The sequence below is a fragment of the Macaca nemestrina genome, chromosome 3 (genome assembly GCF_043159975.1).
Source record: "Macaca nemestrina isolate mMacNem1 chromosome 3, mMacNem.hap1, whole genome shotgun sequence".
Classification (NCBI taxonomy): domain Eukaryota; kingdom Metazoa; phylum Chordata; class Mammalia; order Primates; family Cercopithecidae; genus Macaca; species Macaca nemestrina.
In genome coordinates, this window is record NC_092127.1 from 33,727,118 (window position 1) to 33,799,206 (window position 72,089).

At 37.3% G+C, this 72,089-nt stretch overlaps 2 protein-coding genes across 3 annotated transcripts; one reads left to right on the forward strand and one right to left on the reverse strand.

The window, feature by feature from the left end:
- The first annotated feature begins 7,388 nt into the window (after nucleotides 1-7,388).
- LOC105488616 (cathepsin O) lies at nucleotides 7,389-38,533 on the forward strand. Its single transcript, XM_011752839.2, has 8 exons — nucleotides 7,389-7,580; nucleotides 17,973-18,081; nucleotides 18,790-18,929; nucleotides 21,654-21,821; nucleotides 23,701-23,822; nucleotides 31,321-31,484; nucleotides 32,589-32,681; nucleotides 35,272-38,533. Exons 1-8 carry the CDS (start codon nucleotides 7,455-7,457, stop codon nucleotides 35,304-35,306), a joined length of 957 nt encoding a protein of 318 aa, XP_011751141.2. The 5' UTR covers nucleotides 7,389-7,454; the 3' UTR covers nucleotides 35,307-38,533.
- Nucleotides 38,534-40,894: 2,361 nt separating this feature from the next.
- On the reverse strand, nucleotides 40,895-58,606 carry LOC105488615 (tryptophan 2,3-dioxygenase). Of its 2 annotated transcripts, none has more exons than XM_011752837.3 (12): nucleotides 58,467-58,606; nucleotides 58,137-58,242; nucleotides 57,084-57,174; nucleotides 54,124-54,194; nucleotides 52,897-53,024; nucleotides 51,795-51,981; nucleotides 50,407-50,514; nucleotides 47,592-47,703; nucleotides 46,073-46,130; nucleotides 44,804-44,883; nucleotides 44,043-44,133; nucleotides 40,895-41,463 (listed from the first exon to the last, which is right to left on the reverse strand). In XM_011752837.3, the coding sequence occupies exons 1-12, from the start codon at nucleotides 58,499-58,501 to the stop codon at nucleotides 41,310-41,312; spliced, it is 1,221 nt and encodes a 406-aa protein (XP_011751139.1). In that variant the 5' UTR covers nucleotides 58,502-58,606; the 3' UTR covers nucleotides 40,895-41,309. The 2 variants fall into 2 exon arrangements, with proteins under 2 accessions (XP_011751139.1, XP_011751140.1); XM_011752838.3 differs by lacking the exon at nucleotides 40,895-41,463 and adding an exon at nucleotides 41,470-43,482 and having other exon boundaries at nucleotides 58,467-58,605.
- Between the last annotated feature and the right edge of the window lie 13,483 nt (nucleotides 58,607-72,089).

The following is a 72,089-nucleotide window of genomic DNA, read 5'->3' on the forward strand; positions in this document are numbered from 1 at the left end:
CAGGCATGAGCCACTGCACCCAGCCCTATATTCACTCTTAATCATGGCATGAATAAAGAGATAAAGCATGTTGCCATAACAAATGAGTACCAGTTTTCTAAGCAGTTCTAACTTTATCACTTGTGAGTGTGAATAGATCTATTTGAAGTTTGTAATTCAGGAAAACGTTTACAGGTTTATAACTTTATGTATGACTTCCTGGGATAGATGAACAATGACTGTGTTTTAAATTCCATAAAGGAAAATAAATGGAGTAAGTCAAGTTTTAGAAGTGAGAGGGGCTTATCCACTCAACAAGGCACCCAAAAATATCAGAAGGCGGTGGACAGTAGGAGGCGGGATACTGTGCAAACCCCTGGTTCTCCAAGGGCCAGCTCTGTGATTTTAGGAGCATGTTCATCTTATTAGGAAACTTCTCATCTGCAAATTAAAGAGGCAGGCTATAGGATTTGGACATGCTCTGCTAGCCTCCACATTCCATTTATTTCGTAATCCTAAAAGTCTTAGGTTCTGAGCCACGTTCTTTCCTTGCGCCGCTTTGTTGAATTATACCAGTCACTCCCTGGCTGTGTGGATTAAGCTTCAGAAAGCCCCCATGAGAGGAGAACTTGCGCTTGGTTAGGCTTTGTTTAACTTGCTTTCCTATTTCTTAACCACCTCGGTAAGACTTGAAGTTAATGGTCTTATCTCTGCCCATTATAACCGAATGCCAGAGCACGTGCCATCAGAGCCTCTTCTTAAAGCACTGTGCAGATACAGGAAGCTAGCAATTCTACCCCAGTTACTATTCTCTCTCCCCAAATTCCACAGCAGAAATCATACATCCCTCTCTACCACGCATATTACCTCTCTTTTCTATTCCAAACCCCCAAACCCTATTTCCCAAAACATCTCTAACCTTAGAAACATAACCTTAAACAAAAATTCTCTGAGTTTCCTGGATCAGCGATAATATCTAAAAAGAAATTATGGCTAGGGATGAATTACTGTATTTATAAAACCTAAACAAGTAAAGTCATTAGAAAAGTACCATATTTCTCCAGTATTAATGATAGCTATCTCTAATTGATATAATTATTAATGCAATGTTAGCAAAGAAAATCTTTAAGAAGCAGAACAGACAGGGAAGGGCTATGATCCTCAAATATAAAATTATTTTTGTCCCAGGACCTATCAATGAAGAGAGTAAAGTCTAATAATGTTGATCCTAAATCTTACGACAAAAGGAAACTGTATCGCCAATTATAGTTGCCATTATGAATGAACGCCTATGATGCAAGCATTCTGTATTCATTGTCTCTGACCTTCAGAACACAAACAGAGCTAAAAATTATCATTTCCAATTTACAGGTAATGAAATAGAAGCTCAAGAAGGATAACTAACATTCTGAAGGTCACAAAAGCCAGTAAACAAACAAGCAGAAGAACCCATGTTAATTGGAATTCAATAATGTGTTGTATCTACTATATTATGTCATTTGACGTTACCTGGGGTCTTAGCCCGAAGATTACCTTAGAGACTATGAGGTGGCCCACTATGATATTTAAAATGATGATCAAATAAAAATCATTTAAACCAAATAGTTCTTCAAAGCAATGAAACATACTTTGCATTTTTTTTTTTTTACAAGGTCTCACTCTGTTGCCCAGGCTGGAGTGCAGGGGTGCAGTCTTGGCTTTCTGTAGCCTTGATCTCCTGGGCTCAAGAGTTCCTTCCACCTCAGCCACCCGAGTAGCTGGGACTAGAGGTTTGCACCACTACGCCCGAAATAAAATTTTTCTAGAGCTAACTGCTTCTGTGGCTCTTTCGCATATGCTGCCTGAGCTACAGGGTTTTCTGTAATTGTTAGTTGGAAGGCAGGATTTACAATTAAGATGGGTCACCTTCTTTTATGTGAATTCCATCTAAAGCCAGTTTTGTCTATGTGTATGTCTTCCCTGGGAGTCTTGCTTTCTCTTGCATCCCTCCTTTGGGATAATGTGATTTTTGCTCAGGCAACAGAAGTCAAAAGGTGTGTAATTCTTGCAGACTCCATCTAACTTGAGGGAAACGGAGGGCTGTTAAAGCAGAATGGAGCATTAGCATTAATGGCATGCATTAGTGTTAATGACACCTTCAAGATATCGGAGTTGCTTTCTTAGATCATGAAAATGACAAATTTTGGCTCTTTAAAATTTTTACATGAGTAGGAAAGGGAGTTTTGGAGCCTACAAAATAGTAGTCATGTCAAAAGTGTTGTTTTTGCCTACTGATCCCAGATTTTTCAGAAGTACTTAAGACTGTGGAATAGTCTAAGTCTATGAGGGGAGAAGTGATGCGATTGTGCTCTGAGTAGTTAATAATGGTTCTAAGATAAACCCATTAGCGCTGTCTCCACAGTGTGTAATGGGACTGAGCTAAAGCATGTGTCGGCTCACATTTATTCAAATGTCAGCAGAATAGAAATGGATTGAGGTTTCCATAGAAACTGCTCTTGAGTTCAGGTGTTTCTTGGGGCTTTTTGTTCCATTAACTGTTTGGAGAAAGAGGTATACGTTATGGCTTTTCATTTATGCTATTTACTTTGTTGTTAGAAGTTGGCTGGTGGAGTTACCATGTCCTTTGTTTTATGGCATTTTTGCGAACCCCTCTTACAGCCTTTCCCCTCCAGCTGAGAAACGGGAAGGAGCAATTTCTACTACCCGACAAATCCTGCCCCTTAGCAGTGTCTGTTCAGACAGCATTTCTTCAATTTCAGCCAGAAAGGAAGTTTGAACATCTCTTACCTAGAAATTTATGTAATTCATTTTCTTATTCAAGATTTACATTATCTCTATGGAATGTCACCATTATAAGACGTTAAGAACAAAGCAATGACTATGAACTTAATTAACAACCACAATAAAAAAAGGATTTCTTGGCATTAGTAAAATATTCAGGTGTAAAATCTAAGATTAAAGATAATCAACCTTTTCAACTCACACACAATCCAAATAGCTTCCTGAAGAAATAATGTCCCTTCCCATGATACAGGAAAAAAATTAAAAAGGGGGAAAAAAAACCCTGAACAATTCAACTCAGAGGGACTACAATGACTCATGTCTATTACTGAATGTCATGCTTGCCTGTAAATTAAACTAGAACATAAAAAGCGCACAGTGTACTACCAAAGGTATGTTAATAAAGAAAAGTCAATATAAAATAGAAATAGTAATGACAAATAGTAAGATAGGCCTTGGAGTTGCCTAGAGCAGGCTGGTGTAGCAGAAAACCCAAGCATGAGCTCTGAAGTCTGACAGCTCAATTTACATCTCACCATGGCCACTTACTACTTAGGATCGTGAATAAGACCCTAATCGCTACACATGTCAGTTCCCTCATGTGTAAAGTGAGAACAATAACGTCTACCTTGCTGGGTTGTTGTAAGGATTAGCGGTAATAGACATGGTTCCTTCTTATCAGTGTATTAAATATCTGAAATCCTGCAATCACGAGGTTGTGGGGATGCAAAATTCTTCAAATCGTGAAAAACTCACTAAATACCTAATCTCTTATACAACTGGTATTCATTCCAATATTTTCCCCAGATTAACCCTAGCATTTTTCTCAGTTTATGTTTCAAATTATTGAATAATCTCTAGCTGATTATATGAGGTTTCCAATATCTCACGCACTTAGTACTTAACTTTTCTCTGCCTCAGTTTTCTCGTCTATAAAACAGAAATGATGATAATACTACCTTCTGCAAGGAGGAATTAAGGTTAATATTTGCAAAATGCTTAGTACAGTGGTAAATCATAACAAACACATGAATGTGTTGTGTATCAAGTAAAAATAAAAACAAGGCTGGGTGCGGTGGCTCACATCTGTAATCCTAGCACTTTGGGAGGCTGAGGTGGGCAGATCACCTGAGGTCAGTTGTTTGAGACCAGCCTTGCCAACATGGTGAAAACTCGTCTCTACTAAAAATACAAAAAATTAGCCAGGTGTGGTGGTACCTGCCTGTGATCCCAGCTACCCGGTAGGCTGAGGCTGCAATGAGCCGAGATGGCGCCACTGCACTCCAGCCTGAGCGAGAGATACTCTGTCTCATAAAAAAAGAAACAAAGAAAAAATTAACTCTATAGCAAAGTCACTGAAACATGAAGTAACATGATTAAAAGTAGAAGAAAACCCAGAAGGTGCATAACGGGATAAAAACAACAGTAAATATTGATATGTGTATCATAAAGGTTGAGAGGCATTTGTGAAAATGGTTAGTCCTGGAGTATTTTCACACATAAAGAAATGACTGCGTTTGTTACTGAGCTTGTAATGTCCAACATGAGGTTGTGGTAGTGGGCCTCCAAGATGGCACCTGACTACCCCACCCTATGTCAGCTCCACCTCTCATATCTTACCAAACTGGCTCTGTGTAACCAATGGCAGAAGAGATGATATGTTTCAAGATAAGGTTATAAAAAGACACTGCTACTCCCACCTCAGTCATTTCCTGGTCCACTGTCTCAATTTCTCCAGTCACTTGTTCTGCAGGAACAAAGAGCAGTCTGGAAAAGCCCAGCCTTCTGATAAGATCCTGAGAATTTTGTCCAAAGGCCTAAGAGGAACTGAGGACTCCCGCTAACAGTCACATGAGCTTGAAATTGAATCCTTTAACCCTGGGAAACCTTCAGAGAATTGCAGCCATATGCAACAGCTTGTCTGCGACCTCCTGAGACACTTTGAGCTAGAACCACCCAGATAAGCTGCTCCTGCCAGGTCCACAGAAACTGTATAAGAAAAATTCATATGTTTACGATGCTAAGTTTGAGGGTTATATTTTATGTGGTAACAGATATCTAATACAGAGTTGAAGGAAGTTCCATGTGCTATTCTGCAAATTTGATGAAAAAAGTACATCTCCACATATACATGTAATTTGTAGTGTTTATTCTAAGAATTAGCACATACTTGCCACCTTCACTTTTCAAGACACTTTTCAAAAACTTTGTTTTACTATGTAATAGATGATTCTGATCTCCCTTTTAACTGACCCAAAATTCTTTACAATCTGCGTGCTTCTTATTTATCTCATATTCTACTCTCCTCCCATCCTCTTTTTTTTCCTTTACTCGATCCATGCTGACTTCTTTTACGTTTCTGGAACATGCCAAGCAAACTTCCATCTCAAGGCCTTAGTGTTGACAATTCTCTCTATCTTAGCTTCTCTTTCCCTGCATATCTGAATATCCATGTGGGTCACTTTCTTCTCCTTCAAAGCTTTGCTCAAAAGTCTCCTCATCAGTGAGGACAGTATTAAACAGCTTATTTAAAATAGCAATACCACCCCTCAAACTCATGACTCTCCTTATCTGGATTTATTGTCCTTTAACACATGTACAGTTTGAGCATCTCTAATCCAAACACCCAAAATGCTCCAAAATCTATAACTTATTGAGTATCGACATGACGCCACACCTAGAAAATTCCACACCTGACTTCTTGTGGTGGTTCATAGTCAAAACGCATTCTAAAAAACTTTGTTTTATGCATAAAATTATCTAAAATAGTAAAATTACCTTCAGGATATGTGCATCAGTGTATATGAAACACAAATGAATTTCGTATTTAGACTTGGGTCTCATCGCCAAGAGATCTCATTATGTATATGCAAATATTCCAAAATCTGGAGGAAAAAAGTCTGAAATCTGAAACACTTCCAGTCCCAGGTATTGTGGATAAGGGATCCTCCACCTGTAGTAATTTTATTGTGGCTCTTCCCTCACTGAAATACCAGCTCCAGGAGGGTGGGGCTTTTCATCTCTTTAGTCACTTATGCACTTGTTGTGTCCTGATGACTTAGAACAATGCCTGACACTTAGGAAGTACTCAATAAATATTTGTTGATGTAAATCCATTGAAATACCAGCCCCATAAGGATGGGGATTTTCATCTCTTTAGTCACTTATGCACTTACTTGATAAATTCTCATTACCTAGAACAATGCCTGACACTTAGCAGGTACTCAACAAATACTTGATGAGAGCTCATGAAGTGAGTTTAGTTCAAGTGGTTTTTTACAATAGCAATTATCCTACAGGAAGGATGACTGCCTATATTTAAATTTCCTGACTCAGTAGGTTGTCAATAAACGGGGACTATGATCTGAAAGCAAACCTCAGTTGAAAAAGAAAAGCATGTGCTTGTATGAGTTACAAGAAAGGGCTAAGTGCAAAAGAACTGCTGAGGTTAACATGAACATTGTTCTGTAAACTTATGGTTTAAATAAAATCTTTATCACCACACTTTCCAAGAGCAATATATCTTATCATGGATGTACATAAAAAACTCTCGTGTCTTTCCTCTTAATACCCAGAACATTATTTTTATTTTATTTTTATTTTTATTACCGATTTTGCATCAGAGAATATTGTAACTCACTGCACCTAGGTAAAAACTAAAGACATAAATCTGATGTTAGTTCTAAAAATCCACAAGGGTAATGATATGAATTTCAGAGACATGGAAGCCTTGTTCAGAATAGATTATAACAGAAAGGCTCAATAGAGTCAGGTTCATGAGTGTGTGACCTGTTCAGAAGTGGGTGCTTAGAAGGATCATGGCTTGGGTTAATGCTCTGCTGCTACCGTCTTGAAATCCTTAACAATTTAGAAACAAATGAACTTCATTTTCAGTTTACACGGGGCCCTGAAAATTATGTACCTGGCTCTATCTTCCTTTGTAAATGGAGAAACAGACTCCAAGAGTTTTGAAACTGCCAGAATAATAGATCCAAAAATTGTGTAGGCTTTTCACAACTGTACAATTTTGTTACGTATTTATAAACATCTGCTGAATGGATGACTATGTATTGTACCTCCTCACTTCAGAACCAGGTCTTGAACTTAGGGATTGTGGCAAGAAGGAACAAGGCACGTCCCGGGGGCTCACAGGGCAGGCCAGGTGGCTCACACTTGTGATCCCAGCGCTTTGGGAGGCCAAGGCGGGCGGATCACTAGAGGCCAGGAGTTCGAGACCGGCCCGGGCAATACGACAAGCTCCTATCTCTACTAAAAATACAAAAACAGCCTGGCGTGGTGGCATGCGCCTGTAGTCCCAGCTACTCTGGAGGCTGAGGCAGGAGGATCACTTGAACTTGGGAGGTCGAGGCTGCAGTGAGCCCTGATCTCAACACACAAAGAATGACTCTCGGGCTTCTTTTTTTTCTAATGGATGGAGGTAAAACCTCGAAAGCCCATGGTCAAGTGCCTGATTCTTCCAAAAACAAAAACAAAAAACTAGCCTCAATGAGGAGGTCCATAGCCTCCAGCTAACCAGATTTTCAGTCACAGTGCACCGGGGACCTAAAAAAGGGTCAATCTCAGCACCATGCACTCCACCGGGTTCCTTCCGCCCCTCGAGCCCAGGATGGGAGGAGCCGAGGAACCGAAAGAGAAAACAGGCCGCGCAGGCCGCGGAGGAGCCGGGCGCCTTAATGGAGCTCTGGACGCTGCTGTGGCTGCTGTGGCTTCTGTGCCGGGGCGGCGGCGATGCGGACTCCCACGCCCCCTTCACCCCGACCTGGCAGCGGAGCCGCGAGCATGAGGCCGCCGCCTTCCGGGTACCGAGCGCGCGCCTCCCCGGGTCTGTCCCTGCTCCCCCACTTCCTGTCCCGGGTCTGGGCTGCGGAAGAGGGCCCCCGAGAGGCGACCCTGCTAGTGGGCACCCGTGGCTCTGCGATGCGTCTGGGGCACTGAGCTGCGTGTGCAAAAACCAGGTTCTCTCTCCCCTCCCCTTGTGCCATGTTGTCGCTCCCCCATGCCTTTGCTCACCAAACGATTTGATTTTCCAGAAAAGATTTGTCGCTATGAATTTTTGGGACGCACCCAAATGAATAAATAGATACGTCCAAAGTGTTCTTGGTGGGAAGAAGCACCCCCTTTTAGCAATCCCCTCGATCGTTGCCACTGGCTTCCAAAGATCCTTTATTTCTCATTTATGAGAACCAGAAACAGGGAGCAGCCTGTTGGTGGAAGGAACCTGTCGTTTTTTTCCTCCCGAGGAGGGCGCTAGTGATCAGAAGTTAGAGACAAAGAGCCTGCCTTTAGCCTGGTTAAAGAATCCTGATGGTTAATGATTCTCCTTAAACTAACGCACCACCTTAAAAGTTCTTCCTGCCTTGTTGGAGACTGAGTTGGAGAAAAGAGAAACATTTAATTTCCTTTTCTTATTATTATGAAAAACCTTTTATAATAAATGCTTAGATTTGAGTCTAGCATGAAATATCTGGAAGGGACCGGTTAGCTGAGCACAAATAATGATTTTCCTGAAAGCAAGGAGACTGCAAGAGATGCCGCTTTCGTGCTTGCCTCACTATGTTCTAGATATCTGATACCATTTAACACGTTTTTAAATTCGTGAAAGATGCCATTATCATGATTTAATTTATTAGAAAAGAACATTCATTCTGAATCAAACGTAAGTCTGAGTTCAGTAATATTGCTCAAGAGAGTGTATCTTTTTTCCTGGTGTTTGTTGGAATTTCTCACAGGATTTCATAGCTAAGCTCTTCCCCCCACCCCCCCGCCCCGGGAAAGCCCCAGTGTTTAGGAAGGCCAGCCTTCCCTGATTCTGTCCACTCTTACGTTTCGTCCAAACCGAGATGTGTACTGTTATCTCCACTTTATTATTCTTGAGTTCAGTTCTGGTTTTCAAAACCAGAAGTCCTCTTACTCTTTCAAGAACAAAATTCTGGCCTGTATTCTACCCTTATTCTGAACTTAGGTTCGTTTTCCTGGTAAATCAAACCCATTAGGGGAAAAGTCAGTCTCACCTTTATTGATAACATATTCATTTGCTACATAAATAAACACACTGTCAGGCTCCTAAAAATTAGTATTTCAGGACAAAGCTCAAAGGGCTAGACTTATAAATATATTTTAACGGTTATTTAGATTTTAGATAATTTGTAAATATATATGTATATAATTTATGTAGTGACTCATACTGGTCCTGTAAAGAGGCTATACCCAGATGAACATCTAGAAAATGTAACTTTTCTCAGGAGAAATACAAAGATCCAGGTTGAAAGATGGAAAGTTGGAAGTGGAGGAGGATGGAATTATGAAGACACTTAGTACATTTTAAAAACCTTGGGTTAAGAAATACCGAAAACGTTTTCAAAGCAATTGCTTCCTGTAGGAATTTTCTTCATGAGAGGGATACACAGAAAGGAGAACAGTGAGGCTTCAAAGCACAGTTGCTGGAAACTGAACATCTCTTGATGCTTAGTTGGACTTTATTCAAGAATGCTTTAAAACCGATTTTCTACCTTAGCGGTCCCCAATCTTTTTGGCACTAGGGACCGATTTCACAGAAGACAGTATTTCCGTGGACAGTGGGGGTGGAGGAGGGAAGTAGGGGGATGGATGGTTTTGGGATGAAACTCTTTCATCTCAGATCATCAGACATTAGTTAGATTAGTTAGGGGATTGCTGTTTGGACTTGGGATAGAGAGCTGGACACAGGGAAAGGTGGAAAGGGTCCTGCCTCCTTGGTAACCATGAAACTTCTTGTTGAAATCAAGTGAATTCATTGGTGAATTGATTACACAGGGTTTTGCAGCTGAAGATCTGGTTCAAGAAAGTCCTTGATTAATTAGTAACGTCTTTCATGATCATGGGTTTAGAGAATGGTGAAGGTTTTTAATTTGTTTTAATCTTAGCCTTAGATAGTTTTGTAAGTTTCCTGGGAATGCACCTTACATGAAAGTTAAGTTAGTCCATGACTTTCCCACAGAATATTATATTCTGTTCAGTGAAACCTAGACTCCTCTATGGTTTATTATGGGATGCCTCACAAGATACCTGACTTTGGATGACACCCCTTGTCTCTGCGCTTTCACTACTTTAGAAACTTCTAGTGCTCAGGAAGCTCTTAACTGTTGGATTCAGCCTACTACTTTCCTTTGTGCCAAAACCTAGGTTTGCCCTCATATTTACTGATACTCATTATTTTACCACAGATCATTTGGCATTCTTATCCTTTGGGAGGCGAAGACCCAATATTGGATCCAATAAAAGTTTGATACTGTCACTTTAGAATAGTATCTATGCCAAAGCACATGTGATTTTACATAAAATTTCAGAAGCTTCACCTTAAGACCAGTTGCCATAATGACACAGGTTATATTATTATGAGATTATACATTTAGGAATGTTTATTTATGTGTAAATAGATGGCCGTAGCATCTTTATAACAAGTGATCCTAACTAATGAGCCACTTATATTGCTTGCCATAATCAGTCCCTTGAAATCTGGAATTAGGTCCTCCAAATAGGCTTTATCCAAGAAAACTTTAAAACCTATTTTCTACCTCAGTGGTCCCCAAACTTTTTGGCACCAGGGATTGGTTTCATGGAAGACAGTTTTTCCACGGACTGGGGTGTGGGGGTGGGGTGAGAAGGATGCGGATGATTTCAGGATGAAGCTGTTCCACCCCAGATCATCAAGCATAGATTCACATAAGGATGGAGCAAACTAGATCCCTCACATGCGCTGTTCCCAGTAGGGTTTGTGCTCCTATGATAATCTAATGCTGCTGCTGATCTGACAGAAGGTGGAGCTCAGGTGGTAATGCTCGCTCGCAGGCCTCTCACCACCTGCTGTGCAGCCCGGTCCTTAACAGGCCACAGACCAGTACTGGTCCATGGCCAAGGGGTTTGAGACCCATGTTCTACCTTATATAAAGATAAAAACATGAATTTGATGTTAGATAATGTTGTTCTGCAGACTTTTTCTGACAATTTTCACTTAAAGTATACATTGGCTAAATGGAAACATAAACTTAAAATCATAGATTATAATTCATTCATTCATTCGTTCATTCATCTTCCCATACATTCATCCAATACTTTATTTAATTTCTATTGTGTCTAAAGAACTGGTCTGGCTTTTCTGAGGGGTACAGTGGAGAATAAGACATGTGCTATGCTCTAAGAAATGTACACAAAAAATGACTATCATTATGTTTAAACATTGTATTATCCATTTTCCTGTAAATAGAAAGAAGAATATAAACACTTATACACTAGAGAAATAGATTCTCCCAAGTAGTTCACAAAAGAATGTATTTTTAATTCAACCTTTTTGTGTGCATGCTTACACAAATACTGACTACACAGTTCTTATCATACATAGTAAATATATATCTGCATTATGTTTATACAGAGTTCAGTACACTGTATAGAAAATACTTTGTCTAAGAAACTTTTCAAAAGTGATTTATAAAAATGTATCCTTTAAAAAGCTTTTATTGTTCTAATCCAGGGCTTCTCAACAGTGGCACTATTGACATTTGAGAATGGATAGTGATTTGGTGTGGGGGGCCTTCCTCTTCATTGTAGGGTGAATAGCAGCATGCATGGGCTCTATGCACCAGATGCCAGTGGCATCCCACCAGTGTAACAATCCCCAGTATGACAAATGAGGGACAAAATTATCCTCAGTTAGAATCACTGATCTAAAGTTTACAACTCCTAAGTCTTCCAAGAAATTCTCAGCAATGCTTTAATATTGTATAAAAATATTTTACCTTTTTGCTCATCCTCAGATTTACTGCAATTTCCAGAAACTAAAGCACTCCCAAGGAGAACATTTTAAATCTATGTGTACAATTTATGATTTATCCTATGAAACTTCAAAATCTGCAAATGAAAGTTGTTAAAAGTCTGAGTAATGGAATGCAAGACAAACAGTGAGTTTAAAGTGCCGAAGATAAAGTGATCTTCCGAAGTACCTTAGGCATCTCTGATAATTTCAATATAAAACTCATCCCATGGATACATGGGATTCACTGTAAGGGAATACACACATCATTGCATATGTTGATAAGGGCAAATAAATCATCATGATTAGTGGAAGGAAACCTAGATATCAATGGGGAAAAAATAATAGATGTTCACTGCCTTTTCAGCTGATAAAACAGACATGAAGTCCCTTAAAGTTTATGTCCCTTCGGTGGATTTCTTGCAGGCCAAATAACTATACCCCTCCACCAAATACTAGTTGTGTGACCTTAGGCAAATCATGTATCTGTTTCTCAGATTTTTTCATATGTGAAGAGCGGGTAATGTTAGCAATTACCTTTATACAGGACTAAGTTAATTCATATAAAACACTTGGAATGAATACTTGCATTCAATTTAACAATCCTTTCAACCTTTTGTATTTAGTGCATTCAGTGGCCAAGAGCTTTCTTTGTAGAGAAATGAAAACAGTTTGCTCGTAAAGGATTCGCTTAGTCCTTTAGAAACAGTTGAGTACATGCAAGAAGAAAATACATGATTCTATTTATTCTTACTTAGTGGCAGTCTGTGAGAAAGATTTCACAGACTTTTCCCCTCAGGGAAGTAGATTAAGGAAATGTCTGAGAACCCCTCAAGCCACCCTCCATGGGTTTCTGCTCTTAGATCATTTTGAACATGACCATTTTCCTCTTAACTTACCCTAACCCGAGCATTGTCTAAGACTGTGGTTACCCACAGCTGGAAAGGTAAGAGGGCCAATATGCCTGAGATTGCTGGAAGGACTTTCTGATCCTATAAGAAAAATGTTGGTTTCCAAGGAATTTGAAAACTGCAGCCTCACCTCCTCATGAGACTGGTTCAAGTCTCTTGTCAATAGTTATTCTGTTTTATGATCAGACTGAACCCATCCTCTGTTGTTTGGCCTTGCTGGGATGCTTCATGACTGACTACTCTGCAGTTCTTATCAACCTCCTTTAGTGTAGTTATGAAGCATCCTAGCTAGGTTAACAGGCAGGAAATTAGAATATGGAAGACACTGCTTAGAAACATATTACATTTAAATCACAGTTCAAATATGTGATCACCTCCAGTGCACGTGTGCACACACACACACACAAAGGCAGCTTTAAGAGATTCTACCTCTTAGAAGGATGGCTGCTAGAAGTCATAATAAGGATAGCTTTAGGGACAGAGTCTTACAGGGACAGGGTCCTAGGTATAAAGTTGAGAGGTTCTACCTGTAATAAATAGAGATTTAGTAGCACAAGGTCTACCAATGCCCAAGGGACACGTTTTTCCTGGTTTTATAATCAGGATAATTTCCTCAAGCTCTTAGGTTCTGAGTTACCTTCTGTTCGGGAATCTGGTATCTCCCTTTGTAACTCATTCAATTAAACACATTTAACAACAACAATAACAACAAAAAGGTGAAGGTAGTTATTTTTCACCAAATCTGTTCAAAGACTGTTCTGACTTACCAGCTCTAATTTTTCTCATGTAAGATCTAATTTTTAAACATCTGCACTTTTCAAAAGCATCAATGAGATGTTTCCTATGTATTCATCAAAACTTTACGTTTTTCCTCTCATAAATGAAGTGAAGGTTCAGGTCTTTAATATTCTATATGACTTTAGAGACGGCTACTCTAAATGTGCTCACTATCATATCCTCTGTTGAGAACATCTGCTCACTGATCCTTTACCTACCGGAGGATGTTGGATGTAATGAGCAGCAAGGGCCTCATACAAACTCTCAGTATGTGATGCTTCTATGAAATCTTTAATAGCTAGAATCAAGAGAGACCGGAAAAGTCACTTAAGAGAATTGATAATTCAAGAAATAAAATATAGGGCTTTTTAAATTTTAAATGATGCGAAACCCAGGTTAGTCAGCTTGCTAAGTGTATAGCAAATAAAAGAATAAATAAATGAGAATAAATATTCTTGGATATACTGATAGTATTATTTTACCATGAAAGCAACAGATTGCTTTCAATAGATAATATTGATCCTCATTTCTAATGCCATGAGAAATATTTGCTCCAAGTGAATCTGAAAGTATGGTCTTTGAGCGCCATTTCTATAATCCAAATACTCTGTTTAAAAGAAAAGGAAGATAGAGGATGAGAATATTTTAACTGAGCATTTATTTTGCCAGTCTGTAATATGTGTTTTGCAATTATTATTTTATTTAATCCTTACATTCTGCCAGATCAGTATTACTCCATTTGTTGATTGAAATAAAGCTCAGAGAGGTTGAGTATATAGCCAAAAGTTGCACAGCAATGGTAAGACATTTCAAATTGTTGCAAAATTAAAAAGAGGCCGGGCGTGGTGACTTATGCCTGTAATCCTAGCACTTTGGGAGGCTGAGGCAGGCAGATCACGAGGTCAGGAGATTGAGACCATCCTGCGTAACACGGTGAAACTCCATCTCTACCAAAAAAAAAAAAAAATACAAAAAAATTAGCCGGGCGTGGTGGCAGGCGCCTGTAGTCCCAGCTACTCAGGAGGCTGAGGCGGGAGAATGGCGTGAACCCGGGAGGCGGAGCTTGCAGTGAGCGGAGATCGCGCCACTGCACTCCAGCCTGCGCTACAGAGCCAGACTCCATCTCAAAATAATAACAACAACAATAATAATAATAATAATTATTATTATGCTGTGTTCAGAAGCCGCCAGGAAAGTACTTTTAATGTTATTAATGGTTTTGCAAAATCAAAACAAGTGGGTAGGGATTAGTGGTAGGGAGAAGAGGAAGCAGAGCATTTAGTGGTTTAGAGTATTTTGCTCTTGGCAAGAAGTCCACAATTCGTATAAAGATTGAGTAGCCCTGACATGGGCTATGGAGAGCTGTGAAAAGACAGGAGTCATTACACCGGAATGGCAAATGGAATTATTTTAGAAGTTGTCTCCTGGTTGAACAAGTGGAAGACAGCAACATTTTCAGAAGTCCTGCAGATACTGGTGCTGCTGACATAAATCAAAGAACAGTATATCAAGTGATAACAAATAGAAAATATATGTGGAGATATTTGGCTTTTCAAACACATGGCACAAGACCAAAACCAAGTAACTGTTACTGGAATCATCATTGAAAAATAGGGACATAAATATATAAAATAAATAAATAATGTATTAGTTTATTTCATTATTAAATTAGTGTTATTATAACTGCTTCACAACCAGAACACCTAAACTTTGGATGGTGAAATGACACTCATAAGGCAACACAAAAATTAAGAGAAGTACAGGGGAATTCCCTGACAACGATATATATACGTTTGTTTCATCTGGCATTTGCCAACTTGAGTGGCAATATATTGTTTTACTCGTAGATGTCACAAATGATCTAGTAAGATAAACTTGCATTAGCTCTCCAACTAAATAGAGTATATGGCTCAACTACTGCCTCACCTCGCAGACACAGGTGTAGAACGAAAACGTATAGCATTGCCTACAATCAAGAGTCTAAAATGCATTCCTAGAATTAGATTTTCTTAATTAAACAATTTGTGTAATTTTAAGGATCTCCAAAGGGTGTACCAGCCTGTACCTCATGTGCATGCATGTGTGTGTGTGTGGTGTATTCCTTTTTGGTTCTGCTAATATGATGTACCATACTGATGATTGATTTTGAAATTTTAAACCAACCTAGCATTTCTGAATAAACTTCACTTGGTCACAATGTATTGTCGTTTACATATATTGCTAGATTTGGTTTGCTATGAAGGATTTTGCATCTACAGCATATTTATGAGGGATACTGGTATGTAGTTCTATTTTATTTAGATATATTTTTCTGTTAGAATCAGGGTAACACTGTTCTTATTTAAGTTGCAGCTTGTTCCCTTCTTCTTGACTTTCTCAAAGGATAATATTGGTATTACTTCTTTCTTCATTGTATAAAGTTCACCAAAAAACCATCTGGGCCTGAAGTTTTCTTTGTGAGTGTTTTCACTTACAAATTTAATGCCTTTAGCTGATAAAAGGCTGCTCAAATTTTCTGTTTCTCCTTTCATCTTTGGCAATCTGTGCCTTTCAAAAAGTTTGTCCATATTGTACAGTTTGCCAAGTTATTGTCATAAAGTTGTCAAAATATTATTCTTCTAATGCCTGAAGCATCTGTAATCATGGCTCTTCTTTCATTTCTAATATTGGTAAATTGGTTATTCATGTCTTCTCATTCTTTTTTTTTTTTTTTTTTTTTTTTTTTTGAGTTGGAGACTTGCTCTGTCATCCAGGTTGGAGTGCGGTGGTGTGATCTCAGCTCACTGCAACCTCCGCCTCCTGGCTTCAAATGATTTTCCTGCCTCAGCCCCCTGAGTAGCTGGGATTACAGGCATGAACCACCACGCCCAGCTAATTTTTGTATTTTTAGTAGAGACAGGCTTTCACCATGTTGGTGAGGCTGGTCTCAAACTCCTGACCTCAGGTAATCCACCCACCTCGGCCTCCCAGAGTGCTGGGATTACAGGCGTGAGCCACCGCGCCCAGCCTTTTTTTCTTTTTTCTTTTTTTTTAAATCAATCACAGGAGCAATTTCTGTGAACGAATAGGGAGAGGTCCAGGTAGAGCTATCTGATTGCAATGTAATTCTAACCCTGAGTGAAGGAAAAAGGGAAAGAAGGTTGGGGAAGAGTTCCATGCTGTCTCATAGTCCAAGGAAAGTTTGGTTTGGCAAGGTCATCAGGGAGTCATTAATCAAAAACCAGCTTTCAGGGGAGTCCCATTAGTCCCCCAAATAGCAAGCCTTAGCATTCAGTCATGAGCTAGGTGTAGCCCATAAGAACTGTGGCTTCCCTTGGTGTGATCATGGAGATTCAACTAGCAGCAACTAAACTCCCTATAGAATGAAGGCTGAGAGGCATTCTCATGGCTGCCACATTCTCTCCTGTGCATTCTTAACATCCTGCATTCTCAGTGCCTTCCTGACTACTCCAGCTCACAAAGATGGCCAGGCGGTACTTACTGATTGAATGAATCCTCTGCATTCCTTAGCAGTTAATAATTTCTGGCTTACATTTGTCATTTGCCATATACAGAATTACTTTGTATTCTAGTTCTATTTTTACGTTTATATATCCAGGTTATATTGAAAGCCTTGCTTTGTCAAGATTATTTTTAAGTACCTCAAAAACTTTATTAATTTGTTGATTAGCAATCTTCCTAGGTATGCACAGAAGGAAAAAAAAATAAGATTATGACAAGTTCCAGAAATAATTTACTTAAAAATAAACAGCTTAAAGTTGTTAAGGGCATGATATGGAAAATGTCACTTATCTACTTATTCACCAACAAATACTTATCAAGGATTTATTGAGTGCCAGGCATGTGCTATGTGAGGGTATCACTGTAAGGAATAAGGCATATAAGGAGTCATCATTTTGCTTAGAGGTTTTTGAGACAGACATACAATAAACACAGAAGTACATAGACAAATACTTAGAAGCACTAGGGTTGAAAAGGTACCAAATTGATAGCCCCCTGAAATTTTATTTATTCTACGTAATTGGTTAGTATTACGAAACTGAAGCATGTTTATATAAAAGATAAGCTTAAGATAAATTATCACAAAATTCAAAGTTCAGAAATCAGTAAATAATGGTCACATTTCCCCTCCAGATAGAGAAACCAGGCTGTCTTCAAATATTTCCAGAATTGCATCTGTCACAGAGCCGTTGTGCCCTACATGAGATAGAGATATCTATAAAGCTTTAATAAAATCAGATTGATTTATTAATTTATTTACTCAGTCTGTTTTTCATGCTTCATTACTTAGTTCTGGGAAACACAAAGGTGAAGAGGACATATTCCATATTCATAATTGTTTAACCACATGAGTGAATGTCTATAGGTGACAATTTGCTTCTAGTGTCCAGTGTTTATTTGCAGTCTATTTCTTTTTTCCCACTATGTCAATACTTTAATAGCTGTATATGGAATGCTTGCAACAAGCCTGGTGATGGGGAATTATAAATGAATAAAATACACTTTTCTCAGCCTCAAAAAATGCCTGAAATTAGATAATAATTCTAATAGAAAATGTTTATGAATTTCCTATGGATATCTTATACAACTTTACATTGTAGTCTGAAGGAAATCAACCTTTAACTTTATAATGGAAAAATATCTCCAAGTTAGTTATACACAATTTACGTTGGAAAACTAACATAGTAGATATGAAATAGTTTTTGTTTTTCTTCTAGGAAAGCCTTAATAGACATAGATACTTGAATTCTTTATCTCCCGGTGAAAACTCCACCGCCTTCTATGGAATAAATCAGTTTTCCTATTTGTTTCCTGAAGAGTTTAAAGGTATGGTGCGATGGTACTATTTGAGTGATTCCCTGATTTTAATTTGCTTGCTTAACTTTTGATAAATATTTAATTGTAAATCTAATAAATTGAGTAATAGTTAACATTTATTAACTATTTACCTACTAAGTGTCAGGCATGTACCATGTGCTCACATAAGAAAATAAATTCATGGCCACTGTCTTCTAATTACTGCTTAAGAAATGAATATTATAATTATGCACATTTCCATGTGGCTCTTAAGGGTAATTGTCTAATCACTTCTGCAGTTTTCTAGTGCTATTTCTGTTCAGGGCACACATGGTTCCATGGGTTATGATAGAAAAAAATGATGTCAATTATACTTATTTTTATTGTTGACCTGGCTTTATCAAACAAGTCATTTTATGTGTCAACTCCAGCCTTATTGTAGGAATTCTCTTTTGTAGTTTTTAATGAATGCATTTTATATTATAGAAAAGCACAAAGGAAAAATCTAAAATAGCAGGTCTACTAGAAGGCTACTGTTTCTTCTTTAAAAGTTCCTCCCAAAGAATCCCAAGGATATAATAGAATATAATATCGGTTGTCTTTTAATATAATATTGGTTGTCTCTCTGTAATGTAATGTAATATTGGTTGTCTTTATATATAACAAATATATATTACATATAATATGATGCATTGTAATATAATATTGGTTGTCTTTTCATTTTATGTTTCTGCTCAGCCATTTATTTAAGAAGCAAACCTTCCAAGTTTCCCAGATACTCAGCAGAAGTACATAGGTCCATCCCCAATGTGTCTTGGCCATTAAGATTTGACTGGCGGGACAAGCATGTTGTGACACAAGTGAGAAACCAGCAGACGGTAAGTTTAAATCCCTCTTCTTTTCTAATCATCTAAGCATTGAAAGGCAGCTTTGATGTCAAATTTAATCAAACTTGTAATGGAACCCATCATTTCTCCAGGAAAATCACATCTAAGTCATCCAAAATGACAATGAAAGGAGAATCTCTAGAGGAATGAGAGGCAAATGTTAAAGCCCTGACTTTTATTCCTGAAGCTGTGTCCTCTTACTAATTGTTATTGCCACCAACACAGTAACTCAGGGATACTTCCCAGTAGCTGTATCACAGATACCAAGCTTTCTTTACAATAGCAGATGGAAGACTGGAGAAGATAAGCATGAGCATTAAAGGCTTAAATGGTTCAAGAAAAAAAAAGTGAAAAAGTAAAATGAAAATGGATAAATTTACCAACAGTGTGACTGAATCTCCTGGGTTCTCAAGCCTCATCTTGCAAGCTCTATCAGAAAACCTGCCCCCATCTTCACAGGATCATATGCCTTTGAATCCGTGGGTCTTTATAAAAGTATAGTCAGTAGTCAGTTCAGCCATAACGTGACACATATATTCCAGAAAATCACCATCTATGCGGAATTGAGCAGTAACATGACAGGGATTATGGGAGAAATGAGGTTAGGTCACGCTACCTAGGAACTTAATCAATGACCTATTTTTTAAAAGACAGAAAGCTAATAGACACGTAGCACAGTTTAAACATGCTTACTGATTAAGAAATACATAAATACTGTAATGAATATAGCAATTGACCTTGAAAAAAGACTCAAAGTTTGCTGAGGACATGGGAGTTGGAAGGGCTGCAGCTTGTGAGTTATTCTGAAGTGGTGGAAGGAGGTGCCTTTGAAATAGGAAGGAAAGTGGTAAGAGCAGTTGTGGGTGGGAATGACCTATAATGCGTAGTGAACCCACCTAGCCGGCAGATGTTTGAGGGGTGCGTGCATGCTTTGCTGACATCCCCTACCTGTCTGCACCCCTCACTGTTGGCATAGGGAATACCTGCCAACTAGGGAAAGTCAAACCCGTAACGAGAGGTGGATAGTCTCAATTTGTCTGCAGTGGAAACCTCAACAGATCATTCAGCCTTCCCTCGTATGGAAAGTGTTTCTGTCCCAGCAGTTTCTCAGTCAATGTCTAGTTAGAATGATTTTTGCTTCTCAGATTCTATCTTCATTTTTGTACATTAAGTTTTACCACCGAATCATTTGCTTTATTACTGGATTTGTAATAACATGTGAATTAGACATAAATAGAATCCTTTCAAAAATGGTCCACAGTGTATTAAAGAGGGAACTTTTAATTAGGGATCTTTAATTAAAGGAATATTCGAGAGACTTTTTTTTTTTAAGCAGGAACTGCCCTTGTGGCTTGACTAAAACTGGCTATAGGGGTGGTGTCAGCAGCTTGTATTCACCTTTTTTCTTTTTCTTTTTTTGTTTTTTTGAGATAGAGTCTCGCTCTGTCACCCAGGCTGGAGCGCAGTGGTGTGATCTCGGCTCACTGCAACCTCCACCTCCCAGGTTCAAGCGATTGTCCTGCCTCAGCCTCCTGAGTAGCCGGGATTACAGGTGCGCCCCACCATGCCCAGCTAATTTTTGTATTTTTAGTAGAAACGGGGTTTCACCATGTTGGTCAGGCTCGTCTTGAACTCCTGACCTCCTGATCTGCCTCCCAAAGTGCTGGGATTACAGGCGTGAGCCACCCTGTGTTCACCTTTGTTGAAGTTTGGAGACCCTGCTGTATAGTGAGTGTTTTTACTATGCCATCGGCACGAGAGATATAACCTTTAAAAGAGCACTTAAAGCCATAAAGTTGCTCAAAATGTAACTCTGCAAAGATATCCAATTGTCATTCCTTTTTTTTTTTTTTTTTTGATCTAACTCTGCCACACATGGCCCTCTGGTTATGTCAGGTTCATCCAATCTCAAATCTACTCTCCTCTGCCTTCTCTGTGGATCCTTCTTCCTTTTACGGGATCCTATGATCCCTGATTTCATTCCCTCTGTCTCCTCTCTTTCTTTCAGGACTAGTTCTTTTATTCTTTTGTTCTAGTTTGTTAAGTGAAAGCAAGTTAATAGATCCACTATCAGCATGATCGGCAGCCAATACTGGAGTAATGACTAATATGGGTTTATATCCTTAGGACGTTTCATGTGCATCCACTATAAGCATACTTAATAGGGTATCTTTATAGCCTAAAAAGTAATTCATTAATATTTATTAATTCTCTTATCTCCATCAGCTATAATGAGCACAACATACATCTTTCCCCTCCTCACCCTTAGGATGGAAGTGGTATATGACCATGGAAGCAGAGTGTCCTGAAAAAAGCAAGGGGGATGGAAGGATGGAGTGGGAGTCAGCACACGCTCTCCAGCAGAAAAGCCACCTACAAAGAGAAGTCACATATTCAGTGAACTGAATAGTCTTTTAGAAGATCATCAGTTAGCCCAAGTATTTCCTCAGTCTCTAAAAATTCACCCTTACCTTGCATTGCCAAATTTAGAATAGTAATAATGCTGACAACATGAACTAATAATTAAATGATGCTCAGAAGAGACTTTTGGTTTTCTCTTTTTTTCAATTTAAAAATCTAGAGGATAGGCATATATATTGTGTAGGTTTCCAGAATCTGGAAACCTTACTTGATTCGGTAACTTGTTATATTTAGAGATGTTGGTAAGTTGATTTAAACCCTATAAATACTACCCCTTTTTCTATTTTTAAACAGTGTGGAGGATGCTGGGCCTTCAGCGTGGTGGGGGCAGTGGAATCTGCATATGCAATAAAAGGGAAGCCCCTGGAAGACCTAAGTGTCCAGCAGGTCATTGACTGTTCGTATACTAATTATGGCTGCAATGGAGGCTCTACTCTCAATGCTTTGAACTGGTTAAACAAGGTGACTAGTCTCTCAGCCTTTTAAACTCTTTATTTCCTTTTTTGCTTGTTTACTGTGTGTTCAAAATTCAGACAGTTTGTTCGCATATATTAAATAATGTTTCCATGCTCAGAAATGTAGATGATCGAAGTTTGAAGTAATTAATCAGAATATTTAAAAAGAATCATTTCTAGGCAAAGCAATTGTCAAGAAATCAAAAGGGGAAAATTCTGAAGTCTGTCTTCAGAGAAATATTTATATTTATTTCTTGACATTTCTTAGTATATACATGCTTTTTTTGCAGATCTGAATATCTCATAATTCCCAGAAAGTTGAGAATATATGATTTTTTTTATTTTCATGGAATTTCTGAATGTTAAGGTTAAAAGGGAATTAGAAACGAACTAATCTTTTACCTCTTTTTTTTTTTTTTTTTTTTTTTTGAGACAGCATCTCACTCTGTCACCCAGGCTGGAGTACACTGGTGCAATCTTGGCTCATTGCAATCTCTGCTTCCCGGGTTCAAGCAATTCTGCTGCCTCAGCCTCCTGAGTAGCTAGGACTACAGGTGACCATTACCACACTCAGCTAATTTTTTGGTGGTTTTTTTTGTTTGTTTTGTTTTGTTTTGTTTTTTTAGTAGAGATGTGGTTTCATCATATTGGCCAGGCTGATCTCAAACTCCTGACCTTGTGATCCACCTGCCTCAGCCTCCCAAAGTACTGGGATTACAGGTATGAGCCACCGTGCCCAGCCTGTATCTCTTTTTATAGATGAAGAAATGAAGCCTGAGAGGTGAGATCATGTTGCCAAGTCAGGAGCTGAGATGGAGTTGTACCTTTATTCCCCGGCCTCTCACAGTAGGGTTTGCTCAGTATACCCCAGTGTCCCTCAGTGTTCTTAGGACTTGCCCTGACAGTGTCCCAGATCCGATATCAACTGCATGAAATTTGCCAATAAGGGTGCTGTTGGGTTCTCTAAAACGTCATCAAGCCAGAGTTTCCCAAACCTGAATTCTCTTCCATTATCCATTGGTTGCATTTTTAATCACGTATTCCAGGAGCTGCTCTGTACACACTGTAGACAGCAATGAATTATGAGTCTCCTCCCTTTCATTAGCCTAGCATTCAAAAAGGGAGGATTTTGTGCAGATAACTATGAAGTATTTGACACATGCTATATGAATGGCATAAAAGTGAAGTGACAGAAAGAATGCTTGGCTTACCCATTGCCTGTGTATAAACCACCGAATGGAGTCTGAAGGACTTGGCAGAACCAGAAGCACTGGGAGGAAAGTGAGCTGTCCTATAGCACCGTCAGGAGAAAGATGACAAGATTGTTATTAGATCCATGGAGGATCTACAAAAGGATGCTGTAAGATACAGAGAAGTAAGGGAGAAGGAAAGATATTGACTCCAAATGTCTAGGCTATCCAGAACAAGGTGCTTATTCTGGATAGATTTAATTTATAATGTTAAAAGCCCAAAGTATAGGCTGGGCAAAATGCCTCACGCCTATAATCCCAGTATTTCGGGAGGCCAAGGCAGGTGGATTTGTTGAGTCCAGGAGTTTAAGACCAGCCTGGGCAACAGAGTGAGACCCCGTATTTACAAAAAATACAAAAAATTAGCCTGGTGTGGTGGCTCATACCTGTAGTCACAGCTACTGGGGAGACGGAGCCCAGGAGGTGGAGGTTGCAGTGAGACAAGATCGAGCCACTGCACTCCAGCCTGAACAACAGAACAAGACTCTGTCTCAAGAAAGAAAAGCGAAAGAATGCAAAGTATATGCACATGATGGAGGTGTGTGAAACTGAATCTGTTTTGACACAGTGAAGTAAGTTCTATTTGATTTACAAAACAATTGACAGTAAACATTTTCAGTGATTGTTTTCTTTTAGATGCAAGTAAAACTGGTGAAAGATTCAGAATATCCTTTTAAAGCACAAAATGGTCTGTGCCATTACTTTTCTGGTTCACATTCTGGATTTTCAATCAAAGGTTATTCTGCATATGACTTCAGGTAAATGTCTTATTGTATTATGTTTTTCTTTATATATTTTAAATTTATGATCTGTTGACTAGTTAATAATTTGATTGAAGGCATCAGTGCATACTCTTAATCGTTGTAAAACCTACTTTTTACTAGAAAGAGTAGCAATTACAATGAAATGTTGTAAATGTTGTTTCTTAATTATAATCTACTTAATTTTCCAAGTGTCATTGCAATAGAAATGAAAAATTTAAATTCTGTTTAAGGAATAATTTATATGTATATTTATTTGTTATGTTTTATATTTTATTATACTTATAAATTATTGGTGCATAATTTATATTTATATTTATCACCTTCATCTTATCAAATTTAGGTGTTATAATACCATTAGCATATTTCAGTCTTAATGGTGAGTCCATCCAGAATTGCTTTGTGCGGCTAATATCATACAGGCTACGTATCAGGAAGCATATTTTAAATACCATTTATGTTCTTTGCATTTTTCAAGACATCAGCCATTTGAAAAATATAACACAAAAATTCAGATTAGAAACAAGAGGGAAGCGTATATTACTGAAGATAAATTATGTAGCATACACTATAAGCATGATGGGAATGTAGGGATAGATAAAGACAGGCTGAGGGAAAGGACTTGTGTTGAGATTGAAGGGCAAGATAACTTTGGATAGTTTGGGGGGAAACAATCATTAAAAATGCTTTAAAAACACATGAAAAACACAGAGCTGGCTGGAGACTCATCATGACCATTTGATAGAGTTCATGGGTGAAAAGTACAAAGGGAGACCCAACCAACTCCCGGCTTCATTAAGAAAATATATGATGGGAACTTTGCAGTCTTTTGAAACAGAGAAAACAGAGGAACTAAATTAAATTTGGATAAGGTAACAGAATGCCCTATGACTTACTGGTCATATATAAAATATAAAAGAATCCCTTGATCCAGATGGTATCTACCCAGGGGATCTGAAAGAAATCAAGGGTGAAATTGCATCCTTGAACAAAATGTACCCGTTTAAATGAGCATAAGTGTGCCAGAGAACTGGCAGGTTGTCAACACAACTCTGGTCTGCAACAAGGGTCCTCAGGGTGACCCTAGGAACCATGTACCAGGCAGCCTTAATTCCACAGCTGGCAGGCTACGTAGGACTTATAATGAAATGTTCAGGGTCACTGAGTACCTTGGTCAACATTTCCTTTGGGGGTAAAGGTAATGTGCTTTCTAAAATGAGAAAGTATGCCCTATAAACTGTGACTTCCTTGAGAGTATAAGGGAAGGATGTGTACAAGAAAAAACTAGATTTACAAAATATCATTAAAAGGGATTAAGGGAATCCCTTGTCATGGTAGGAAATTGAAGAATAATAGGCATTAGTCTGAATTAAGGGAAAGAGAGAATGCAGGAGTTATTGGCATTGGGCCTTTGATTAGGAAGGAAGAGGTCCCAGTCAAAATCTCTTGTTTATATTGAAGATTAAACTCTAACAATACAATGCTAAGCTGATAGCATTTGACTGCAGGAAGATCTTTCTTTGATTTATGTATTCATTCAGATATTTACTGACTTTTTTTTAAGTTCAGGGAATTTGGCAAAGAACAAAACAGACAAAAACCTTGTCCTCATTAGTAATTGAGACAGACAATCAACGAAAAATAAAAATGCATATGGCATGTTAACTGTAATAATTTCCAAAGAGAACAAAAGAAAACAGTGGGAGGAAGAGGAAATATCTGGTGGTAGGGGGAGTGTACAATTTGAGAAAGGGTTGCCTAGCAGGGTCTCACTCACTGAAAAGGTTATGTTCAAGTGAAGACGTGGAGAAGTGTGTGGACTTAACCACACAGATATCTGGGGGAAAATTGTTCCAAGCAGAGAGGCTGTAAATGCAAAGATCATGAAGCAGAAACATGTCTCGCATGTTAGAACAATAATGAAGCCACTGTGGCTGCAGTGTGGAGAAAAAAGACAAGACTAGTAGGAGATGAGGTTATACTGTCCCTGTATTAGTCTGTTTTCATACTGCTGATAAAGACATACCCAAGACTGGGAAGAAAAAGAGGTTTAATTGGACTTACAGTTCCACATGGCTGAGAAGCCCTCAGAATCATGGCGGGAGGCAAAAGGCACTTCTTATGTGGTAGCAGCAAGAGGAAATGAGGAAGAAGCAAAAGCAGAATCCCCTGATAAACCCATAAGATCTTGTGAGACTTATTCACTGTCACGAGAATAGCATGGGAAAGACCAGCCCCCATGAATTCAATTACCTCCCTCTGGGTCCCTCCACAACATATGGGAATTCTGGGAGATACAATTCAAGTTGAGACTTGGGTGGGGGCACAGTCAAACCATATCATTCCATCCCTGGCCCCTCCAAATCTCATGTCCTCACACTTCAAAACCAATCATGCCTTCCCAACAGTCCCCCAAAGTCTTAACTCATTTCAGCATTAACCCAAAAGTCCACAGTCCAAAGTGTCATCTGAGAAAAGAGAAGTCCCTTGTGCCTATGAGCCTGTAAAATCAAAAGCAAGCTAATTACTTCCTAGATACAATAGGGATACAGGTACTGGGTAAATACAGCCATTCCAAGTGGGAGAAATTGGCCAAAACAATGGGGTTACAGGGCCCATGCAATGCCAAAATCCAGCAGGCAGTCAAATTTTGAAGTTCCAAAATGATCTCCTTTGATTCCAGATCTCACATCCAGGTCATGCTGATGCAAGATGTGGGTTCCCATGGTCTTGGGCAGCTCTGCCTCTGTGCGTTGCAGGGTACAGCCTCCCTCCTGGCTGCTTTCATGGTCTGGCATTGAGTGGCTGCGGCTTTTCCAGGTGCATGGTGCAAGCTGTCAGTGGATCTACCATTCTGGGGACTGGAGGACAGTGGCCCTCTTCTCACAACTCCCGTGGGACTCTTTCGGGGTCAGACACCGCACGTTTTTCTTCTGCACTGCCCAAGCAGAGGTTTTTATGAAGGCCCTGCTCCTGCAGCAAACTTTTGCCGGTGCATCCAGGCATTTCCGTACATCTTCTGAAATCTAGGTGGAGGTTCCCAAATCTCAGTTCTTGGCTTCTGTGCACCCACAGACTCAACCCCAAATGGAAGCTGCCAAGGCCACATCCTGAGCTCTATGTTGGCCCCTTTGAGCCATGGCTGGAGCATCTGGGACACAGGGCACTAAGTCCCTAGGCTGCACACAGCTTGAGGACCCTGGGCCTAGCCCACGAAACCACATTTTCCTTCTGGGCCTCCAGGCCTGTGATGGGAGGGGCTGCCATGAAGGTGTCTGACATAACCTGAAGACATTTTCCCCGTGATCTTGGGGATCAACATTAGGCTCCTTGCTACTTATGCAAATTTCTGCAGCTGGCTTGAATTTCTCCTCAAAAAATGGGTTTTTCTTTTCTACTGCATCATCAGGTTGCAAATTTTCTGAACTTTTATGGTCTTTTTATGTTTCCCTTTTAAAATGGAATGCTTTTAACAGCACCCAAGTCACCTTTTGAATGCTTTGCTGCTTAGAAATTTCTTCCACCAGATACCCTAAATCATCTCTCCCAAGTTCAAAGTTCCACAAATCTCTATGGCAGTGGCAAAATGCTGCCAGTCTATTTCCTAAAGCATAACAAGAGTCACCTTTGCTCCATTTCCCACAAGTTTCTTATCTCCATCTGAAACCACCTCAGCTTGGACCTAATTATTGTCCATATCACTATTGGCATTTTGGGCAAAGCCATTCAACAAGTCTCTAGGAAGTTCCAAACTTTCCCACATTTTCCTTCTTCTTCTGAGCCCTTGAAATTGTTCCAGCCCTCTGCCTATTACCCAGTTCGAAAGTCCCTTCCACATTTTCGGGTATCTTTCCAGCAATGCCCCACTCTACTAAGACCAAGTTACTGTATTAGTCCATTTTCATGCTGCTGATAAAGACATACCCAAGACTGGGAAGAAAAAGAGATTTAATTGGACTTACAGTTCCACATGACTGGGGAGACCATAGAATCATGGTGAGAGGTGAAAGGCACTTCTTACACTTCTTACATGGCAGTGGCAAGAGAAATTGAGGAAGAAGCAAAGGCAGACACTCCTGATGAAACCATCAGATCTCATGAGACTTATTCACTATCACGAGAATAGCACTGGAAAGACTGGCCCCCATGATTGAATTACCTCACCCTGGCTTCCTCCCACAGCACGTAGGAATTCTGGGAGATACAGTTCAATTTGAGACTTGGGTGGAGACACAGCCAAACCATATCAGTCCCCAGGCAGTAGCAGCCTTAGAACAGGGTATTAGAAGAATGGCCTTGGAGATGAGAGATGAGGGATATGTATAGATTCATACCCCAAACAGAGGGTAAAGCCCTACACAGTTTTTTATTGGAGAGGAGATAAGAGAGAAGGGAGTCTAGGAGGATTCCCGGCCTTTTGATCTGAATGACTGAAAAATAGAATTGCCATTAATGAAATTTGAAAGTCTAAGACAGGAACAGATTTAGAAGGAAACAGCAAGAGTTCAGTTGGAACACCTAGGAAGTGATCCCAGGAAAGATTGGTAGTGGGGTGGGAAAATGAGAGAACCAGGGCAGCAGGGTTTCCTGATTAAGCCAGTTAGTGCTGTGGCTAACCTCGTGCTTAGTCCTGCTGGGGAACTCTGGCGGCCAGGGTAAAATGTACACTTCAGTGCCATCCCACCCAAATTGATGATTGTTGTCTTCCCTGGTTCATTAGTTGAGGGTGCAGCTGGGGATAGAGATGGGGACTGGGCTTGCTTTCTGGGCTCTAGGAGGAAAACAGCTCAGGGAAAGGGCTGCAGGATCTCATTGTTGCAAGTTGGGTGAGTGTGCATTGCATTGGTGACACCCTGAGGATGTGGGAAGGTCTTCCAAAGCATTTGCCCTAACTGGGCACAAGACCTGGTCCTTTGTACTTCAATATATTGTTTCCATATAAGATGGATGCCTGAGACTCAGGGAGGGCCATACAGCTCATAAACTGTGGAGTCTGATGAGAACTAGTCGTATCTGTTCAACTCTAAAGCTTGTGTTTTTACTCCCAACACTATTGGTAAGGTCATGAGGTCTTAGGTTTTCAGCCAAACACTCTTTAAAACATTGTGCAGAACCCGAACACATCTAAGAAGGGAAAAAAATCCTCTAAAACATAAAAATATAATCTAATTTTAAAGCAAAATGATCCCCAGGGTTCTTCATGAATTTTTATCAGACCCCAGAAATTTCAGAACTCAAACTAGAATATTAGAATGACTATGTAAATAAACAAAAACTGTAGGAACCTACTACATATAACAATAGTCAGAAAAATTCAGACACAGTGTAACGCACTGAATTCTAGGGAAGATGAGATGGAAATCTACATCATGAAGTGTCGGTAAGAGGTCAGACTTGCCTTCATTGCCGCATCTTGATGACAATAAAATTTAGGAAAATTCTTTGAAGACTGTAGGTTTTGGAAATTATTAATCTGTGAAATGAATAGTAAACTCATGGAATCAATGTTTGATAATATAGCCATTATCAACAATGTACATGTTGATAGTAGTTCTATATTGGGTTAATAATGAAAATTAAAATGCTGTCTGGAGCATATTTGAACTCTCTAAAACCTGACATCTTTCGGAAAGACAAATGATAGCAATGCCACTCAATTCTGGGGCCAAATGGAACATTTGCCTCTGCTTATGACTGAGGCTTGTCATTCTATTTCTTACTTCTAATCTTTGATATCTTTTCTTCAGCTCTAACCCAAATCAGGGATTATTACTAAATTGTTTCTTTGATTCTGCAATGTCAGTTACCCTTTGCATTCTAAAAATATTCCTTCTTCTTGATCTTTCTGCTTTTCTCCTGATGTCCCTGAAACTGGATCTTTGATGAGATGAACTTCCAGTAATCCTTTGTTATCTCAAATTGGTGGAGACAGCTGTGTTCTGGTTGATAGAGAGATTATTTTATATATATATATATATATCATGTTTAAATCAGGAAATACTCAAAGAATTTTGATACAATAAGATGTACTTTATACACTAAATCCTATGGGGAACAAAATTAGTTATTAGATAAGTTAGAAATGAGGGAAATAAATAATCCTTATTGTAAACTTCGAGTATAACTTATATGCTGGGCATGCTACATAATTCATGTCTTGCAAAATTATATCCCATAATTTTATCCTTATATTGATTCTGCATGGTAGGTTAAAGGGCTGCAGTGTATAGTTGGAATCTGAACCCAGGTGTGGGATAATTAAAAACCTGTAACCTATCATGACCCTTTTAAAAACTTTACAATTTTGCCTGTCTCAGGATCATCTTAGTTAATATAAACTGTGTTACAGTAGCAAAAATTAGAAATGTCTGCTTATGTTAAAAAGCAGATATTCGTGCTAATAGATAACATGAATAAATGCATAAAATGAGTATATAGTTTCTATTTCAATAAATTCCATTATTATGCAGTCAACTTTTTGCTCCTCTGTGGACAAAATATTCCCTCTCTAGAAACTGGTCTCCAGCTGGTCATCATGAAAGATTATTTACTCTTTCAAGCCACTAATCCACCCCTGGCTTGCTATAGCAGTAAACTACAAAATGCTATCTTACTGGCTTGAACTACTAGGAACTTGTTTCAGTATCCTTCACCCAGAAAGCTGTCCTTTGAAAAATGTCAATAATGATTTGATCACTCACTTGTAAGATCGATGAAGGACAAATGTTGTATAATATGAGACTTTATATCCATGTGTGAAAGCAATAATTGTGTATTTTGCAGTCTTCACAGTCTAACACCTAGTTCATCTGGCATCCTAACATTTCTTGTCTTTTTAAAATATTTGTTTAACATTTCTACTATTGTATAATTATATTAGCCACTTTTGGGTAGCCCTTCCCTATAATTTCTATATTTGAAAGTGACTAACATAAGTTAGTCTCTTGATTCTCACGGTATGGCAGAGATGGCAAGTTATCTCCAAATATCCAGTCTTTCCACTTTCCTTAATAAAAGAAGCCCTATATCTTCACTGACTTTCCAGCCAGCTACAGAACTCATTCCCCATCTTCCTTTAAGCTAGACTTAGTCATATGACTGAGTTCTGGCCAACGAAATCCGTGAAGATATATGTGGAAGTGTTGCGTGTTATTTCTGGGAAGTCTTTTCAACAGAGATGTACCACTTCTCCTTTCTACTGTCTTAAATATGGGTTAAATGGCTGGAGTCCCAGCAGCCATCTTGGACCATGAATGGACCCTGAAAATGGAGACCTTTGAATAGCAACACAATGATAGAGAAAGAGCTTGGGTTCTTGATATCCTGTAACCCTATCCCAACCATAGACTACCAATCTCTCTGACTTAGCTTCCATTGTTTAGGTCCTTTGTAACTGCAACCAAACCTACTCAGAATTATACACAGATTGTATAGATCATTGTTATTTTTACCTTAAAAACTAAATTTTCTAACCAAATATTTCCTCTTTTGATAGTAACCAAGAAGATGAAATGGCAAAAGCACTTCTTACCTTTGGCCCTTTGGTAGTCATAGTAGATGCAGTGAGCTGGCAAGATTATCTGGGAGGCATTATACAGCATCACTGCTCTAGTGGAGAAGCAAATCATGCAGTTCTCATAACTGGGTTTGATAAAACAGGTAAGTGCTGATAAGACTCAGTTGATTGCTTTCCAGCTTGGATGCTGACCGCAACATGATCACCATCCTGTAGAACGTTGAAATTTGGTTCTGCTATGGCTAAGTCCTCATAAGACCTTCACAACTTCTCAACAATCTTATAGGTGTAAATGTGCTGAGCCCAGCTTGGTCGTGGAGACCCTAACCCAGTGGCACTAGAGGAATTAAAGACACACACACAAAATACAGAGTGTGGAGTGGGAAATCAGGGGTCTCAGAGCCTTCAGAGCTGAGAGCCCTGAACAGAGCTTTACCCACATATTTATTGACTGCAAGCCAATGATAAGCATTGTTTCTGTAGATTATAGGTTAACTAAAAGTATTCCTTATGGGAAATAAAGGCATGGGCTGAAATAAAGGGATGGGTCTGGCTAGTTATCTGCAGCAGGAGCATGTCCTCAAGGAACAGATTGCTCATGCTATTATTGTGGTTTAAGAATGCCTTTAAGCAGTTTCCTGCCCTGGGTTTGGCCAGGTTTTCCTTGCCCTCATTCCGGTAAACCCACAACCTTCCAGCGTGGGTGTCATGGCCATCACAAACATGTCACAGTGCTGCAGAGATTTTGTTTATGGCCAGTTTAGGGGCCAGTTTATGGCCAGATTTGGGGGACCTGTTCCCAATATAAATGTCTTGTCAGATTCCACCTGTCAATTTTTGGGTGGATATCTTGTTAAAATGATGATAATTTTTATCAATACAAAACTATCTGGAATATTTAGAATAATTGTTGGGAAAAGGTAAGTGCATATTATTTTATCATATGTATGTATCAGTTCTTTGTTTCTTTTTCTCATTCATTGGAAATTGGTGTTTGTTTTCATTTTATGCAGTCCCTGTATAAAGGGAAGTGAATTCAAGCATATATTTCTACTGATTGGAGTGTGTCCCGAAGTACTGCTCAGGTTTACTTAGTTAAAATAAAGTAGTTTAAGTTACATTACATTACATTACATTTTTAATCTTCTTCTCAGAGCTACTATCCTTATCAAGAATCCAACTTAAACTTAAACATTCATAACAAAGTTGAGTTTTCAGGATTTGTTACCATTTATGTTTCATTGTAGGAAGCACTCCATATTGGATTGTGCGGAATTCTTGGGGAAGTTCATGGGGAGTAGATGGTTACGCCCATGTCAAAATGGGAAGTAATGTTTGTGGTAAGTCATAAATTTGTGTTTAGAACCTCGAGATAAATATTAAGGAGATTATTTGAATATTTTAGAGTTACAATATATACTCAAATCACTTTAGCAGTAATAGTTTTTGTCCTTTAACCAAATGATGAACAAAAAAAGTGTTTTACAAGAGGAACTGTTAAACATATTAGTATTTGAAAAAGGAAGAGGGACCTTAGTAAAAAATATATGTTACATGTATATCTTAAAACATAAGATAAAGTAATAATTTACCAAGGTTAATTACTTTAAAAACGAGATAAACACAAAGCTTAGGAGAGTGGACTCCTGCAGAAATGTCTTCTTGTTCCAAATTTACATTTCATAACTATAAAGTTTTCTTAATTTCTGTATTGTAATATCTGCTCAATGACTATCAAAAGTTTTTCTATGTTTTCAAATATATTGAAACTGAGCGTTAGTATTGTTTGTGACTTAATATGCCCCTTGCCATCTACAGAATTCTAGCAAAACACCCACTAGAATTGAGAGGCTTAGGCAAATACCAAACATGCTTTTTTATTGAATGACAACTTTTTTTTTTTTTTTTTGAGATGGAGTCTTACTCTGTCTCCCAGGCTGGAATGCAGTGGTGCGATCTCGGCTCACTGCCACCTCCGCCTCCCGGGTTCACACCATTCTCCTGCCTCAGCCTCCTGATTACCTGGGACTACAGAGGCCCACCACCACGCCCGGCTAATTTTTTGTTTTTGTATTTTCAGTAGAGACAGGGTTTCACCATGTTAGCCAGGATGGTCTCGATCTCCTGACCTCGTGATCCACCCTCCTCGGCCTCCCAAAGTGCTGGGATTACAGGCATGAGCCACCATGCCCGGCCTGAATGACAACTTTTTAAATGGACCACCAACCAAACTAAAATAGCTGGTTAAGAATTTTAACTATGTTATAAAACTATATTCAAACCTATGTTCTAAAACTTTTGGTTTAGAAATCAGCGTATTTTCTGAATCAAGCTAGACCCAAACTGAGTTACATATTAGAGCAATCATGTCGTTTCTCATTATAATTTGTTCCAACATATATACAATTTTTTAAAAATGCAGAATTTTTCAGATTATGAGACTGATTAGTTACAGAAAAATTTGAAAGTTTATGTTTAATGATTATTATCCAATCATTCCATAAGGCAGAATCCATGAGAGTTCATGAGTGATCTATTTTGTCACCCTGATGCGACAGTTTTAATAAGTTATTCATTGAAAAAAGTCAACATCACAGAAATATATTGGCCAGAGCACTAGCAACCCCATCAGGCCTCCACTTTTCAGCATTACTGGGAGCTTGTACATCTTTGGAACTTGCAGATAAATTACTGATGTTGGCCGGGCGCAGTGACTCACGCCTGTAATCCCAGCACTTTGGGAGGCCGAGGCGGGCGGATCACAAGGTCAGGAGTTCAAGACCAGCCTGACCAACATGATGAAATCCCGTCTCTACTAAAAATACAAAAATTAGCCAGGCATGGTGGTGCGCACCTGTAATCCCAGCTACTTGGGAGGCTGAGGCAGGAGAATAGCTTGAACCTGGGAGACGGAGGTTGCAGTGAGCCAAGATCAGGTCTCTGCACTCCAGCCTGGGCAACAGAACAAGACCCTGTCTCAAAAAAAAAAAAAAAAAAAAAAAAAATTACTGATGCTAATCATTGAACTCTTGCTGCTAAACACATATTATGTCTGACTGCAGCAGTGGTGGATCTTGGATTTGGGCTGAGGGGTGACTGCTTTCAAACCTCTGACAGAAGTGTTAAAATAACATAATTCAAATATTGGTTATAATTGCCTCAGTTATAACTACATCCCTCACCACAGCCTTTCTCCATCCCTCAGCTACTAAGGGTGAGTGGAGATCATTTCTGCTCTCCACCTGCTTTCATAATATGAATCTTTAAGGGCATGCCTGGTTAGTGATCATACAAGGATTGAAATTCTTCCTGAAAGTGAATATGCCCTGAAAGTTACAATGATGTCATATTACTCTTATGAACAATGGTATAAGGCAGATAGTATTTCATAGCTGCAAGAGATTTCGAAGATATGGTAAGTTACAATAAAAACCAGTCTTCGGATAGGCTAGTTATTGCTTTTGCCATGATGTTGCAGTCTGTGTTCTTGTGTGTAAAGAAAGCATAGCACACTTGTGATTTATTAAAGTTTTACCCACATTCAAATTTTAGAATTTGAGTTATGAAATTGCATTTAAAATAATTTCTTAAGTTATTTTGCCTCTAAGAAATAATGTATTAGTTCAATACAGATTCCAGATGCATACATTTATTCAGTTAACAAGTAGTTTTTGTTGTCGATTTTTAAAATCTTTAAAATTATTTTAGTTTCTTAAAACGAAAATATTAGGCATACTTCTAATATGCCTAATCTCTTCTAATATCTGCCTTTGATGATACCATGTTTACATGGACAAGCTGTGATAAGTATTACATTATTTTCTTAGTAGGTACTAACTCTTTCTGAACCCAAATGAAAAATTGCTTTATTTTACAATTTCAAAAGCATCTAAAGAGGAAATAGACTAATGATTCCTTTTTTCCCCTTAGGTATTGCAGATTCTGTTTCTTCTATATTTGTATGACATGTTGGAGAGATGAAGAGACAGCTACAAAATGAAGGTTTTCATAATGCAGTGTAACATAGTACTTCAAAGTGTTATTCAACTTCAAGTTTCAGCAACTACCTACAAAAGATTCTAAGACCCAGTAGTATTTAAACTAAGTTTCAGAATGTTACCTTCTTGTAGAGAGATGGACAACCAAAGTCAGTGGGACACACTCCAGTGCAGAAGGCTGCAAGGAAGCCTATGGAAGAGTTTCCTGCCCTGAGAGGAAATTCAGATTAGGAAATATTTTAGGTCACTGCAGCTGGGGGAGGCTGCTGTTTACTTTTGTTTGCTTGTTATTTATTTGATTGTTTATTATGAGATATTTCAGGTGGGATCAAAGAGGTCATAAGAATTTATTTTCTTTTGTGGGGTATAATTACTAGCTTTAGGTTACCCCTATACACAAGAACGGCCAACTTAAAATTTTGTGTTCCTTGTACAGTTCATCATATTAGCAGCCCTCTGAGATGGTATATTGGAAGGATTTGCAACACCAATTGCTTTACCTAAACAAATGGTGCTTACTCTTTGAACAGCAGAGTGACCACGTAGAAGGAAGGAAAAAGGTAAAATCCCTTCAGTTAAACTGAAATTAAATGAACAATAAGGCAACTACATAAGTAACTTCTAGTAGCATTGTCTAAGAGACAACTTACTGTTTGATAATTTTCATTGTGAATAGGAATCCAATAGATCATATTTCTTACTTTGTTCTTTTTATACTGGAGAATAATATTTTGTTCTCTAGTATATCAAAATATCAAAATATTATCTCATATTTTCTCCCTCTCTTTCTCTTACTCTTTCTCAAGTTTTCCTGGTGGCTTTGCTTCTCTGACTAAAGAATTAAGTCTCATTTTTACTTTCCATTTCTATTTTCTGGCCACTTAGTTGACTCCCTTTGTCTCTATACTTTTACCAACATTAGGATCTCACCTCTTCCTTCCTCCCCTAATTCATAGGCACCACTCCTATCAAAGTCCCATCTCTTACCCCTGGGTATCAGTCAATCTGTGAGTTTTCCAGACTCTGTTTCCCAGTTTTCCCCTTAGCTTTCCCGGTCTCCCATCTGAACTGCTTCTTTGTGCACCTGTTTTCCTTTCCCTTGGCTCCCTGTCTTGATTCCTGTGATCACTCTTGCATCACTAATTGCACAAGTGATTTCAGGTGCAATTCTGATTAGCCTGCATCTGTGCAGTGATCAATAATCCAGTGTGCCTAGAAGGGACACTGTGTGCTGTTGATGACCTGCAACCAGGAAACAAGCCATTTCTTGTTAGCAGTGTGAGAACCTTATAGCAAAAGAGTTGACCTTCTGGTTGAATATAAGTACAACCATATTAAATGAGTCAATACAAGAAAATTATTTCTGATACTATGTACGTACATATTTCTCCTCTAAACTTTGTCATTCTTTTCTAATGCATATGATCTAACAAAAATGAAACATGAAATGCAGCAGCAACCACTAAAAAAATTCAAGGACATCTAATTTTTTCTGTCACTTTTGCCCTTTGTTTATCCTTCCCTGTGATTAGATAAACAAAATAAAAAAACAAAATGCTGTATTTCTCTTCTTACACCAATCAGAACCAATCCCAAAAGAATGTTTGTTGACTCAGGTTTAGAGGTGTTCCAGAAAGACAGATATTGACATTTTAATTGATAAATATTTTTATTATTCAGGCATGCCAGAAAAGAACTATGTCCTGCTTGACTAGTTTGTATTTGCTACTGACTTTCTATGTGATATAAATGCATTTCTAATACTCTTTCTCAAGTTCTAAAGGATTTTTAAATTTCAAAATGATTAATATGTTTCTGCTGTTGTGGATTTTGATGATATTTACAATAAAACAACCTACATTTGACTTTGGTTTAAAAAGAACCTCTTCTTAAGTGTATGGCTTACATTTCATCAACACAGTATTAATGTGTTTTATATTTACCGTGTTTTCTCAGCTCTAAATTAATATATCCAGCTTTTGGTTTTCTCCATAGGCACTTTAACCTCAGTGTTTCCAAAACTCCATTCATCATCCTCCCTAACTCCTCCCACCGCTCCCAACAAAAATCTCCTTTACCTCCTAGAGTGTCTATTTTGGTTAACAGAATCAACATTATGGAATCACCCAATCAATAAAATTAAGACAAATCCTAAACGTTTAAGCAGGTCATCTACACCTTGGTAACCCATCAATGAATTACCCACCTCCTGTGGCTACTGTCATTTCTTAGTTGCAATGTTCTTTAGTGTCATTTATCTCCATTATTCAGTAGCCTACCTATTATACTCTATGTCCCTTAATCCAGACTCAGAGTCCGCTGATTCAGATCAATGTTCTCATAGTCCATCTACTTTTGTTCCCCTTGCATTTACATTTCTCAAAGATATCAATTTTTCTGTTCACAACCATTCAAGGGTTCCCAGTGCCTATGATACCATGCGAGCTCTTTTAAGTGAGCTTTCATGAAGAAACTCCTCTCTACCTTTTCAACCATGATTGCTGCTGTGCTGCATAGTTCAATCGCTCTTATGCTGTGCTCCAGCCATAACAAACTGCTTAAGTCAAAGCAACAAAATCCTCATCTAATAATTAGAAGTCATAATGAAAGTCATCAAGATGTTTCTGGATGTAGTTTCACAAAGATCTCAAAGTGGATACTAAATTAGCCAACCTTACAGTGATTTTCTAACCCATTTAAAAGTTATAAAGTGGGTCATCAGCACTAGAAGCAAGTGTGACTGGGCAAGGGTGGGAACTTGCAGTCTAAATTATTTTGATATTTATGTTAAGAATAACTGATATATCCTTTGATAAAACTCTTGCAACTTCTAGCTTAGTCACACCAAGAAATATAGATGTAAAGAATGGAATATAACCATATAGTCTATGATATGATTTGGCTGTGTCTTAACCCAAATCTCACCTTGAATTGTAATAATCCCACATGTCAAGGGCAGAGCCAGGTGGAGATAATTGAATCATGAGGGGGGTTTCCCCCTACTGTTCTCATGGTAGTGAATAAGTCTCATGAGATCTGATGGTTTTATAAATGGGAGTTTCCCTGCACAAGTTCTCTTGCCTGCCACCGTGTAAAACATGCCTTTGCTTCACCTCTGCTTTCCACCATGATTGTGAAGCCTCCCCAACCATGTGGAATTGTGAGTTCATTAAACCTCTTTCCTTTATGACTTACCCAGTCTCAGGTATGTCTTTATTAACAGCATAACAACAGACTAATACAACAGGCTAAGAAGGGAGTTACAGATTGGCCAGGGTGATTGACCAGGACTATCAAGATGAAATCAGTCTACTACTCCACAATGGAGGTAAGGGAGAGTAGGCGTGGAACACAGGAGATCCCTTGGAGTATCTCTTAGTATTGCCATGTCCTGTGATTAATGTCAGTGGAAAACTACAACAGCCCAATCCTGGCAGGACTGCAAATGGTCCAGACACTTCAGGAATGAAGGTTTGGGTCACTCCACCAGGTAAGAAACCACAACCTGCTGAAGTTCTTGCTGAAGGCAAAGAGAATAAGGAATGGGGGTAGTGGAATAAGGTAGTCATCAATAGCAGCTTCAGCCATGTGACAAGTTGCAGAAATGAGGACTGTAATTGTCATGAGTATTTCCTCCTTATTTTGTTGAGAACATGTTTGCACATATATACACTTGTACTAAGAAAATATATTCATTTTATTTCCTTTCTTTTTGCTTTATCATGTGATGTCAGATTTGTTTACTTCATATCAACATTTAAGTGTTGTTAACTTTATGTAATAGCATTTGGGTTGGGGATTGGTGCACTTCCAGTTGTACAAAGGATAGCTGTACTGTATTAGGTGTAATTATGACCTTATTATTGTCTTTATTTGAAGATTATGTATGATTTCAGGAGATGTGGATGGGTTCAAGCTGACAAAGTTGTGATGGTTAATATTGAGTGTCAACTTGGTTGGATTAAAGGATGTGAAGTATTGTTACTGGATGTGTTTGTGAGGGTGTTGCCAAAGGAGATTAACATTTGAGTCAGTGGACTGGGAGAGGCAGACCCACCCTCAGCCTGGGTGGGCACTGTCTTATCAGCTGCCAGTGTGAAAGCAGGCATGGAAAGAACAGACCTGCTGAGTCTTCTGGCCTCCATCTTTCTCCCATGCTGGAGGCTTCCTGCCCTGGAACATCAGACTCCAAGTTCTTCAGCTTTTGGACACTTGGACTTACACCAGTGATTTGCCAGGGGCTCTGGGGCCTTCAGCCACAGACTGAAGGCTACATTATTGGCTTCCCTACTTTTGAGGTATTGGGACTTGGACTGGCTTCCTGCTTGCAGACCTATTGTGGGACTTCATCTTGTAATTGTGTAAGTCAATACTCCTTAATAAACTCCCCTTCATATATACATCTATCCTATTAGTTTTGTCCCTTTGGAGAATCCCGACTAATACAGTCTATTAAAATAATGATAAACGTTGACAAATAACATTTGCACCAATATTCTAAGGCACTTTGGTGACAGAACATCTATTAACATATTTTTTTCCTAAGAAATAGCAAAGCTTATAAAATAAGTACTTTTACCCCCAGATGGATAGGAAACTAGGCTTCAACTGATGATTGTACCAGATAGTTAATAAATGGCAGAGCCACAATTTGCCCTCGAGTTTGTTGATTTCAAAGCTAGTGCCTTTTAGCCACCATGCCATTTGACTCTGTATTATATCAGCCTAGCCACCATCAGATACTGTGTATACACACATACACGAGCACACAACAGTCGTGGAGGCAAAAGCAATTATATACAATTCTGACACAAACTAGATGATAGGATCCTTATAAGAAAAAAACGCAATTGAAACCAAAGAATAGTTCAATTCCATCAAGAACTTACTGCTTGCTAGTGATAATGACTCTAGGTCAACGCTGACATACATTTTAGATTTTTAAAATAATATTATGTATTTCCTCCCAGAACAAAAATTTAAGTTTTCCCAATAACCCGGCCAAGCTAGAAAAAGAAGACTAAAACTCATGTCTGATCGAAACTCTTAGCCTAATTAATGTCTTATTAGAAATGAACTGGGTCACTGCTCAGTCTGTGTCCTTTCTTCTGGAAAGCACATCTTCTTTGAGGGGACTTCTTGCTCCTGCCTCAGTTCTGCATGCATTAGAGTTCACTGCACCTCCCAGATCACAGGCATGGGAGCTGGGGGAAAGAGAAGGTTTGCCCTGTGTGAGTCCAGTGGTGCTGGAAACTGGGACCCAGCCTGAGACAGAAGCTGTTCTACTACAGGAAAGAATAAAGCCAACACCTACAGAGAAGAGATGAGACAAAAAAGATCTCAGAGTGTTCCGGGAATATAGCACTCCAGGAACTGGACCCAGTCCTTGTGGCATCAGAGTTTCCAGGCTCCTCTTTCAAGGCTTTTTGGGCAGTGTTCATTTGAATTCTGCAAGCTGGTAATCCTCTAGTATATCCCCTCTAGACAAACTGCAGATAGGTTTCTGTCTTTGGTCATTAAGATTCCTAACAAATACAGTCAATATTTCAAAAACAATACAAGGAGAAAGATTAATACTTTATTATTATTAAAATTTTATTTGAAAGTCTTTGTACAGAATAACATATTGTACTGCATAAAATACTTGAAATAGCTGAAGTTTACAAGTTTATAAAGATGAAACAATGAGATAATGATTACATTAAGTGGTTACATTAATTCTCAGGGGAAATTGAATTTTTAATAGGAAAACACCCTATGTACAATGTTACTATTTAAATGAATTCTTTCTCATCTTATTGCTTAGTCTTGCCACAAACAAGCGGTAATAAAATTATTTCTAGAATTAAATCAGAGCATCGTGGTGCTGAACAACATATGTATACATATATTAAAACTATTTATGAAATTTCATAGAAAATAAAAAATAGACTGTGAAACCAGTATTCTTCATAGATTTTGCAGATGATTTTAATCTGATTCATCACTGCTGAAGTAGGAGCTATCACAGTATTCAGCTGTATACAGAAATTTGTGAATGGTTGGGTTCATCTTCGGTATCCAGTGTCGGGGAATCAGGTATGTTGAAAGATTAAATAAATCTACGAATACCTTATACCTATCACTGGAAAAACACATACATGAAGATGTGTGACATTGGTTGACATGAAATATTTAAAATTTTCAATTAGAAAATTTATTTCTCTGATATTTTCCATAATTAATTAGTATTCAATATTATAATACACACCGCATGTTGTATATATCATATATTAAATTAGGTATTATGTAGTATTAGTATTGATTGCCTACTTTTTATTCCATTTTCAAAGTTTATGCCCACAGAACAGTATTATGTGTTTTAGAACAGGGTATTTCATATTAAAACTGAGAGTCTTATTGCTGGCACCTTCAGAAAGATAAGGATGTGTTCTCACTTCCTACTTCTGAAGGATGGTATGCAAGGTAATACATGTAACCCTTACAGAGTCTTAGATGCTCATTTGGAAATATTTCCAACTGAAAAGCTGCCAAATAACTGCCCTAAGGGTTTAATGGACTCATAATAAATGTCTACGAAGTAGTTTTAACACTAAAATTGCATTTGTGTTGTTAGTCAACAATTTTAACTGTTACGGTTTTATGGAGGAAGAACATTTGCCTTTGAAGTCAAATAAATCTGGGTTCAAATTCTGGATCTGTCACCTACAATTCAAGGACCTTTGACAAGTTGTTTAAACTTCAATGCCCCAGTTTCTAACTCTGTAAAATGAAAACTTCAGTCCTTCCTTTTGGTCAGGGCTTTTTTTTTTTTTTTTTAATACTTTAAGTTCTAGGGTACATGTGCACAACGTGCAAGTTTGTTACATATATATACATGTGCCATGTTGGTGTGCTGCACCCATTAACTCGTCATTTACATTAGGTATATCTCCTAATGCTATTCCTCTCCCCTCCCCCCTCCCCACAATAGGACCCAGTGTGTGATGTTCCCCTTCCTGTGTCCAAGTGATCTCATTGTTCAATTCCCACCTATGAGTGAGAACATACGGTGTTTGGTTTTCTGTTCTTACAATAGTTTGCTGAGAATGATGGTTTCCAGATGCATCCATGTCCCTACAAAGGACATGAACTCATCCTTTTTTATGGTGGCATAGTATTCCATGGTGTATATGTACCACATTTTCTTAATCCAGTCTGTCACTGATGGACATTTGGGTTGATTCCAAGTCTTTGCTATTGTGAATAGTGCCGCAATAAACATACGTGTGCATGTATCTTTATAGCAGCATGACTTATAATCCTTTGGGTATATCTCCAGTAATGGGATGGCTGACAGTAACTGAATCAGCATGGTACTGGTACCAAAACAGAGATATAGACCAACGGAACAGAACAGAGCCCTCAGAAATAATACCACACATCTACAGCCATCTGATCTTTGACAAACCTGACAAAAACAAGAAATGGGGAAAGGATTCCTTATTTAATAAATGGTGCTGAGAAAATAAGTAGAAAGGATTCCCTATTTAATAAATGGTGCTGGGAAAATAAGTAGAAAGCTGAAACTGGATCCTTTCCTTTCTCCTTATACAAAAATTAATTCAAGATGGATTAGAGACGTAAATATTAGACCTAAAACCATAAAAACCCTAGAAGGAAACCTAGGTAATACCATTCAGGACATAGGCATGGGCAAGGACTTCATGTCTAAAACACCAAAAGCAACGGCAACAAAAGCCAAAATTGACAAATGGGATCTAATTAAACCAAAGAGCTTCTGCACAGCAAAACGGCAGGTCTTTTTAAAACTGAGGTAACACACTAGAAATGCTGTTTGTGTTAATTATTCCCACCACCCACTGATATGTGTGTTCATTTGGTATAGGCAGTTATTGATTGTTTTGTGCTTACAGAATTTATTTCCAGGGAAAGTGAAAATGTCTAAAAATCATGAAAATTTAAACCTGTTTATTTTAGAAACCAACCAATCTGATAATAACAGTAGGGATGAAATCAATGTACTGTAAAGATTTGAGGGGGGGCTAAATGCAAATGTCTAATTTATTCTTGAATTGATTCTTCTTTTTCAAGGGACCATAGAAGTTTTTCAGTTTCCAGATGTATCCATTTGTCCATTTATCTATGATGTTGTGAATATCAAAATAAGAATGTACGTCCCTTAGAAACCTCTCTAGCATATTTTAAATCCTTAATAAATGTTGATCTCTTTCCTTGTAACCACTTTAAAAAGGGCACTCTCTGGAGAGATGGAAATAGTTTTATAATATAGAGTCACATCAGAAAACACGATGCTACTTTCACTGTGTCGTTTATCTAGCCAGGAAGAGATTTGTAGAATTAATGATAAATGTTTTCATCTAGTCAAAACTTGAGCCACAATGAGTTGAAGACTTTTCTGCCTGGATGTAAGCACTGTTAAACCCTTTGTTTCCTCACATATCATGCAGGCATTGATACCATACCCCTTTTCATACAGGATCAAAGCAGTGAAGGTTCATCATTAAAGATTTTATAAAATTACTTCCAAAAGACCGAACTGGAATATTCTAACTACAAATGTGTTGTTAGTAGTTCAGACAGGAGCAAATAAAATGACTTTTTAAAGTTAATCAGCGTATAGATGGAGAAACAAATTGTTGGTGACTGCCACCAGGAAGAAAGGAGAATTTCCCCACCTACCTCACGGTTGAGCGCAGGTAATGATAGCCTGAGGAACCACCGGTGCCAGCTTTGCTGCCCAGCATTCTGTGCACCATGCACACATGGTTATCTAGGCAAACACACACATTTACTGCATGGATATTTTTCCACCATTAGTTCCACAATGTTCTAACAATAAGGGCTTGGTAATGATTATTGCTTCTGAGAAAATGCTGACAACTAACACTTGGCCATATGGAAGGCTCGTACATGAGAGCCGGATGAGACTGTGAGGTTGCTTAGCGCTCCACTTGCTTCAGGCTACATGCATTTCACTCCCTCCTTCATTGCATTTAGCCCATGGACACAATAGAAGAGACCAGGGCCATAACATGACTCATGAGCCCATGCCACCTTTGCCTTCATGGCAAATTCCTTCATTTAAAAAAATTAAAAACCATTTAAATTAAAAATTTAAAACTGCATTGGCATAATGGCAAATATATTACTCTTACATAATAAAACTTTTTTTGACCTAAAGTTTATTTTTTCCTTCAGATTTTAAAATAAAATATGTTCATGAGCTCCCAAAAGTATTGTGGTCCTTAGGTACTGTGCCTAGCATGCATATGGATCTCTGGGAGAGAGTGATGGCCAAGCTGGTATGTATGAAAGAACGCACCCACACACAAAGGAGGGGGGAAGAAAGAAAGTGGGCACGAGGGCACACAGAAGACCAAGACAAAGAGCACAGGAACAGCATGTGGGGAAGCAGCATGGGATGAGCGGGAAGGACTTACATCTCCATTTGGTCATCAGTGAATCTATGTCCATAAGAGAAGTCAGCAACTGAAAAGGCACCTGGAACCTAGGCTCTTCCCTAAAGGAAAAAGAAGAATATATTCAAGTAAATCGAGTGCGTTAGAAGGAGCATGAGTTTGACAATCAGTTGGCCCTGGAAACAAATGTCAGCTTTGCCTGTGAGGAGCTGTGGCAGCTTTGGCTTATTCTCTCAGTCTCAGTTTCTTCGTCTCAAAGATGAAATAATACTACTCAACTTGCGGTGTTTGAAGTCTAGAAAATTCCATGTAATATACATGAAGTAATCACCCAGAGTCACATCTAACATTGGTTCTTATTAAAAGGAGACAGATGCACTATCACAGATTTCCCAGCCAAAAGTAGTCAAACACTTTTAGGCAAAGATATTAAAACACAAAAGGAAAAACCACTTTTTAATTCTTTTCATCTATTTGTTTTTTTTTGTTTTTTGTGTGTGTTATTTTTGTTTTGTTTTGTTTTTACATCTATTTCTTCAACTTTCTCAGTATATTTTCTACTTAGGACGCATATGCCTGAGTAGCATACATTTACTTGAGTTTAGGAAAAGAGTCAGAAGATTTTGTTTATGTTGCCATTTTGAAGAAAGACTTGAAAAGATTTTAAAAATTAAATACATAGAAGCATGACAGCCTGTCAATATAGATATTTTTTACTAATGTGATATTTATTGTTCTGAAATACTTAATTCACGAACCCTGAGGATGGGACCTTTATACAATAGAGTAGGAATGAGTCAACATTTAAGGAATACTTCAAACATTTTAGACCATGAAGATAATTTTAATTGAAATTGCTGAATAAGTGGTATAGTTTGCAAGTTATTTTCACTTCATGCATTTTTTATTTTCTTAAACAGTAATAATCTTACAACATTGTTTAATGATAGAACACATTTCATGAGTGAGTCTCTGAGAGAGTAAACTTTGGCTATTTAGGACACTTAGTGTTACATAGTGCTTTGTAGAATTCAGTTAAAAAGGATATTTGATTAATTTGTGCAGTGTTTAACACCATTTAACCCTGTTCAGGGAAAAAGTTATGCTTTTACTATTTAAAAGAAAAAAAAAGGGGACCATAAAACTTCATTACTAATTATTTTCTAAGTTTTCTCCAAAAACTAAATTACTGCATTGAACTATGATTATAAATTTTAGGCTTTATACTGGATATGTTATCCATATCCACCCCTCAATTTTAACGTCAGTCTCTCTTCTGATTTGTTTTACCTGTAAAAATATATCATCAATGCTCCCTGAAGTGCTCTGTATGACAGCCGTCTTTCACCTGCAAAATACGTTGCAAATTTAAATTTATTAGGTAATTTAAGGTAATTTTATATTAATTCGGCATCATCATCTTAAAAAATTTAATGGATTACATGTGTTTAGAAATCAATATAAGTTTCAGTTTACATTTTTTATCCTTTAGGTTGAATTTATAAACATATCACTTAAAATACAATTTTAACATTGGATTTTTTAAAACAAACTAAAAATGTACATATTTTAAATTTTCAAAACCTTCAAATAGCATGTTAAGAAAACCTGATTTTTCTAGAAAATACTTGACTTTCATAACAAAATTCATTTTCCAAGTAAAATAATATGTCTTTCATTTCAAAAAAGTAGAGGTGCGTTATAAGCATCATTTCAAAGTAGTTTTCACTAATTCACTTGAAATTAGCTAACTTGTTTTTAATGAGCACAATTATGTAAAATCGTATATGTGTGCTCTAATGAAAGACTTTCTCCTTGCTTCAGGAAAACAAGATTTTGTTATTCTTTACTGAGGTTTTTTTTGTTGTTGTTGTTGTTTTAAGAAAACAGAAGCTAACAACCTTTAAGCTTATTAAACTTAATACCAATTTCATATATTGCTTTGTTTTGTACTTGTGTTATAAAAATTAATTTTTACTTTTATTCTGCCTATTTCCATAAAGGCTTAAGATGCTTTACAATGAAAGTTCTAAGTCAAAATGAACACAAAAGTTTAGAAATGAAAGTACTGATTTTATGGCTCAGCAAGTTTCAGGAACTAATAGCTCAGTACCAATTGTGCCAAAAGTCTAAATGTATGCGTTTCCTGGTCTCCTGGTCAGTCAAGCAGATTTGTATGAAAGAGCTCAGCCACACACAAAGGAGGGAGGAAGAGAGAAAGAGGGCAGGAACATACCATGTAATTGGAATGTAAGAACATTCCAAGCCCAGAGAACACATAAAAAGACTCCTTGGTGATAAATCCAAATAACTAAACTTAGCTAATAAAAGAAAATTAGTATGGCTGGACAACGCAAATATGAGATCATAAAAGGCCTTATAGACCATGTTAAAGATTTTGTCTTAATCCTAAAACAATGGGGTAACATCAATACTTGCTCTCACAGTAGCTATTCCTTCCTTTTCTTACCTCTACCATAGTGTTTACTATTACAACGATTTGTCTTCATTTCTGTTCCTATTAGGCTGTGAACTATTTGAGAAACTATATGCAGTTGATCTTGATATCCCTTGTATCTGGCATAGACTACACACATTTTTTTTCTAATGTTTTTGAAATAATCTGGGCATAGAAACCTGTTAAAATAGATTTATCACTGAAAACATTTACTCCATTTTTGTTTCTATCAGTAGAATATCAATTTTCATTCTATTTCTCCCAAGCAAGGCTTGATAGGCTTATAAAATGATGTTCTGATCTCATATTCACACATTTCAGGAAAAAGATTCATAAAATAAAAATACCTACCTTTACTAAGGAGATGTTCATGACGTTTCTCATCAAATAAGGACAGTAGCACCTCTTTTTGCTTCTGAAATTCAGCCACCTGTTCCTCTTTTTCTTCAGACTCTTTCTTAGCCTTTAGGAAAAATATGGCATTAATAACCCTGAGAGACAATAAATAGATTGATATTTTAGAAAACTTTGCTTACAAGGAAGAGAGTTGTGGTTGCAGAAATGATGTACTTTTAATATTTACTGTATCATCTAATATTACTATTTGGAAATTATGTCTTATGAAAAGGAATCTTTCACACACTCAGTGGCTCTATCCTTTCATTTAAGTTTAAATGATTTCTCAATATTAAATATTATCTTCATAAATGTAATGAACAATGAACCCAGATGGACAAAAGCAGAGATAACTACCAGCAGTTAATAATGACCTAATTTTAAACAAGAATTATTTAACACAGGAAGTAAGGTAACTTCACTTAGAAAAAGTTAAGAATTCCTAGTGAGAAGAACTATTAACTCTATTGAAATTCTATATTCAGTACTGACTTCGGTAAATACAATTTCTTAGATATTTCTCACTCATGTTTTCTTCATTTTCTCTCTATCTATTGATTGGTTTAAGAAAATTCTTATTTTTTCTGCCTACAACACATATTCTGTTTATAAGCCAATTAATTGAGCTAGGGCAAATTATTTAACCCAATTATTTCCAATTCATCAGAACAACCATCCTATGTAGTACTAACCTATATGCATATTATTTCCAATTAATTATTTATTCAGTACATGTCATGCTAAGATGATAGAGATAAAATTGTGAGCAAAACTTGAGAGTTGTGATATTGTACAGGAATTATCTGGTAGGAATAAGACATTGAACAAATAATCACCCAGTCATTAAATTACAACCATAGACCATGCTATACAGAAGCAGTATTGGCATCATAACTTAAAGTAATAAGGAGTTTAGGAAAGACCTTCCTAAAGAAGTTTTCCTTGAACCAAGATCTTAAGAATCGGAAGGAGTTAGTTGGGGAAGAACATTCCAAATCCAGAGAAGAACACATAAAAGGACTCCTTGGTGATAAATGCAAAGAACTAAACTTAGCTAATAAAGAAACTCAGTATGGCTCGACCACACGAATGTGAGATCATAAAGGCCTTATAGACCAGGTTAAAGTTTTTATCTTAATTCTAAAAACAATGAGGCAACATCAAAAGACTTTACACAAGAGGGAGATGTGATCAGATCTGCCTTCTGAAAAGATTATTCAGACTGCAATGTGGAGACTAAAGTAGAATAGAAGCATACTGGGTAGGTGGAGGAGAACAGTTCAGAGATTATTATAGTCCGGGTGAAAAACAATGGCAGGTTACACTTGAGTGGTAGTGGTAGATTAAAGGATGATACTTGAGAACTAAATAGGTAACATCGGTAGGACTTGATGATAGCTTGAAGAAGTGGTGAAACAAGAGGGCGGAGCCAAGGATCACTGATAGAAGTCTGACGACAGCCCAGATGAATTATAGGAGAAAAAGTTCTTTAATGCAGAGAAGACAATGTTGGTACAAGAGTGGATGGAAGGAGTAATGTTCAAGCTTGGTTTTATTGGTGTGTTTTTGAGAGGACCAGGAGGAAATATCAAGTAAGGTATTATACACATGTTCTGAAATCTAAGGGGGTATATAAACCAGAGATAAATGTTTGAGAATTATGTTGGCTAAGTAGATATTGAAGCAGTGGGTATAAATGACACCATCTAATGAAAGAGTGTAGAGATAGAACAGAAAGGATCTAAGCCAATGTACTACAAAACTCTATCATTTATTGGTCTAAGAGAGAAATAAGAGCAAGTAAAAGAAATAGAGAAATAAGGGCCAGAGAATTAGAAGCAAACATAATGGTATGTACTAAATCCAAGAGAAAAGAATGTTCCAGAAAGAATAAGTCATAGTCATTAGTATTGAATGTTTCTGCGAGGTCAACTAAGTTAAGACTAAAAATGTACATGAAGACCACATGAGAATGACGGTACAGGAAGACAGCTTGAAGTAAGCTGAGGATTAGATGAGAGATAAATAATTATTCTGACTTCTGTTCTCAATGCTTTACAAGTATTTATTTAATTTCCTGTCATAATAATCTTATGAGTTAGATATTCTTATTTTTCTATTTTGCCAGTGCTGAAAGAGAGGCAAAGAGAGGTGCAGTCACTTGTTCTCTGTCACACAGTTGTTTAAGAAGTGGAAGCGGGACTGGAACCCAAGTAGCGTGACTTCAAAGTATATGCTTTCAGCACTACCTGATGCAATCTCTCAAGATGTAGAATTTAAACAACTCTTCCAGGAAATTTAGTCATGCAAAGAGGATGAGAGACCTGAAAGATCAGGGCAATGAGAAATCAACAGTATCTTTTAAGTAGGAGAAAACTGACATTGTCTGAGAGCTGCCAGAAAGCACCCAGTAAATATACAAGAGCAAAAGCAAAGCTACAGGGCTAAATAGATTTGGTTCGTTGGTTCACTGTGGGCCTAGTTCTCTCTAGAATTGGTCCTAATATAGAATTTTCAATAGAAATGAAAAAATAATATTAATCTCAGCTACTTATCATAGATAAAATTCTCCCTTGCAATGAAGGTCTTATTTTAGTATAATATTTATCGCACGTAAAGAAAATGAAATCAATCATGTAATATAGTCCAAGAAAATACATTTGTGAAAGAAAAAAATATGAGAAAAATGAAAGGTTAAGAGAAAAGTAAAAATAATTAAATTTTGAATATTTCTATATTAAATTTATATTAACTCATGTCATCTAAATACCTGAATACTTATGAATTCCTCTTCCAGGCCTCTGGTGATATTTTTTTCGAGCTTTCCCCAGAAGTTAAATCCATGTGGCTCTAAACCTGGGGTTCTTTCCAGCCATGCCTTGAATAAACATTATTTTTTAAGTGAGTACATGGTAAAATTTAAATTATGTAAAATGCATTGTAACTGACATGTATAAACTTGAAACAGGAAATCTTCATGGTTTCCAGAAATGTATGCTACAAGTTTTATTTGTAAATGTTTTTTATTCCTCTTCAATTTCTTCACTTATGAAATAATTAATATATTCAATTTCCTTAATTTTATGGCAACCATTAATAATGTTTACTCTTTATTTCTTAATATGTGATTACAGAAATTCCAATTGTCTTCTAGAAATCTATACACATATCTAAACATATGTTCTATCTAAACATATTTAAAGAGTATATTCTTAATAATTATTTTACTGATATCTTCTGGTTTATTCTCAAGTTACTTTATGTCTTAGGAGCTGAAGAAATGATGATGTGTATAAGATACAATCTCCTCTAAATTCATGGGAACTGTATACTTAGTAACTTTGAAATTAATCATCCATGCAATTACTTTGAGATTTTAAAATATTTTTAAATCTAGAAATAAAACTAAATTCATGTACCTCTGTGAGTTCTCATTTAACTCATACTTATTATAATTCTGAAATTAGCTTTGGAATTCTTTTTCTCCCTATTCTTATATGCCATTATTTAACATTATATATAATGCATTAACCTAAATCCACATTTACATTACCCAGAGGATTAATGAGCAGAGTATAATTCAACACAAGAAAAGTTGATTTGCAGAAGAAAAAGCTGTGCAATGGAAACCAAGACAATGCAATCTTTGTTTAGTAATCTATTTTTGAAGAAAAAATTAATAATTCCTAAAGGCTACTAGTAGACCTTTAGGGAATTTGGATACAAAGGGAACATTTTCTGAGGTGTATATTCTTAGTAATTTAGTTCAGCTAAGAAAAATACTAAATAACCGAAAATTTTCAATTACAGAATATTTTAAACAATAAAGCTCACTAAATAATCACATTCAGTCTAAAAATCAGCCAATTAAGCATTACTTAGTAGGGATATTTAAGGAATTGTTTTATTGAGATGACAAGGTTATTAAATATTAACATACAATTAATTACATAAGTATATCTGACATTTTCAGCAGGGTTCTTGACATTTTCAATATTTCAGTAACATGAATTTACAAATTCATGTATTTTTATGAATTCTTTCTATCCTTATTTCCACTGAATGTAACTCAATTTTGATGAGTTTTAAAAATTCTGTTTAGCAAAAGCTAAATTAAGATGTATTGAGTTAAACTTTAGAAATTGTATGAATCCATACCTCCACTAATTCCAGAAGTGTCTTTTCCTGCTCAGACTTAAGCAGCAGTTCATTCTCTTCTCCTTTGAAGTTATCACGATAATGTCTTCTGTTATAAGGGACTCTCATGTTCTGAAGAACACCTATCTTGTTTTCTAATAGTCGGAATTGCAAACTCTGGAAGCCTGATGCTGGAGATAAGTACTCTCTTTGAGATTAAATGGAGGAAGGAAAGGCAAGGGAAGGGAAAGAGATGATAGGAGAATAGCAGAGAAGAGGGGAGGGGAGAGGGGAGGGAAGAGGGGAGGGGAGGAGAGGAAAGGAAGGGTTCACATTATCAATCACCATAATGGTTTCTTCTATTGTAAGAGGTTGTCAGTTTTGCTCTCTTGGATATCAAGAGCAGATACACACAACTGTCTAGAGTTAGACCTGTGATTTGACTCATTGAAATCAGAAAAATGAACTACTTAAACATTATTGGACATCAAAAATGTTATTACTCCCACTCCCCATATTACATCCTTGTGAATGTCTTTCATTTCGCTGCTGCTAAGACTTTAACGTTTTAAATTCACCACAAATTCTACTTTTCCTTTGTCAGACATGTTCAGTACATTGCTTGTTACATCCTGCACCCAATGGAAGATTTTTAAACTTTTTTCTTCTTATATTTTGGTAAGAAAAAAAGTTATCTATATGGTATTGCCTTGAAATGTACCGGTAAAATTTATGGTGTAATCCATAACTTCTACTTTGATTGACATGCTTCTGTATATATCGCTGTTTTGAGTTTTTATATTTTTTAAATTTAATTACATGTATTTTATTAGCTATTTTAGTCAATGTGCTAAGTTGTCTAAAGTTCTTTTTGGAGAAAAACAGGACACACAGTGATGAATTTAAATTAATTGATCATATTATGCTTACATGTAAAACTTAATAATAAAATATTTTTAATAACTTCTCAGATGCTTTGTGATTGAAGACCCCTAAGTCCACATAGTGACAAAGTGTTAAGAAGACAGGCTCCTCATGGCACACAACACACACATGCTCCTTTTACCCACCAAAATGAGAAAGTAAACTCCATCACATTTTTTAAAATGTCAAAGATGTGCACCTGAAGTCATTAAAGTCCAATGCTGTCATCGTCTCGAGAATGGAAAACTGCTGCACCAGCAGTTTCAGGATCACTGACACTCGGTGCATCCGAGAAACAACCTTAAGCATGTTCCTTTCATCTCTGACCTGATGGTTAAGAAATGAAACACTGAGTTAGCAATGCTGACCTCTAGAAAATACAAAATAGACAATGGCACTGCATTCCCATTAATTTTATCTCTAATTTTGTTTTAAAGGGAAACTTTGAAACTAAAATTTGCCAAGAGTATGTGTTGAACTAATAACAGTTCTGAATTGTGTGCAAGGAATTTCTGCAAAATAAGAAGTTTTTTCTTTCTTTGACAATAGAAAACTATATAGAAGCAAAGTAGAAGTAAATTCTAGAATGCAATCCCCCATTGATTTCAAAACAAGCTTCTCTTTTAGTTTTGTGTCAAAGGAGAGAGGTCAAGATAACACAGGAACTTCGGGTGAGGATTAAACAACATGTGGATCAATCTACTCTTTACTGAGGGCCAAAGTTGCCACTGACATAAATGGGAAGTGGATCCACACAGGCAGGAAGAGTCCCATCTGTATGTGTGTGCTCTTTCTCCTAGCCCTTCCTGGAGCAGGGGCTCAGAGGTAGAGGACCCAAGGAAGGATCCTCAGAGCCATGGCAAGAGAAAGCAGGGTGGGAGATGGAGAAGTGCAGCTCAAACTCCTGCCATCACCAGAAGCTTTCCCTCCTCTCCTCTCACTCTTTGTCCTCCTGTCCTTTTCTTCCCCATTCCCTCATTCCTCTTTCCTCCTTTTCTTCCTCTTTTTCTTCCTCCCACCACTCTTTCTCTACTGCTTCCTTCTCTTCCTTTATCACTTTCCTTATTATTGCTCCCATCTTCCCGCAGCTAATGTTCAGTAGAAATACAACTCTGATACCTGTTAATTAAAGGATCCCCATTAGTTTGGTAATCCACCATCATTTATAACATCTTTGTGTGTGGAAATGAGTTCTAAACAAGGGACTTGAAACTAAAATTTGAAAGGAACCTTAAAGTCACATGTAACTTCGCAGTGGCGATGGGAAAATATGACTGAACTCCTCATTCTTTCAGAAAATGTCTTGTTTGTTTTATCATTAAACATTAAGACCACCACTTGGTGTTAATGTTTTTCTCTCATTAATAATACTTTCCATATCTTCCAAAAATATATATGAAACCAATATTGTGACATAAGAACTTACATGGCCATTCTGAAAGATCTCTCGAACAGAATCCAATTCCCAGAGGATTTGCTTAAACCAGAGTTCATAAGCTGTAATAAGGAAATCATTGTCAATTGTAAAGTTATGGGAGCCTTTTTGGCCATTATTATATGAAAGATATGTTTAACATATTGAAAGAGAAATTAAAATATTACCTTAAATCAATAAATGTAAATATAGTTCCATTGTACGCCAGAAATAAATGTTAATGTTAAAGTTGTAATAGCCTCCTTTTATTAAATGTTTTAATATGCTAGGCATGTTACCTAATGCTTCATATTCATTATTATTACACTAATTCCTCTCAACAAATGCGTTTTTAGGTCTTTGAGGATATAGCACCTAAAGTAATTCTAGCTTCCTCTATGGAAGCCGGAAGTATGTGAGGAAGCAGAAGTAATAATCAACTTCAACCAAACTGAGAAATTAATATTTCCTAACCTAAATGAAAGACTAAGATTTTAAGAACTTGAAAATACTAAATTACTTAAAATGCAGATTTTGTCTGTTTGTTTTATTTGTGAAAATCCTAGCAACTCATAGACTTAGTACATATGGGAAAGCAGCCAGACGTTTGCGGTGAAAGGAAAATGACAAAGCTTCATATTACTGTGACAGCTAATTCCCAGGGGCAACTTTGTTGCAGTTGAGTCCACGTTATCCAGTAGATCATCTTTCAGAATTTCCGTGAGTCCAAGGTTTATTTGTTTAAACCTGAATTCTGCCAAAGCTTTTCTGTTGAAGGATTAAGTTTGTTCTCCCCCTTTTTCTAGGTGTTGTCAAACAATTAACATTGGCATTAAAGAAAAGTGATACAGTAGGCCGGGCGCAGTGACTTAACCCTGTAATCCCGGCACTTTGGGAGTCCGAGGCGAGCGGATCAAGACGTCAGGAGATGGAGACCATCCTGGCTAACACGGTGAAACCGCGTCTCCACTAAAAATAGAAAAAATTAGCAGGGAGTGGTGGCGGGCCCCTGTAGTCCCAGCTACTCGGGAGGCTGAGGCAGGAGAATGGCGTGAACCCGGGAGGCAGAGCGTGCAGTGAGCCGAGATCGCGCCACTGCACTCCAGCCTGGGCAACAGAGCAGATTCCGTCTCAAAAAAAAAAAAAAAAAAAAAAAAAAAAAAAAGTAAAAGTGATATAGTAATGACATTTTGGAAGAAGCATAGTTGGAATCAATCTATCTGAAGTTACTGGCTCTGTCAATTGGGGCAAAACTATTTTCTTTAACTTCAGTTGACTCATTTGTAAAATAATCAGTTACCCACCTACAATTGGAAACCTATGATTCAAAACCCTAAGACTTACAGCAGTATGATAGATAGACATGGATAGACATTTCGACTCCTTTGTGTTACTAGATGATTCATAGCAAATATAAATGGTTCTCCCCATTGGCTTATCCTTCCCATAATATTCTATGGCACTGGAAACTAAGGACTCACTCATATTCATCCATTTTTCTTCAGTACCTAGCACAGTGTCAGGCACAAAGTAAATATTTGGTGATTGTTTTATGAATAAATTAAATAGACAACGTAATAATTAGATGAGCATAGGAAGTCAATAATCTTAGAGATCTGCAGTGCCTCCTATTTGGTTCTATCGTATGGATAAAGGCAATGTTTCCATACTAATTAAGAGAATTCGATTATAAGTCTAAGTTATGTTTAAGGATACTTTGGAGGAACTAAATTTTATATTTGAGCAAAGAACAATCAAATATTTATTGATCAGTTTATGTGTATCTTTTTTAACCCTATGTAACCACTGCCTAAATGTTATAACTACAGAATAGAAGAAAAGTGTTTTTATAAAATAATGATAGCTACCATTTGTTGCATGTTTATTATGTGCTATACCTCGGGCTAAGTGCTTAATGCACATTATCTCATTCATCTTCATAGGAACTCGGTAAGTGAGAGTATCAGCAATTCCCTCCATTTTACATATGGTAAAATGGAGGTCCTGAGATCTAAGCAACTGACCAGAGTCACACAATTTATAACAATAGAATTGAGGTTCTAAACAATTTTTAATTCCTAATTTATGCTCCTATACCATTATTCTTCTCCGATTGATATTGTCTTGGTATAAGCCACCAATAAAAGTATAAACATAAAAACAGGAGAACTGACACATTAAGCCAATTTTTTAACTTTTAATTTATTTTCTAGAAAGACTTTGTTAATTTAGTCAATCACTTTGGAAAGCACCCATCTGCAGAAAGGACACAAAGAATTGGTAAGGCAAGGAAACATGTCTAGATGTGGGGCACTGGCAGGCAACAGTGATTGGGCTCCAGTCATTCAGAGGTCAGTATAGTGGCACTGAAAAGCTTAGAGTAAATGTTACTAATATTTTGGGGTCACAGACGTCTTTAAGATAATATTCATGAAAATTTGCACATAATTTCAGAGCTCAGGAGCCTTCTAAACTTCTGAAGTCATGAAAACATAGGCTAAAAATAACGCACTGCCCAGAAATTATTATAGAAATCTGGAAAAGATAAACATACATTTTTGGACAAAATTTACATTTTTGTTTATTACCAGATTTGTATAAGATTATGTCAATCCAGCATAAATTTCAATGACCTTGAAAATAGTTTCTTAGTGTTCCCAAGTGAGAAACAGTAACATCTTCACTTGCGAATTCTTTGTGAAATTCCGAGAGGCAGAAAGTCCCCTTGGTGTTCAGAACAAAGCTAAAGTCCTACTTTGCCTATTAGCAGTGGAGTAACATAAAGAAGACTATTTAAATCCTTATGTAAGTCCTATGAGAATTTATCTGGCAGCAAAATATTCTCAAACATTTCTAACAGAGGTGAGTCCATGATCTTTCATCATTTTGTAGTTTAAAAAATTGTAGCTTCCTTGTTATCAATGAGAAATGCCTGTGGAATAGTTATTGTCCAAAACTTTTGTGCAACTTACCTTGATGAGTTATGATAAAAAGATGTTCATCATGGATTTTATTTCCTTTTATTTCACTTTGCAGTTCTTGTGCATTCAAAACTTTTTCCAACTTGAAATGAAAAATAAAAAGCCAGTCTGAAATTGCGGAAGTTGGTTTTTATCAACTTTAGTAAGAAGTAGAATATGATAATGAAAAACGCTCCTCCAAACCCAAAATTCTCAGAAACCAATCTCTTTTCTTTTAAACAATGGATGAATCTCCTTATAAAGAGTGAATTGAATTTGTGATTTTTATTCTTCTCAGAAAATTTCTATTTGGTAAGATTTTTATCATAATAAATCCTATTAAGCTCTTTGAGATGTCATATCCCTTTTCATGAAATGAATATGATGAAAGCTTGAAAACTTGCTGAGCTGACTATGCATTTGGCATTCTTTTATTCCTAAAGAGCCTATTCTAAGAATATTTTAACGTCCTTTATCAGTTCATCCTTAGAAACTCATCGATGAAGACATCAAGGACTCTAATCGTTTTGCCTCTTAAAAAAACAAAAACAAAAACAGAAGACAAACAGGCTGAAACTTGGCCCAGAATAATCTCCCAATATCTCATTCGTTAACATCCCTCTTTACGTGTTAATGATTTCAAGAAAATTCTCCGTGTGCCTTTAACATTCCTACTTTATGATAAGAGATTTAAAGGATAATTTTTTCAAAATGCATTTGCGGTTATCTAGGCTGACATTTATTAACCATGTCTTATTTATACAAGTTGCACAATGCCTGCGAATTGTCCACAGTGTATCTTATCATGTATCCACCTCTGCCCAGATTCTGGATTCTCTGCTTTTACTTCCACTGGAGAGATGAATTTTCTGCTATAAGTCTCTTGAGTTATTCTAACAAAAGTTGAAAACGTAAAAATGTTTATGAATAAAAATATCCTTAGGTCCAGAAAACAAATGGTGATTGAGAAAAACAAATTCTGAGAAACAAAATCATAAAAAGTCGCTTTGCAGAATTGAGTGCCTAGCAATGGACACCAACCCCTGTAAGGACCCTGCCACTTACATGCAGGTAGTTTCCATAGATAAGACCTCCTTTGCTGGCTCTATTCACACCAGTTTGTGATTTGTCTTCTTCACTGCCTTCTACAGGGAGTTTTTTAAAAGCACATCTGCAAATTTAATAAATCAAGAGAGAAAAATAGTGCATTAGAAAACACAGTTAACTAATGATATGGGTGATTAAAATTGTAATTGCAAATTTTCTTTAGAGTAGATTGTTAGACAAAGGAATAAAGGTGACAGTTTTCAATGCTCCTTAAATTCAGGAATCAAAAGGCTCACACCTGATACTTCTAATAGCCTAAACCCACTTAGAATAAAGGCAAATACTCACCCAAAGTTGTTTCCTAAAAATGGGCACCCACTCATGGTGAAAAGGCACTGTCTGAGAAGCACGGAAGTTTGACTCTAGGCAGATGCTATCATTGACCTTCCCAGATGTTCTACAGCTGCCTTTTATGTATCCTGCTTACCCTGCACCATCCAATCAGCACGCTTCTTGTACTCTTAGCTAACTCTCATTTCCACTGGTACAGAACAGAACCTCTGTAAACTTTAGAGTGGATTTATGTTGGGCACAGTTCATTTGCTAAGAGTGAGTGATCTGCCAAATTGAGTCGTAGGACTTGCCAAGTTCTGCTTTTATATTCAAAGTAACAAACATCCAATGAATCAACAGAGGCCAAGTTAAAAAAATTACATTTATTCAATCCCAAGAAAACATTTGGCAGAGTATTAGGATACATAAGACAATAAGCTTGTAAAAAACAAATATGTATTCTCTCAAATTTAAATATTCTTACAGCTTCTAGACCAAAAACTGAAATTTGACACCTGTAGGGAAATTAACTGTATAATAAAGTCTGGGTACCTGCTCAAAGCCCACTTCCATTCAATCATCAGCGTTCTTCTGACCTAAATATCATCTAATAATCAGCAGCAGTTAAGCTCTCAACACACTGTATTGGAATTTAAACGAATATTATCAGTTTACCGTTCATCTGTGGCATACCAATGACAGCGTAGCTAGGAGTCATCCACATTGCCTATACAGAATTTTAAAACAATAGTTCAAGACCAGCCTGGCCAACATAGTGAAACCCCATCTCTACTAAAAATACAAAAAAATTAGCAGGGCGTGGTGGCATGTGCCTGTAGTCCCAGCTACTGCAGAGGCCGAGGCAGGAGACTCACTTGAACCCAGGAGGTGGAGGTTGCTGAGAGCCAAGATTGTGCCATTGCACTCCAACTTGGGCAACAGAGTGAGACTTCGTCTCAAAAAAACAAAAAACAAAAAAAACAGAAACAAAAACAAAGCAACGACAACAAAAACCAATAATAGCCATGTGTCCATAATTCTATACAATGTCAATGATAAGAATATTCTTCCTTGAAACATCATTTATTAATCTAAGCTCTAAACAATTGCCCTGAGGACTATTAAGCCAGGATAGAAGCTTCATGGCCTTATCCTTAGCATGCCACTGCTACTCACTAAGAACTATATGCAGAAACAGCACTTAGCCTTTATTTAATCATCTACCATGATGGAATTTTGTCTAATTAGCCAAAGTCATTAGAAGTCAGAAACCTCATTTCTAGTCTTGGCTCTATGACTACGTTTGCAATATGAGAAAAACTGACTAAATTTCTGTACATATCAATTTCCTCACCAAAATAAAAAGTGTTTAAGTTGATTGTAGTCTTCAAGATCCTGACGCAGGTTAAAAATCTTGATTTTATTACTGAATAATAAATTATATATCTAATACAGAAAGATAAAAAACATGCAAATGCCATGTTATAATTGAACTAGAAAATCATCAACACTATATGCTATACCTGTCACATTTCCCTTGAGTTTTTATGAATGATCCTGGAAATTGCCTCCACACTGGGTAGGGACCTTATCTGAGAGAGGGGTGGAGTCACTGCTGCTTTTCCTGGTATCCTGACTTAGAGTGTTTGGAAGCAGAGAATGGTTAACAGCCCCTCTTTCTCTACATAGTTGTTCAACTGGGTATGTGTTTACACAGAATAATGCTAAATAATTTATTCTACTCTCTTTAAGACTTTTGAGCTGAGAAGGTTTCTTCACTTATTGGTCAACATACTAGTAAAACAAATAAGGAAACAAATTTTCCTATGAATTGGAAAAAATAGATATTTTAGAAACAAAAAATGTTTTTTAAAGAAATGACATTTCACTCCTAAGTAGTAGTGTCAATTCAATATTTGCTTTTATGCACAAGAACTGATAATTGAAAGACTTGAGTTTGGGGTATCAGAGAAATTGCAAGCTAATCTGAATATAACTTATTTTCTTCATCCAGGAGAGTAACTACAGTGGAAGGCCCCCATACACACACATTCTTATTATTTTTTGCAATAGAAAGCATTATCAAATGTATTACTAGTTATATTCTAGTCTTCATCTTGTCAATACTTAAATTTTGCCACTTGGAACCCAGTTTGTCCATCCGATGATAATCTAATTAGGAAACTTTTCTTTATAATCATATTTAGAATTTATTTCTTTTTTTTTTTCTATTTTTATAGACGGGGTTTCACTATGTTGACCAGGCTGTTCTTGAACTTCTGGCCTCAAGCAATCCTTCCATCTCAGCCTCCCAAAGTTCTGTGATTGCAGGTGTGAGCCACTGCTCCCAGGCACAGATTTAAAATTTTTATGACTATAATATCCACAGCTCCCAATTTATTTATATACTGAATATTTTACACAGACCTTCTGGAAATATACTTTAACTCAAATAATAGAACGTAATAGAACCTCAGACATTTAACAGATCAAGAAAGGAGATTCTACGGGTACAGGCAATGATCTGCAGTAACCTTCTAAACCCACTTTATTTCCATATGCACATAACTCTGTGCACGCATGGCTTAGAGAAGGAAGATGCTGGAGGCAACACTGGTTGATAAGCATGTTTAAGAAGATGCAAATCATAACTAATTCTGGGCCTAAAAGGGACCCTAGAAGCCATCCAATCTATATTCAGAAATAAAAATACTGGAAATCTAAGAGATATAACAATTTTCTTTTTCAGACATGTAGTAAAAGAATATGAACATCAGATATAAAGCATTATAACAAAAATATTTGTCTCTAGGTCTTTCCTCATGATTTCTAAGGTTAGGGTGCAGAAAAGAGTGAGCCTGTAAGGGTAGAGCAATGAGAATTAGCGGGAATTTGCATTGTACTAAACTCTGACCTTGAATAGGAGTTTATAAAGATCATCCCTTCGGCCATCACAATATTTCTTTCTACAAAGCACCACATGTGCTCTTCCATAAGATGTTACCCTTTTTTTCCCCATCTACCCTTCACAGCTTAAAATTGCTACAATATCTTCCTGTCTGCCAATGCAATTTTCCATTCTTTTTCTTACTCAACAGTGGTAGATTGTGGCAGAAACAGAAACCCTGACTCAGAAGGGGAATTCTGAAAGAATTCTGCACCTTTCTTTAAATAGCCCAGAGCAATCCCCAGTTGCTCCTGGCATTGACCTCAATAATTTATTTATGGCTCTTTTCCTGTCTCAACTTCCTTAGTCCCTCACTACTTTCTGGGAACATCTCCCAAATAAATCCCCTTCCCCCAAATCCTTATCTCAAGACTCAGGCTTTCTCATGCGGAAGCCAATCTAATACATAGAGCTCTTGTTCATCAGGAGCTATAATATATTTAAGAATTGAATAATTACTTTTTTTTTCAACAGATTTTTCCTTTCTAAGCCAAGAAGCATCTGTAAACCTAGCAGCCATTCAATAAACTTTAGTTGACAGGATAAATTGCCATTTGTTCTGTGAAGTAGTTTTTTTCTTTTCCTTGTTTTGTTGTTTTAACGTTTTCTTTGATTCTCATAGATGGGAGTCTGAACAGAGTTAAAATTCCTTAGCTAGGATTTAAATTTAGTCACACCCGTAGGAGGTTTTCAAAGTCTCTTTGATAAAACTCAGAAACAGCCATCAACAACTAACCTTTGCTCAGTTGTAATTATGGCAGACTTGAGAAAAAGCAGAAAACAAACTTAGGGCACCAATTTCAAGGGAAGAAATTATGGACCAATGAAGGGACTATTTCATTTATCTATGTGGATTTAGGATGACTAGTTTTCAAGGGAAAAATAAAGGACACTCTTGGAAGATGTATTTCAATAAGGTTACAATAAACACTCTTGTAGTTAAGGAAACTGGCCTGCCTCACACATGGAACACATCACAAAGAAACCAGGAACCAGGAGACCCTTTCTCACCCTGGGCTTTGGAGAAATGCCTACAGATAAATTTTATTTCTTTATTTATTAAAAAAAACATGAACATTTTAATAAAAATAATTCCATTGAGATTCTAAATAAGTTCCAGCAATTTCCGACACGAGGTAATGAAAACTGTTTTTTGTCCACTATTGATGGTATATAAACATGTTAACATTCATTTTTCCCTAGATCAACATGATATATTATCATTGAAAATTTGAAAAGAAATGTTTTTCATTATATAATTTAAGAGTATTTTTAAAAACAAGTGTTATACTTGTAAATAAGAACGGGTACCAATTATTTTAATAGTATAAATTATATTAAATAAACTTTATAATATAATCATAACGTATTATATAATTTTAAAAAAGTACTAAGTAGCATATTTTATTATCAATTACATAAAAAACATTAAAATGATTTAAAAAGTTTAGGTGTTATTGTGATAACATACAGTTTGAACCATATGAAATTGATGCTTTCGTAGGTTGGAATCGTTAAATAGCAATAATTTTATATAATTCATATTATTACTGTTAAAGTAAATACTAAATACTAAAAATACTATTAAAGGTAGTTCACAAGTCAGAAAAAATTGCAAAATACTCAAATAGAAATGTCTGTTCTTTAAAAGGGAAGGGGGAAGCAAATTCTGATGCTAGCATGTTATATTGATTTCTTTAAATGTTCAACAAAATCTGCATACTACCCAAATTTATTAACAGAAAACTTAAGAGTTCACACACAACAGATTGTATAATTTTCAGATCTCATTTCCCATGACTTCCCACGCAAACACCTAGTGATAAATCTAGAGCATAGGAACTAAGTCCTGGAATCTTCTTTACATTTTCCATGCTTAGAGTGACCTCCCCACCCCTCCACCTCCAGAACTCTCACTCATTCTTTAAGAAACACTTCAAATAGTACTTCCTCTGGGATGCTTTCCATGATATCAAAAAGAGAGATTTCTTCCTCCGCAGTGCTTCAACAAGACTTTGTTCTTGTTTAAAATTCTTAGCACTTAATACATTTAACTGTCCTCTTTTGGTTTTGTGCATGACATGCTTACTAGGCTATAATTTCTTATGGGTAATACTGAGTGTTTCTTCTCTTTAAATATTCTGCACCCAACATAGATAAGGTAAATAAGAAAACGATAAACACTTCTCAACAAAATTAAATTTAATCTTTCCAACGCCCGTGGTACAACCAGAGTCAAAGATGAATCCATGCAGGGCGCGGTGGCTCACGCCTGTCATCCCAGCAGTTTGGGAGACTGAGGCGGGTGGATCACCTGAGGTCGAGACCAACCTGACCATATGGAGAAACCCTGCCTCTACTAAAAATACAAAATTAGCCAGGTGTTGTGGCACATGCCTGTAATCCCAGCTACTCGGGGAGGCTGAGGCAGGAGAATCACTTGAATCTGGGAGGTGGAGGTTGTGATGAGCCGAGATCTCACCATTGCACTCTAGCCTGGGCAACAAGAGTGAAACTCCTTCTCAAAAAAAAAAAAAAAAAAAACAATGAATCCAAATGCTTAGGTGTCTAGCAGAGAAGTAGCATATTAATGGCATTTTGAAATATGGGAAGGATAGCCATTGAAGAAAGTCAATGAGTTTTGTTTCAAAGTCATGAAGCATCAAATGTCATGAATTGTACTATATTTATATCCAAATATTTGCACACATGCATGTCAGTAAATCAAGAATTTTTGTTGAGCACTCTCAAAAAACGTTCAAGTGCAGTAAATTATCTCTGACACATTTAGAATTTTCATGAATCCAAGACTAAATTGACCACTCCCAAACAATTGACCAGTATTTATGAAATTACTTGCCCAAATGAAAAAAATAATTAATAAAGAAGAATAAAGGGCCGGGCACAGTGGCTCATTCTTGTAATCCCAGCACTTTGGGAGACTGAGGTGGGCAAATCTTGAGGTCAGGAGTTCAAGACTAGCCTGGTCAAAAAGGTGAAACCCCATCTGTACTAAAAATACAAAAATTAGCTGGGCGTGGTGGCTCATGCCTGTAGTTTCAGCTACTCAGGAGGCTGAGGCAGGAGAATAGCTTGAACCAGGGAGGCAGAGCTTGCAGTGAGCTGAGGTTGCTCCACTCCAGCCTGGACGACAGAGCGAGACTCTATCTCAAAAAAGAAGAAGAAGAAGAAGAAGGAGAAGGAGAAGGAGAAGGAGAAGGAGAAGGAGAAGGAGAAGGAAGAACTATGTTTTCAAAATACCTACCACATGTCAGACATTTTGCTAGGGTGTTGCACATGGTCATGCATTTAGCCTTTCTGAGAAAGGCTGGTAATTGACAGAGTGAGGGTACAAGCCAAGAACTCTTTCACTCTAAAGTCTTTACTCTTTCTCCTACTCAAGCTGTCTTGTAATTCCCAACTGTTAGACTTTAATAACATATCTTTCCTGATTATCTTCTTTATCAAAGATAAAACCCTATGTTTTACACGCTGTAAATCTAGAAATACCTTTAATTATCCCTTGCATAATAAGGAAATTAAATTTTTACAGAAATTATGTGTTAATTTGACTTTGATTTCAAATTGTATCTTGTTACACAGACAAAATTGCAATATTCAGAATCTGACCCATATGACAAATTTATTAGTGTCTATAGGAAGTAAGGTATTTGTAAAAGAATGAGTCTTGCTAGTTCCAAATTTGCTTTATGCCTGGGGCTTGTTTAAGCAGCCAAATTGGAAGAAATGCACCTGAAGTTAATAGGATAAAATCAATAGGACAACTAAAGACTCATATAATAACAAGGAAGGGCTTAGTGTTTCCTACATATTATTTACTCCTCAAGGATCTAGAACCAGAAATACCATTTGACCCAGCAATCCCATTACTGGATATATTCCCAAAGGATTATAAATCATTCTACTATAGACACATGCACACCTTTGTTTATTGCAGCAATGTTCACAATAGCAAAGACTTAGAACCAACCCAAATGTCCATCAGTGATAGACTGGATAAAGAAAATGTGTCACATATACATCACGGAATACTATGCAGTCATAAAAAGAGATGAATTCATGTCCTTTGCTGGAACGTGGATGAAGCTGGAAAACATCATTCTCAGCAAACTAACACAGGAACAGAAAACCAAACACCACATGTTCTCACTCATAAATGGGAGTTGAACAATGAGAACACATGGACACAGGGAGGGAAACATCACACATTGGGGCTTGTCAGTGGGTTGGGGACTAGAGGAGGGAGAGCATTAGGAGAAATACCTAATGTAGATGATGGGTTGATGGGTGCAGCAAATCACCATAGCATGCATATACTTATGTTACAAACGTGCACGTTCTGCACATGTATCCCAGAACATAAAGTATAATAATTTAAAAAAATATATTTGAACAAAATTAGAAAATAAGATGATTTTTAGATCACAATTAGGGCTACAAAAAAAAAAAAAAGCAGGATTATGGAACAGGGAATAGTGGAGAAGAAGATGAAGGGAAAGCTCCTCTGAGAGGGAGGCACCAATGGAATCCAAATGGTAAGAAATCAGCCAGGTACAGATCTGGGTGAATATAAGATCAAATATAAAGATGCTTGTACCTTTTACAGAATTTTAATTCCAAAGCAAATTTATAAAAACATACAAATAAAATAATATGGTCAATATGCTTAAATTTACAAATCTAATTTAATGTTCTATTGAAACTGAAGTATCAGCCACAGTGTGACTATTTACAACTGTTTTAACACAGGTTTTCTGAGTCTTGCTGGTCTACAATGACAGAGCCCTGTGATGCCTCAATTTCTTGAACTCTTTTGTCTATTCATAAAATCCTAAGACATCTGTTCCAATAGAACACAGTGATAACATCCAGCATTTGCTTGGTGTGAACAGTCATATACCTATGAAACTCACCTGTGTTATTTTCTAATTTGCCTAGAACAGAAGTTAGAGAAGTACTGGGTGATGACAGGTATGTAAACGAATGCATATCTTCTTGTATAACTGGTGAAATGTAATGGAGCTTTCTTTTGCCAACATAGAAGCACTCTCAAGGCTGGAAGGAAGGAGAAAAACTCCTCATTAGCTCTGACCTACTGCAGTAGAACATTCTGGTCATAAGCATGTGCAACGCAGTTGGCTAAAATTCTGAAACAAATTCATGCAAAAATATTTACATTTAATGGGAACAAATTATTTTCAACATATAATTTTTCAACCCTTTTTTATGCTAGTTTCAGAAAAAAATGTTTAAAACAGAAGAATAATATAGATGCCATTTTTTAATTTTTTCTATCTATTCATTTCACTTCAGATATTGGAAATGAGTCTGTTTTTAAAAACAATTCTGATTAAATAAAAAATTTTTCTTCTTCTGCCAAACAAACAAATCTATAAGATAATATCTATTTAAATGACAACCAAATTGTTAGCTAACTCTAATTGCCCACATATCTTAGCCCAGCCATGTTTCTTCCTTATGTCTGACTGAAGCTAGCCCCATCTTTTTCTACTCTTTCTACAGCTGGCAGAAGTTGCTTTATGTCTCCTGCCAAAACAACTTTCTCTGTAATCTTTAACCAAGGCTGTCTATTTCTAACTGACTCACTTCACAGATGGGAAACGGAAGTCCAGAGAATTTCAAAATATTGCCTAAGTGCATCAGCTAATTAAAGGTGAAATTGGGACAAAGCTATTTAAAAGTCTCATGCCTCTAACAATGCAATGATCATTCCCTTATGTTTCAAAACTTCTTTAAAAGAAGAGTGGGCTCATTAAACAAAATGCATACAAGATAGTTTGTTAAAATATTATTATTTGTTTATAACCTTCCTGTTCCAAAAGAAAAAAATACTTAAAAAATTTAAAATAGACCTTCAATGGATATGAAAAAATGCAGCTAGAAACAGGAAGATAGGGAGAACAGGGCAAAAGAAAAATGCATGTAGTAAAATATTATTAAGCCAGGAATGAGATTATTACAACATGATCTGTAAGAATCAAGAGAGTTGTTAGACATGGGTCAAAATTTGGCCCCAAGTTTTCTAGCAGCCAACATAAAGAAGGAAATTACATAAGTACATAATCTACAGTCCCACTAAAATAAAAATAAACTAGTTTTCAGGAATATCACAAGCAGCCCTGGAAAAGAGAAAATCCCTTTATTCTAATATAAGACTACCTAGAATGTCAGTGAGTTGAGCACTAATCTCAATTGATATTTAGGCACATCATAATTCTCAATCAATAGATTGTGCCTTAATATCTATTCTCATCAATAGATTGAGAATTATGATGTGCCTAAATTGCCTATGAAGTTTTTTAAATATGCTTCAGTTTTAACTCAGCACTTTAGGAAGCGGTCTAAAACAGAATTTCTGCCATTGATTTATTAGGGGTAATAAAGGAAAGTTTCTGTAATCAAAGGCTGGCTGTACACAAGCCAATTTAGATCCTTCAAAGCTTCTTAAAACCTTTAAACCTGCTAAAATGCATGGTGAATCTCAAATTTAGGTGACGTTTAAAAAATCAAAGAAATTTATCATTGGACTGGTATTATATAGAACACAATCTGAGAATTCCTCTGCTAGATATCTGAAACACTGCCTAACTCACACTAGAATCTGGAAATTAACTTTACTGTGCAAACTTGGTAAAATAAAAGAAAATACAAGAAGAAGCATGATGATATGCAACAGATAGTGACTGGTGATTGAGTATTGTAATTTTCATCCAGGAAGCAGAAGGAAAAAGTGGGGCTAGAGTTTTCACTGGAGATGTCAGAGGTGTTTGAACCAGAGTGACCTCATCTTGAATAGGGGCTAGGTAAAATAAGGCTGAGATCTGCTGGGCTGCATTGTCAATAGGTTAGGCATTCTTAGTAACAGGATGAGATAGGAGGCACAAGATACAGGTTATAAAGACCTCACTGATAAAACTGGTTGCAGTAAAGGAGCCGGCCCAAACCCTCCAAATCCAAGATGGCGTCGAAAGTGACTTCTGGTGGTCCTCACTGTTCACTGTACGCTAACTGTGATGCATTGCATGCTAAAAGACACTCCCACCAGCACCATGACAGTTTACAAATGCCGTGGCAACATCAGGAAATTACCCTAAATGGTCTAGAAAGGAGAGGAACCCTTAGCTCTGGGAATTGTTCACCCTTTTCCCAGAAAATACATGAATAATCCACTCCTCGTTTAGCATGCAATCAAGAAATAACTATAAGAATACTCAGTTGAGCAGCCCATGCCACTGCTCTGCCTATGGAGTAGCCATTCTTTATTTCTTTATTATTATTTATTTATGTTTTCTTTTTTTTGAGACGAGCCTCACTCTGTCGCCAGGCTCATGCCTGTAATCCTAGCACTTCGGGAGGCAGAGGCAGGTGGATCACCTGAAGTCAGGATTGTGAGATCAACCTGGCCAACATGGTGACACTCCATCTTTACTAAAAATACAAAAATTAGCCAGGTATGGTGGTGCACATCTGTAGTCCCAGCTACTCGGGAGGCCGAGGCAAGAGAATCTCTTGAACCCGGGAGGTGGAAGTTGCAGTGAGCCGAGATCGCACCACTGTACCCCAGCCTCGGATACAGAGTAAGACTCTGTCTCAAAAAAAAAATTAAATTTTACTTATTTCTTTCTACATTTTTATATCTACAGGAAAATCCAAAATTATATATGTGCCTCGAACTACATTTCTATTGGATGGCTCTAGCCTGGAGTTTTCTACAACAAATAACTGTCACTCTTCCTAATTTTAACTTCCTGCACACCATTTTCTGCCCACCACCTTTCTGTTTACAGCTTATTTGTTTTACCATCCTGACCTCAGCAATCTTTCTGGGATCTCTGAGGCACTGAACTAACTACCGTTTCTCTGTCCTTCACCCCTTGAGTGTGCTTGCCCCACTCTCACCTTGTTACACTTGGTGATTAATGATTAGTGATTTCAGTCACTTCTTGCCATTTACTCTCAGTTCCCTTGTTCTGTCTCACTTAGTCACACATCTAGAGCCAAAATTCTACCCTGGCTAAATTGCATTCTCCAGTGACTCAGTGCCTGCTCTCTGGCAACTGAATGTGGCTGGAGAAAAAACAAATGAACAAAAACTCAAAACCAAACTTACTAGGTTCACTTTAAAATCGTAACCATGAATGTCAAGTGGACTCTCCACATTGCTAGGACATCACGTGTTACATTTTGACACCATTCTTTTGTTTTTGTTTTTTGAGACAGCATCACGTCTCTCTCTGTCACACAGTCTGGAGTACAGTGGCACAGTCACAGGTCACTCTAGTCTCTGCTTCCCAAGTTCAAGCGATTCTTGTGCCTCAGCATCCTGAGTAGCTGGAACTACAGGTGCACGCAACCACATGTGGAAAATTTTTGCATTTTTATTAGAGGTGGGGTTTTGCCATGTTGGCCAGGCTGATCTCAAACTCCTGGCCTCAAGTGACCCGCCTGCCTTGGTCTCCCAAACTGTTGGGATTACAGAAGTGAGCCGCTGTGCCTGACCTACCAGATCATTGATTTTATCAATTTTCACACCCTAGCCTCTCTCTCAAACCTCTATTTCTACTTTCAGTTGATTACTTTGATATCTTTTTCACTAAGAAATTTCAAATAATCAGAGGAATATTACCATTTTGATATCGATAGCCTCCTAGTATGTATTCCCAAATAATCTGAATTCCTATGTTCATATCACAAATGAACTATCTATACCAAACTCTCTATTTGGGCATTAAATCATGATTCATCGAACTCCTCAAGAATTGTGCTCTGATAAATAGGCCCTCTTCCTCCCACATATTTACTTTTTAGGGCATTTATACTTATGAATTTATAAATTTATAAATATGGTATTATGTCTGTAATTCATGAAAAAACTTTTATTGGTTACATTTTCCATGTCAGCACCATTTTACTGTTTTGCTTAGTAGTAAAACTCCTCAAGACAGTCGTCTGTTATTTGCTTCTACCACTTTTCTAAGGCAGAGCGCAGTGGTTCACGCCTGTAATCCTAGCACTTTGGGAGGCCGAGGCAGGTGGATCATGAGGTCAGGAGTTCAAGATCAGCCTGAACAACATGGTGAAACCCCATGTCTACTAAAAATACAAAAATTAGCCGGGAGTGGTGGCACATGCCTATAATCCCAGCTACTTAGGAGGCTGAGGCAGGAGAATCGCTTGACCCTGGGAGGCAGAGGTTGTGGTGAGCTGAGATAGTGCCACTGCACTCCAGCCTGGGCAACAGAGTGAGACTCCATCTCAAAAAAAAAAAAAAAAAAGTACAAATGATTAGGATATATCCATGACACATTTAATAAATGTTTGTTGATAATGATGTCACAGGCATGTAATATTTTCCTATGTATATTACTCCTGTGCATATTACTCCTGTGCATATTATTTTTAAAAACAGTTGCTTCCTACATTTAAAGATCTAAGGATGAACATTTCATACTGCCACATTGCTGAAATCAGTAGTCAATTTTCAGGCCTCATTGTGCTTGACCCCTCAGCAGCATTTGACACAGCTGATCAATATGTTCATTGCCCTTTCCAGCTTCTGGTAGCTTTTAGCCTTCCTGAGCATGTGGAAGCATTAACTTCACCTCTGCTTCACCTCCATCTTCACACGGCTTTCCTTTCTGTACATTTCTGTGTCCAAAATCTTCCTCTCTTTTTTGGTCTCTTATGAAGACACCAGTTATTTGGATTTAGGAACCACCTTAAGTCCAGGGTCTTGAACTCCTTAAATACTTATATTTATAAAAATCTTGGCTGGGCCCGGTGGCTCACGCCTGAATCCCAGCACTTTGGGAGGCCGAGGCGGGTGGATCACGAGGTCAAGAGATCAAGACCATCCTGGCCAACACGGTGAAACCCCGTCTCTCCTAAAAATACAAAAATTAGCTGAGTGTGGTGGCATGCACCTGTAGTCCCAGCTACTCAGGAGGCTGAGGCAGGAGAATTGCTTGAATCCGGGAGGTGGAGGTTGCAATGAGCCAAGATCGTGCTGCTGCATTCCAGCCTGGCAGTAGAGTGAGACTCTGTCTCAAAACAAACCAAAACAAACAAACAAAAAATTATTTCCAAATAAAGTCACATTCTGAGATTCTAGATGGACATGGATTTTGGGAAATACTATTTTACTCTTTGCAGGACCTGGATATCCTTAAATAACTGTAACTATAAAGACCCTATTTCCAGATAAGTTCATAATTTAAAGTTCTGGATGGACATGAATCTTGGGAAATACTATTTTACTATAGTGTGTAAAATCTACATGAGAAAAAATTGTCAATAATTTATGTTATATTATCACCCAGGAACTGTGCCTTTTCAATGCTCTATTGTTTATTTTACGATCTTTGAGTTATTTTTCTTTTATTTTGCTCTGTTTTTTAGAAAAGGCATTTACCACACAACTAATAACCCGCTACTAGAATAGTGCCCAAAGTTATGTAAATGATGACAAATCAATATTTTTGTTCTAAATGATTGACAATCAGGTAAATGTCTCCCTGATGTTCTAGTACACAGAGATAAGAGATCAGAGTTGAGAAAACAGAAACATAAAACTGCAGGGAGAATACTTGGAGAAACCCGGTCTAAGTCACCTTGACCCATGATACCATGTACTGTGTGGACACATAATT

What these genes read in the sequence shown, in the direction of transcription:
- LOC105488616 (XM_011752839.2), top strand. Translation starts at nt 7,455, where the DNA reads ATGGAGCTCTGGACGCTGCTGTGGCTGCTGTGGCTTCTGTGCCGGGGC. An exon ending in AAGTGAGAAACCAGCAGACG is followed by an intron (nt 18,930 to 21,653) that starts GTAAGTTTAAAT and finishes ATTTTTAAACAG; the next exon opens with TGTGGAGGATGCTGGGCCTT. An exon ending in TATTCTGCATATGACTTCAG is followed by an intron (nt 23,823 to 31,320) that starts GTAAATGTCTTA and finishes CTCTTTTGATAG; the next exon opens with TAACCAAGAAGATGAAATGG.
- LOC105488615 (XM_011752837.3), bottom strand. Translation starts at nt 58,501, where the DNA reads ATGAGTGGGTGCCCATTTTTAGGAAACAACTTTGG. An exon ending in CACTTCTGGAATTAGTGGAG is followed by an intron (nt 50,515 to 51,794) that starts GTATGGATTCAT and finishes TGTTTATTCAAG; the next exon opens with GCATGGCTGGAAAGAACCCC. An exon ending in ACTGATGACCAAATGGAGAT is followed by an intron (nt 44,134 to 44,803) that starts GTAAGTCCTTCC and finishes GTGTTTGCCTAG; the next exon opens with ATAACCATGTGTGCATGGTG.